General features: G+C 37.9%; 1 protein-coding gene across 1 annotated transcript; it reads left to right on the top strand.

Moving 5' to 3' along the window:
• The first annotated feature begins 56,245 nt into the window (after positions 1 to 56,245).
• On the top strand, positions 56,246 to 66,442 carry BET1 (Bet1 golgi vesicular membrane trafficking protein). Its single transcript, XM_059171146.1, has 4 exons — positions 56,246 to 56,428; positions 60,685 to 60,809; positions 63,672 to 63,728; positions 65,275 to 66,442. The coding sequence occupies exons 1-4, from the start codon at positions 56,410 to 56,412 to the stop codon at positions 65,428 to 65,430; spliced, it is 357 nt and encodes a 118-aa protein (XP_059027129.1). The 5' UTR covers positions 56,246 to 56,409; the 3' UTR covers positions 65,431 to 66,442.
• Positions 66,443 to 72,089: the final 5,647 nt, after the last annotated feature.

Below are 72,089 nucleotides of genomic sequence, written 5' to 3'. Positions count from 1 at the left end.
AAACAACCTCTACTAGACAAAGTTTCCCCAGATTGTTATGCCCGAGTTTTCATGTCCAAGAGACCACCAAGGAGCCCAGCATGGATGCAATCACACGAGGGTTTATTTGACAAGCTTAATCTTGGGCCCAAGTAAACCCAACACAGCGGAGTGGGGAATTTGGACCCTGAACCAGATTACAGTCAGAGTTTTTAAAGGCAGAGTAGGGGTGGACTCCTCGGTGGGTGAGGACAAAAGGGATTATGGATGATGTAAATCTCTAAGGAATTTTGGAAGCAAGGTCTCCAGGACCTTGAAGGACTAGCTATTATTGGGAGAAAGGTTATTTATTACCAGTAGTAAAAATCTTCTCCTGAGACCCTTTAGATGTCTCTATCAGCAGGCCATATGCTTGGGAATGATTCTCGACACTATCTTGGAGGTTTAGAGATAGTTTCTGAAAGGAATTGTTAAAGTAGACTTACAGGGTCCTGGTCGGACCTGTTGGGGTAGGGGGTGGGTCAGGCTAGGATTGTCCTTAGCGAAACCTCCAGGTGAGGGCAGTTAAGTCCCCAGGGGAGAGCCACTCTGTCTGTTTCAAGGGCTTGTCAATAGGTAAGGAATTTTAATGATTTTCTTCTGCCTCTGTTTCCCACATCAGCTAAACTTGAGGTGGGATGGCCTTTAATATTCTCGGCCTCCACACAGATAATGCGGCAGTATTCTGTTTCCCAAGTCTTAGTTTCGCGGAATGGAAAGTGTTATTGTAACGCTGACAAGGAATAGACTTTAAGAGATGGAAGAATATAGTGACATGGCTTTGGGAATTCAGAATTTCCAAGATTCATTTACTTTCCTAATTACCTACTATTCTGAGGTGCCATTAGCCTCTTACCTAGACTGTAAAGGAGATTAATAGCCACATCAAAGTTACCCTGAATTTAGTCTTAGGGAATGACCCACCAGACCTCTGGACCCAAGGTCACTTGCCAGTTTATATCCCTATTGGTTGATCCTGGGATATTAGAAGAAGACTAAAGGAAAAGTCCCTTATTTAATGGAACAAGACAAAAATATAATAAGGAAGAGAGTGAATTATGGTGGAGAGAGTATGCTATTGGAAAGAAGCAGGCTGAGAGAGGCAGGGAGGACAGATCTCTGACTCTTACACTTGAGATCCAAATTGGGTCTGAAAAGGTGGGATTCTTCTTCCTTTAGGAAAACCCAAGAGTAAAACAAATCATTTGTTCTGCTTTAAGCTCCCCCCATTCTTTGCATATTTGAAGTGCTTATTTAGCCTTGCTTCTGAGTTCCACAGGATGTCCACTGAGATGACTTCCTCTTTGGTAGTTACTAAAGCTATCTCCCTAAAAACAAATCAACAGTCTAAAAGCCATAAGCATTGTTAAAAGGAAACGGAACATCAAAATAGACATAACAAAAGACACTGGGACTTGGGGAAATTTAATATCCAGGTCAAAACAAACTCCCCCAACAAAAAGAAACAATAATTTATTTTGTTGTACCCACATATCTCTAAGTAGATTTTGATTATATTAATTACCAAGAGTGAATGGCAAAGAAAAACAGTCCAGAACTTGCAATCCCACGTTCTAGGTTTTTGTTCTGAGGTGGCTACTAACAAGCTTTGTGACCACGGACAAATCATTTAACCTCTCTATGCCTTTTCTCTTCTTTTCTTATTTGTGAAATATGGATAATAATGCTTGTTCGACAGTGATCTGTACCACCAGTTTACAGACCATTCTTATCACTGAATATATAAAGTAATAAAAAATGAGGTGTTCCATAGTAATTCATCCTAATTCAGCTCTCTTCCCTTTTCCTTTATATCCAGGGTGAAATCACCACATTTAGATGACTAACCTGATACTGTGAAAGTCTTTCTGAAAAGCTGTCTCCTTTGGAAAGAAGAGGCCAAAATGTAAAAGACAAAAAAAACTCTTTCTCTCAGGTTCCTTGGCAAGAAAATAAACCCAGGACACTGACTGATTATGGGATTATTCACTGGGGAGAGGAGGAAGGTCACACAGGAAATGAAGAGAATGACTATGATTTTAGCTGTTTGCAGAGTCAGTTCCTCCTCTGGGGTCCATGGTGAGGTAAACAGGGAATAAAATCTGAAATTGGTGCCTGACACCTTGTTACTGGAAAGTGCTGTCTGACTAGTCATCATTCTTTTATATGTTACACATCCACTTTCACTAGAAAAACTGAAAAATAAGTATATCCTCTCTCTTTAGTATGTGTCAGATTTGCCAAAGGAAATGGCTGAATGCTATCAACTTCTAAAAGGTTAAATGAAAGTAAAGACAGAAAGCTTTGGCCAATAAAAGCTTCCAAAAACCCAGGCTTAATGTAGCACTGTTTTCCTTTCTCCGCTGAAAAATACAAACTTGTGTATCTAGATCCCTAGATTCTCCAACTTCTGAACACCCAAACTACATACAGTCTGTTGCTACTTAGCCAAGGAGAGGGATCCTTTGCTAAATTATGGAGTTTATATATGTTTATTTTAGGACTCAGCCAACATGGCCCTTTTAGATTAAGAAAGTTTCATGAAGTTGTCTGCTTTGTACTTAGTAAGGACTGGGCAGGATTCGAATGCAGTTCTGTCAGACTAGCAAAGCCAGTGAGCTTTTCACCTCTCCACCCTGAGGCAAAAGCTATGATTCACATTCCCAGCACTTTATTATAGTCTGAAAGGGTCTGAAGGGATTTAGAAGTGGCAGAAGTGCCTCATTTCTGATCGCATTTGTGAGCTTTCTTCTCACTCACAGATTGTGAAACCCTCACTATTGCCATTACTGACACTCATTTGCAACATACGGGTTCACTGGTTTTCACAGGCCAGAGCTCCATCGGCATTTGTTGAATGGGAAGGAGAAATTCGTCATAGGGACTCTTAGAAAGTGACCGTGAAAAATACCGTGGAAAATAGCAGGAAAGTGCTAACCTCTGAAAAAGCTAAGCAATTTACAGAGTGCAAATGAATGTGCTTTCTTATGAACTTCATCCATGAAGTTTTTAATACCTTAAGGTCATAACGTTTTTAATACTATTACTCAACAAATATGTAGCCCTTACTGTGCCCTGATACTGTTAGTGCTTTACAGTTATTAACCCTTTCAGTTCTTATGACAATTTGTGATAGATGCTATTATTCTGTTTTGCAGATGAGGGAGTCGAATAATATATGTCCAAATTCACCAATCTAATAGCAAATCTGGGATTCAAACCCAGGCATTCCTGCTTCAGAATCCATGCTATGGGGCCTTGTGCTTTGCTGCTTCTGGAGACAGCTGATGTAATGTAAACAAAGATGCTGTAAAGTACCTAAGTATTATGAACCAGAAAGTGTTTCCCCCTTTAATCTTTAGCTTCGTATGAGCTACCATGTAAAAATTTCCTTAAAGCATTAAAGCTAGTGTTTGGCATTTAATATACTGCCATTTAAAAAGAACTGAAACAATTTTCAGTTAGTGAGGATCATCAAGAAGACTCTGACCTCCCTGTGTATTTGTTGAGGTCAACCTTCCTCACTCTGTGCCTTGGGGGCTAGAGAGAGCCTGTGCCTGGAACATGGTGAGCCATGAGGATTGAATGAATAAATGTCACCATTAGGACTGAAGGAATAAATGTCACACCTTATCTTTCTACCCCACAGTAGGGGCTTGGCTCAAGTACTGGGTCATCCTGCCTCCAACGGACCCTAAGATATTGCACTCCAGTCTCCCTGGGAGACTCCATTCTCAGATTCCTGGGGCCTTTCCAGTTTCAACCCTGCTTCATTGTGCCTTTTCCTTCTTGTGGCTTTTACGAGTTTCAGCTTCTGGTTTCACCACACCACACCATGTCCCCTACTTTCTAATTATTTACTTAACAGGTATCTTGCTTGATTTGTATCTTTGGAGCAACTGCTATAAGCAAGCACTCCATTATAAGCACTCCATTATAAGCAAGCACTTCATTTTAACCCTCACAGATTTATGGTAAATGCCCAACTCACTACAATTTATGTCATGTGCCAACAAGTGTGTCAGCCAAATGCTTCATGAACTTTTATAGAAGTCTGCATTGGTTTCCTATGACTGCTGTAATATATTACCACCAACTCAATGGCTCAAAACCATACAAATTCATTCTCATACAATTCTAGAGGCCAGAAGTCTGAAGTCAGTTTCACTAGCTTAAAGTGAGGGTGTAGGCAGGGTAGTTTCCTTCTGGAGGCTCTGAGAGAAAATTTCTTTCCTCCGCTTTCCTATTTTCTAGGGATTACTTACAACCCTTGGCTTGTGGCTTCTTCCTTGCATTGCTCCAACCTCTTGTTCTCATCATCACATCTCCCACATCTAGCCAAGTCCCCCCCTGCCTTCCTCATGTAAGGGCACTTGTGATTATGGTTAAGGCCCATCTGGATAAGCCAGGAGAACTTCTCTATTTCAATATCCCAAATGGTATCTGCAAAGTTCCTTTGGCCATAGAAAATATCATTCAAGGTTTCTAGGATGCAGACATTTTGGGGCCCGTTACTGGCCTACCACAGATGCCTGAATAAACTTATTTATAATTTCTAAGAGTCAGATATTCATTTTCATGTTCAGTAGCCCAACCAAAACCACAACATAGCAAGTAATTTGAGGTCTACACACTCAAAAGATAAGGAGATCAGCTACATGTGTCCTTCTTTTGTAAAACAGGCAATCTGAATGCAGTTAAGCACCATCAGAGTTGAGTTCCGCACGAAGCCATTTTTCTTCTCCAGTACTATTCCCAAGAAAATTTTTAAAATGACGGTGTGACCACAACGTTCCATTTTCAACCAATATTTTGAAATCACCCGAGTCATTATGAAATTTTAAAATTCCCTTCTAGAAAAAAAAAAAAAAAGTTTCTTGACCTTTTGCTTATTTCTTAGAAAGTTTGGAGGTTTTAAACATGTCCATAAACGCTTTCTCCTCCTAGGAAGAGGTAAACATTTTCTTCCTTTCCCTCTCCTTGTATCTGGGTGACTGTTTGTTGACTATGTCAACAAACAAAATATGGCACAGTTCCAAGCCTAGTTATGAGTTCCAAGCTTAGGTTAGAAAAAGCCATGCAGATTCTGCCAGTTTTTCCTAGGACACTCACTTTCAAGCCCCAAGCCTCTATTTTAAGAGTGTAACTAACCTGAAGTTGCCGTGTTTCCATGATCATGTAGAAAGATCATACTGAAGTAGAAAGAGATGCCTGAGGAGCGACAGCATTCCAGGCCAGCTGTCAAGGTGGGGCCGCAGACATTCTGGGCCAGAGTCTGCAAATGAGGACCTGCAGGTCAAATCCAGCCCTCCACCTATTTCTATAAGGAAAGTTTTATTGGAACACCCGCCTTCTTTATTTCACCTGTTACCTATAGCTGTTTTCGCGTTGTAATGACTGAGTTGAATAGTTGTGGCAGTGAACACTGGGCTTGCAAAGCCTAAAATATCTGGTCTTTTGCCCTTTACGGAAAATCTTTGCCAATCCCTATTGTATAGACCAATCCAAATTTCCAACCCACAATTACTTGAGCACAATAAATACTTATTTTACACCAGTAAGTTTTGGAGTGATCTGTGATACAGCATGAGATAACTGGTGCAGATCTAGCGTGATATCACTAAAACATCTCTTAAAGTCCTTTCACTTTTAAATTATACACAAAGCTCATTTCATATTAGATTTTTTTGAAAAGTTCCCTTTAACTCCTACTTCCTTCAGCTATCACCTTGTTTCCTTGTTCCTTGCTCCCTTCACTGCAAACTCCTTTGAAGGGTGCATCTGCCATTCTGCTTAGCTCAATACAACTGGGTTTTCAGTTTTTATCCTCACCACTCTTCCGCACTGGCTATTATCAAGGTTAAAAAAAAAAAAAAAATGAGTTCATTTTGCTCAACCTCTAAGAGCTTTTGCGTTTTTTTAAAATCTTGGTGGACCACTGTTTCCTTTCTTTCCTAAATTTCCAAGATCCCCTCCACACCCACTTAGTGTTTTACCTAACATGACTTGCATGTTTTGCCAATCTCCCTCTGACTTGTCCTCTTCCAGGGTTTGTTCCTGGAGCCTCAGCCCTTTTTCATCTACTTGGATTATCTTGCTCTTTCCTTGAGTAATTTCATCTAGTTCTGTGGCTGCAGACTTGAATTTCCAAGTGTCTATTTTCACTTTCATTTGGGTATCGAATAAGCATAAAACTTAACATGTCCCCAAACATAACTATTGAGTTTTGCTATAAAATCTGCCTCTCTCAAATTCTTCCTCAATATATTAAATAGCATCACTCTCTACCCAATTGCTGTGGTCAAAACTGTAGTGATCCCTGATTTCTCACTTTCTTATATACTTCACATTTGATCCATCAGTAAGTCTCATGGCACTATTTTAAAAATATACCCCTATTCTTACCAGATCATCTTCAAGCCACCATCATTTTCCACCTTCAGCGAATACTGAATTTCTGTTACTCCTTATATATGCATTATTTATCTTCATCACTAGGATATAAGCTCCTTGGGACCTAGAAGAGTGCTTGGAACTTGACACATCCTTAATAAGTATTAATTTAGGACAATGTCCAAAAATAATATTAACTCTGGAAGTAACACATGAGAAGAGTTTGAGGCACTGGCTATGATGTTCCACTTCTTAAATGGTGGTTATGTGTTTATTCAAAATTACTAAACTTACAAATGTATCTGATAACCTTTTGGACATATAACCTCTCATAAAATGATGCATTACAGGAGTAGGCAAACTAAGGCTATGGGTCATATGCAGCTTACAGCCATTCAACTAAGAATAGTTTTTACATTTTTAAAAGATTGTTAAGAAGTGACAGAGACAGTATGTTACTTACAGAGCCTAAAATATTTACTATCTGGTCCTTTGCAGAAAATGATTGCCAACTACATTATGATATAGGAGTAAGATGTGGATGTTTTATTGTTTTAAAAGAGGGGATGTTTTATTGTATTAAAAGCTATTTCAAAAATCCCCATATTTTAAGATGAGGATTTGATGAACAAGGTGATGAATAAGCAAGTGGCCTAAAGCTCTACAGACCTGATAAAGACAATTCATAAAAAATCCATAAATAATACAAGTGCCTCTAATTGACACAACCAGGGTCAATTACATTTAATGCCAAAGGATACTAAGGAGAGACATAATTGTTGAATATTAAAGATGTGAAAGAAGAAACATTTATGATTCACTGTTCATTTAATATGAAATTTATGGCACACATTTTAGAATGAGTCATTTTCCATTTCCTAAGGGGTTTACATATTTTTAACTTTTTCTTTAGCTTGTAGATACAATTTCATATCTTAAGCTTAAATTCCTATTCCATCTTTCCAAATTGAAGACCAATTAAAATATTAAGCATTAAAAATATTAAATTGATTATATGAGAGAGAAACTGTTAGGTAAAATATTAATGGAAAGGAGATTAAAATGTTTGGGGCTGTATTAAATATTTACTAGCTATAGCCTTCAATAAATTAACAGCATTGCCAAAGTTTTTATTGCGGCTGCTATTAGAAGTGAACACCAAAATAGCCATTGCACTGGGTATGAATAAATTAACCTTTCAAATGAACATTATTCCATTTAATGAGTTTTATCTTGCCATCTTGGATATTTACATTAAATATTAACTTTCAGATAATGCAATGTATATAGTATGATGGCTTATGAATTTGGATATGTTGAGGATCAAAGGTATATTTTTAAGATATTTTTAGCTGTTATTCTAAGCCTATGGCATCTCTTCTTTCAGGCTAAATGAAGATGCTATATCAACTAATGTAAACAAATACATTTATAGGGGTTTTTTGTACCAATAAAATACACTTCTTTTTGCATCAATTCCTTTTATGTGTGGTAAAAGCAGGCTATTTGGGGGGGAGGTGTAGTCCCCCTCACCACTAGAAAGTGTGTGCCACAGCATATGTGGGACTGTCAATCAATGTTCCCTGCCCTCCCCTAACTACAGGTGAGTATTTGACCCAAGCTAGACAAGGTAGATGGACCCTTATCTCTCCAGCAGAATGATTCACAGATGGAGAAGCTGTTGGTGCTCAGGAGAAAGTTAGCCTGCTCATCAGGATGTCTGAGCTCTTCTGCTTCATGTTCCCTCCTGGCCTGGTCAACTACCTTCTTTAATTTTGTGAGCTACTCTATAGCCTGCCAACCAATTTCATCTTTGCCCCTCCCAACACACACATCTGGTTTTGTCATAAATTAACTGGCATCATTTTCTTTTGTTGGCTATACCCTATCTGAACAGATTCATTTAGGTTCACATGACCTGGAATTAAAGCCCAAGAAGTACAATGCTATGAAATGCATGTAAAAGATAAAAAAGCTGATAAAAATTGGCACTAATGATTTCACTGTGTGTGTGTGTGTGTGTGTATACAGTATTTTTTTCACTATATGCATATAAATACGCACATATATATGTATTATATTCTGTTCAGGTTTGTCTCATTAAGCTGCAAATACTTTCAGACCATGAATAGCCTATATTGGCAGCAAGAGATATTATCCAAATGTTTTCATGTGTATAAATGTTAACTCAGCATTCCAACATGATCTACTTGGCTGGAGAAAAGTCCTCTCCAGCCCTCTGGTATTTATTTGAACTGTGTGAATTCTCTTAGCTAATGTTGATTCAGGCAAACACCACAGAAAAAAGAGAAAACACTAAGCAAACATAGTTATTCTATCATAACAAGTAAAAACCATGGAGTTTGATAAAAGTACCTTCTCCTAATATCTAGTATATGGAAATAATTTTTTTTCTTTAATTTTCCACAGAGCTGCTTCTTTTTAAGCTATAGAGTGTTGGGGGGGGGTCATAAAATAGTTTGGGAAAAGGACCATCTTTAAGAAATAATAGAATGCTTAGTACTCACACCATCTAAATCAGCCTTCACAATAAGCCAAAGAGAAGGCATTATCTGTTACCTCATAAAAAAAACTGAGGTTCAAAGAGGAAAAATTGACTTGCCTGAGGTCACCCTTACGAAGGGACAGAGCTGAAATTCAAACCGAGGTATATCTGTCAGCAAAGCCCATGCTTTCACCCACTACACTATTTAATTTCTCTAACAGATTTTATACTCTGTTCATCAGTCCATGAAAGAATATCTATAGGGCATAGAAAAAAATTGGATACAATTTTTCACACAAAATAGCTTTTTAAAACCAACTCAGATAAGAGACTTGGGTAGGTTGTATTTGAAAAAAATAAAATGATGGCTTTGTACAAGTTTTATATATATATATATATATATATATATATATATATAGAGAGAGAGAGAGAGAGAGAGAGAGAGAGAGAGAATTTATACCTTACAAATTCCAGTCTCTTTCCTACCCTGTTCAGAACCTAGAACTCTCAAGTTCAATGTATAATACTTATGGCTACTAAAGAACAAGTTCAGAGTTCCTTTTTAACAGTAAAAAAGCATTAAAAAGTGAAAGAAAAGCACCATAATTTTATCTAGTGCTGTCATAAAACCTGAAGTGAATAATAGGCATTAAAAACAGAAAACTCTGGAGACCAACTTGCACAATTATGTGTAGTGGAGAACATGGAGGGGGTAGTGTTATAAAGCAAAAAGTAAATTCATGCTACATAAGAAATACATTTCCTCTAAAAATTAGGTTGAATGAAAACTCAAACCCAGCCTATGTTGCCTTCCATAGGTCTGGTTCTCCAAGTGGAGTCCCAGAAGAAACAAGATCAGCATTACCTAGGAACTTGTTAGAAATAAAATTCTCTGGCAACATTAGGTTTACTAGATTAGAAACTCTGACAGTGAAGCCCAGCAACCTTTGTTTTAACAAGCCCTCCAGCTAATTCTGATGCTTGCTGAAGTTTGAGAACCATTGTGCTAGAGGTACAACTGGGTTCTTCTATACCTGCATTTCAGGCAGGAGCACATAGGTCTCTGGTGTCAGATGAGCCACAATAGAGCTTTTCATGAAGGTAGAAGGAATAAATAGTGCAACTTTTACTATACCTTCAATATCTCCTTCTTTTTTTTTTTAAAGATTTATTTATTTGTTTATTTGACAGAGAAAGAGAGAGAGAGAGGTCACAAGGAGGCAGAGAGGCAGGCAGAGAGAGAGGGGAAAGCAAGCTCTCCACTGAGCAGAAAGCCCGATGTGGGGCTCAATCCCAGGACCCTGAAATCATGACCCGAGCCGAAGGCAGAGGCTTAACCCGCTGAGCCACCCAGGCGCCCCTCAATATCTCCTTCTGATTTCAACAACAGATCTCAACAACTGTCTGAATAAATAGGTCGAAAATACAAATCTTACTCTACAGTTGGGTGCGCAAGTAATATTATATATATTTTGTTCATTCCACAACTTCCCACGCAGGACATATAATCAGAGACCATGTTAGACCATCAGAGACCAACTTCCCCCCAATGTTACAAGAGTGGTTTATTGCATCATGGGTGAGGGTCAAGTCTACAAAGCCTGAAAGTATCAGGGAGTCATTTTAGGTTTTCGATCCATACAGGTTAGCACTGAGAAATCCACTGTATGTCTAAGTCAGAAGACCCATTTAGGTCTGTCCATTCTTCTATTTTATGGCAGACGTGGGGCCTGGCACCACTGCAGAGACAGGAAACCTTTGTTCTAGAGCCTCGGCCCCATAATACCGCCACACAGGCATGCCTTTTGTGGTTCTGTCAACACCCTTGGATTTCAGGAGGCTGAGAACAAGCTCCCACAACTTTTAGGGCCACAGCTTCCATTGCCTTCCCATTCTGAAGGAACTTCTTTATGTAGGTGCTCTCAAAAAGACTCCCTACCAAGACACCTAGCAGTACTGTATCAGTGACCCCGCTCTTCTTTCTCATTTCCAAAAGCCTCCGCATTTACTGGTTCAGTGAAAGAAAATAAGAAATGATTATGGCCTTCCAAATTAGTTATTTTTGTATGCTACTCAGTCATACTCTAGCCTAACTAGAATTCATAACTTTGTAATCTCTGTCTATACTGGCCCCCCATTCATAAGATTGGCCACTTATCCTAACCAGAGTGTCTAAAACATTATTGGTAGGTAGTGCTAATAATAAAAACAATCTTGATACTCCAGTTTTATTTACTGAGTACCTGTTATGTGACAGAAAGCATGCTAGGAGCTCTCTACAACTTCACCTATTTATTTTCTCAAAATAGCCCTATGAGGTAAGTACTTGTTATAGCTTCTAAGTTAAGTACTTGATATAGCTTGCCCAAGATCACACAATTCTTAGGTGGAGGGAAAAAGCTCAGGATCCAGTTCTAGGTCTCTCTCTTCTCCCCAGTATCTGACAGAAATTTGGCTTCTTCCTTATACCACACTGCCTCCTGCCCTACCCTTCTGCAGGCAACCAACCACTGGAACTCACATTTGGATCAATTATCCAAGATGCATCAATCCAGCCAAAGCACCTACTATGTGGTTCCTTGGAAATAATCAAAATGATTGATTAGTAATATATTGGAAAAAACCTCTCCTTGATAGTATGTGCTTTCTGGCCCTGCCCAGGATAATTCTTCAGAATTGCATACTGAGGAAATAAAGAGTGTATCTCCTGGAACCAACGTTAGAAACCCAATGGATTCCCCTTTTGAAGTGTGAAGAGGGAGCGCTATGTATACATTCAAACAATACATCCTCATTAACTTGTTGGCCCAAGAGTCCAGACCAAAGAGGCTATGAATTTTGAAATTACTATTGCAGAAGGCTTAAAAAGAAAAAAAAAAGTGAATATAATGAATTCATATTAATAGTCATCTCTATTTAGAGATTTATAAGTTTCAGACTCTATGCTAAGCATTCAAAATTTACCAGTTAATGCTCTCCAAAACTCTATGAAGTTGTTTTCTATGCCCCTGTTAAGAGTTCTAGCTTACAGTTCTCTGTAAGATAAGGGTCATATCATCATCTCCTTTTACAGTGTTATTGTGAGGACTCCATGAGTTAGGACATGTCAAATGCTCAGGATTAGACATACAAAACAGTACATAACATGCAATGAATGTTATTATTTCCTTCCTTATACAAATGAGAAAACTATGGCTTGGCTACACTGAAAAGTTGCCTGAATTGGCATAGTAAGAGTGATAGCTGGATTGGAGCCTCTCTGATTCTGGGCGCCATGTTTCAAGCCCTAGTACACTCTAGTTTTCACTTTACTTTCTTTCCCAAAACCCAGGGAACAAGGCTTCTGGATGCCCCTTTCCACTCTCCAAAAAGTGCACTTGGTCCTCTTAGACTTGATTACCTTTGCCTACTTAAAAATTTAGAAAGACCATTTATCAGAGAAAGTGTGAAGTTTATTATCAAGAGTGTTAACAGGAATCAAGATAAACTTTTCTGTGAAAGCTGCTGACACTTTCATTAAGCACTGACCTGCCCACTGAAAAGTTCTTTGATGGATGTCTCCAGTGTGGCTCCTACAGAAGCCACCCAACTGCCTGCTACAGTAATGTAATCAGGTAACCTTTGTCTGTGAAAAGCCCCAGGCTGGTGAATGTTAAAACACAAACAAAAGGAAATGACTTTTTGATTGACATGGCTGTTTTGTGGATTGGCCCCACTGATAAAATCAGTCAAAACAAATCAGTTTATGCACCAACACATACTTAGAAAGATTGTATTTGGAAATTTCATGGCAGATGTGATCTCTTCTGCTTTTCCTTTTAAAGTCCTTGGTGTCATCTATCTTATGATAAGGGAGAATGTTAAGAAAGAGTTGACTATATAGTTCTCAATTTTTAATTACAGAAGATCACACTGGGAGTCTGCTAAAAAAGCAGTTTCTTGGGCCTCAGGAACAGAAGTTCTGATTCAAAAGATTTAGAACCAAGTCAAAGGTTATATATATATACAAACAATTTTAAAATATTTTTTATTTTTTAAAAACAGTGCCAGAGGTATCCCTGAGCCTTTGAGAAACCAGGAGATTGGAAAAAACAAAAACAAAAACAAAAACATGGTAGACATAATGTTTTTACATCGATAAAAATGAATACTTAGAATATGCATGTCACGAAGACTTTTTTGAAGGAAATGACTATGATATACAGTCTTAAGTACAATATATATCGTGGGGAGCAAGCACTAGGCTTTTCATTTTCTATCCCCAATGCCTAGTACATGGTAGGTGCCAAGTATTGCTAAATGAAGTAATCTTAAGAGTCCAGCCTCATTTTCGTGTCCTCGGTATGCTTTGCCTTCAGTAAATAATCGTTAATAGAGAGTCCATATTTGTACACACAGTATAAATGGAGGGATCACAGAATTTACTATAAACAGTCCCCACATTACAACTCTCAGCTTGCAAACACCCTTATATGGACCGTCCAGTTGGAAGACAGCTGATCACCACTGCTTAGAGATGGCTTCTCTGTCACTGGTATTTAGTTCCATCTCACTCCCACATTGGGGCTACCTTCAGATGCCAGAGAGCCTTAGAACAGCAACTAATCCTCTGACCCCAAATTCTCCTCCTACATTTCCAGAGATTCTCCTGCAGTCCTCCTACTCGTCCTCCAACCTTCTTTCCTGTATTCCGCCAAAACCCCTGGGAGTCTCTGGCTGGCTTCCTCATGCATCCTCTTGTCCTACCCTCCTGGAGTAGGATCGAGTTCCAATTTAACAATTTTACTCAGCTTCACCTTCCTGAAAAAACAGAAGCAACTGAAGACTTCTTCCAGGCCTGATTCCCTAACAGGAGCCATATATGGAACAAACTGTGTGTTCTCAGCCTTTATGACAGTATCATGACAAAAGAAGCAGGGAAGGAACGGACTCTTGAAATGCAAACTTGAATGCAAGTCTGTGATAAAATACGGTGATCTCCTATTTTTCCCCCTTTTTAACTTATACCTAAATGATTCACATAGTTTTAGGGGTCAGGAGTAGAGAGGAGAAGATATCATCTAGCTAACTATGTACAAGTTTCTTACTCCCCCTTTGTAATTTGTGGCAATACTTGAGGTAAGTATTAATGTCTTAAAATTAAATATGAGCATAATTAATAAAAATTCATGTCTTAAATTAAATAGGAGAAAACTAAATCTCAGAGCATTTAGACAACATCTCCAAAATGACACTTCAGTGAGAGGCTAAGGTAAATTTGAATTCCAGCCTAACAGGACAGCATGTACTCTCCATTCTCAAACATCGCCTTCCTAGCGGCAGTGAAGAATAAATACAGGTACCTGTGGGATGCAAACAATGTGCACCAAAGAGGCTCCTTTTCTTAAGGCTTGTGTTTTAAATCTGTGTATATTTTGCATTTTTACAGTATGTCTCTATGAGATTGAAGTGTAAAAGAAATAATTATTTCCTCGTAATTTTAACTAAGGTGACACTCCGGGAAGATGAACCTTCCTTACTCCTTGGTTTTAATGCCTCTAGCAGATTGGGGGCGGGGGGGGGGGGTATCATTCAAGGATGAACTCTGCCTCTAGGACTGCTGATGTAGCCTTGCTACCCTAAATTATTCCATCTCAGTAACTCAACTTACAATCCTCACTTTGGTAGACGCGCTCAGCATCCGATTGGACAGGCCAATGCATCTAGTTATCTTGGGATGTGTTTTGTCTACTCTCACACTCAGATGTTGTCTATTAAGTTACTCCTTGAATCAAAGTTCAACAGAAAAAATTCTTCTTAGAGACTGAAATCAAGAAAATAGTTGGACCTTAGTAGATAATGAGAGGTATATACCAAAACGCTTCCACCTACCCATTAGCTCTAGACTTCCTGAAATCAAAGATGGAAAGTGAAGTGGAAAAGATTTCGTTTACGAAAAGCTTGGTAAGGTATTATACCACAACAGGGAAAGCAAATGTTTCTTTTTGCTTGTGAGTTGTCAAGTCTCAGTTTCTAAGTAGAACATTATTTTTAAATGAAGGGTACTGTATTTTTGTATTTGTTTTTCCTGCAATGAACATGAGGATGCAGATTTTGAGAGTTTTCATTCCCTTCAGAAAAATATCCAGAAGTGGACTTGCTGGATCATTTTATAGTTCTATTTTTGATTTTCTGAGCAACATCCACACTGTTTTCCCCAGGGGCTACAATAATTTACATTCCCTTGTGCTAGGGTTCCCTTTTCTCCACATCTTTGCCAACACTACTTCCTACCTTTTTTATAATAGCCATTCTAACAGGTACGAGGGAATATTTCACTATGGTTTTGATTTACATTTCCTTGATGATTAATTATGCTAAAGATATTTTCATGTCCTTGTTGGCCATCTGTAGGTCTTCTTTGAAAAAATATTCACTGAATTCTACCCTAGAAATCAATACTGTAGAGTATGTTAAAACTAACTAAAACTTAAAAAAGAAAAATTTTGAAAAATTTTAAAAATGAAAAAATATTCAGATCCTCCATTTAAAAATCATAAATATGTATGTATATCTAATACTGAGCTGTAGAAGTTGAAGGACATATTTTTATAAAATATGTTTAAAAAGTGCTTGTTCAATAAATTTAATTAATTAATTAAAAAGTGCTTGGTCTTTTATATAACACTCATTGCTTAGGCTCCATCTCCTGGCATTTGTGTATCCCCCACTCCCAACCCCTAACTTAAGCATCATGGCTCAAATTTGGCTCTAGTCCTATTACTGCGATCAGCTTACTTTAGAAGTTTTCTCCAGGCTTTATAGCTATTTAAAGTGGGAGGAGAAGTCCAATACCAGCTTCTCATCATGGCTGAAACCATAAATTTATTTATAAGATCTTGGGCCAACACAAGTAAAAACCCGAGTTATTTTTAAATTACCATTTATGGCTAGACTTTTTACAGAGAAAAACCTCGGATAACTTTACAAGCATTTCATAAATTTTTCTAAGGTCTTATCAATTTAACTAAGATCTTATTAGAGAATAATCAAATGACTTCAATCATTGTAGTGAATGATTATATAAAATAAAAACTATACCTTAGAACAAAATAAACCTAAGTGATAATTATTCCTAAAGTCTTCCATGTAATTGCATTTTTAAAAATTCAGACTCCATCGTCCTATATAAACAATGTTAACCTTGGCAAGTTTATTTTACCAAAAGTTAACTTAGATTTAACAGATCATTTTTAGGATATATTATAATAATTTCTTTGAGACACTAATGTCCAATGTCCCAACTGGAAGTTAAAAACTTCCACAAAACGTTTCTAATCATTATTCTCCAACTAAATTCAATTTGTGGGAGAGAATCCTAACATTGCCTAATTCAGATACCTTCCTAATCACCCAATAACAGAGGAATTATCCCCTTCACACTGGCAACTAATAGAGAAATCCTCCCTTCTATATCTTGCTTACTTCCTAAAACAATCTTAGGCAACTTAAAGTAAAGGACAAATATAAGATGATTCATTTAGATATGATGATAAATCACTTAGATTACTTAATGATAAATCATTTAGGTATGAATCAAAGATAACTACTTTTAAGAAACATCACCAGTAGAATATATTTGTAAAGAAATGCAAACATCCTTTTAGCAAATGACACTGGCTTGTACTGTTGAAACATTTAGATGAGGAAATTGCTCAGAAATATGGTAACAGGTAGCACTTTCATTAAACTGATATTGACTTGGACTTAGACTTTTCAAGAGGCACAAGCTTCAGCTCCTATATATTCCTTAATTTTAAATCTCCCACAATTATGTGTGTGCTTGTGATCTGGAAGAATCTATTACTTTCCTGTCTCATTCAAGAAGTTTCTGGTGTGTGTCTATACCAATGTAAATATCATATCTGCATGAGTAGATAGAAAATCATATGGAGTACGGCAAAAGATCATAGCTATTACAATATATTTCCCCTGTGGTGCGCCAGCCTCAGAGTAGCTAAACGGGATGGAAATATTAGGTGGTCACATGTTATCTTAGCACGTCTAGTGCATAACCAATACCTATCATCAGAATTCTATGATCTCTTTGATAACAAAGACAGAAATCCAATTTTCTGTTTAAACCTGAATCCCAAATTGTCATTTTGAATGTCACGTTAAAATAGCTTTTAGGCTATATACAAGATATATTCAAAACAATAGTCTTGTATCGTGCTTTTACAGTATTTTTTTTTGGCATTTCCCTGAAAGCATATACCTATCTAAGAGGCAGCCCCAGCTAGGACCCTATAAGTAGAGTGAATGTTGAGTTGTTAGAAGAGGGGAAATCTCTGAGACATTCCTCAATCATGGAATTGAGTTCTCTTTCTGTGTTGGCCAGCAAGAGCTTTGGTTCTCAATGTTTGCTATAGGGAGAACAATCATAATAGGACACTGGGGTTGAATCCTTAGGACAGTAAACACTAATCAAGTATGTGAACCACTAATCAGTGTGTGGCCCTGGTTCACTCACTCAAAGATAAAGGCTTGGTTTTCTTCACGCTCAAATGAGGTCCTTGAGGTCCCTTCCAGCTGTAACTTTTCACACTCAAAACTTGAATGTGTATGTCCAATATACAGATTCTGAGGTGAATTCATTTTTTTAGATATTGTGTGAAGGACTAAGAATAATGCCTTTTTTTTAGCATAAATATCTAAAATTATTTCATTTCATACTTGGCTAAATCAGTCCCATCTCCCACACAATGCACATGTGTGCATGCATGTACACACACTCACACAAATATGCATATGTCCACAATAAAATATAACATCTGTATAAGTAATAACGGTGCCCAGAATATAACATACTAATATTATGGGATCCCAATGTATAATCAACTTAATTAAAATCTAAGAAGAAAATCAATATATAATAGCACAATTAGCATTCTTCAAATTAGGTTCCTTTTCTTTTAATGGAAATTTAAAATTATTGGGGTATATTGAAGATTCCAAAGAAATAACCAATTAAAAATAAAAGCTGGATGTAGGTATGTTTATTTTATTAAAATTTGATAAAATATATACTTAGGATTTATGTACTTCCCTATTTATCCGTTTAAATATAATGTTTACATTTTTTTTTTTTTTTTTTTTAAGATTTTATTTATTTACTTGTCAGAGATAGAGGGAGAGAGAGCGATGAGCACAGGCAGACAGAGAGGCAGGCAGAGGCAGAGGGAGAAGCAGGCTCCCTGCTGAGCAAGGAGCCCGATGTGGGACTCAATCCCAGGGTGCTGGGATCATGACCTGAGCCGAAGGCAGCTGCCCAACCAACTGAGCCACCCAGGCGTCCCTAATGTTTACATTTTTTAAATGCTGGAACTCAGGCTACATCTCAATAATACAAATCAATAAGATTTCTGTTCATAGGTCATCAAAATATCAACTGCACCACAAAATCATATTATATAAAGAATATGTGACACTTATATTTGGATAGATATGAGAAGATTCTAGCTAATGCAACAGAGCAACAAAATCATTCATTTGCTACTGGTAATTATATTCTATATGCAAAATGATGCTGAGAAGCTTGGGTTATCTCTTTGGAAACACGAACATTAAAAAATTGCAAAACGTTCCACAAAAAAATCCTCATCATATACCCCACTGCAGTCACTGCCATACTTTAGCTTAACTAAAATGATTTCATTTTGGTGTTAACTCAAACAAGAAAAAATTTAAAGTTTAACAAACTTTGGGCTGGGCCCTTGGCAAATTAAAGAGCATCCTTGTTCAGAGTTTCTCTCTTTTTTTTAAAAGAGGCTTGGAGTGGGGTAAAGACCCATAAGTAATGTTTTAAGCATTGCTTAATGACTCTAGAGGGCATCCCATCCGAAGTAAAAAAACTCCTATTGGAGTGGATGGACAGTGGAAAAACTATGCCCACATAATTTTGAGCCAAGTGGGGGTAGGGGGAGATTCTATAAATTGGAAATTACTTTAAGAATACACTACTCAAAACTGCAGATGAACTGTAGGATGAATTCAATGTGGGTCCAACATACCCATTTCTCAGGTTCCTTTGGCCAGTGAGGTCCAGACCAGTTTGGGGACTTGAGGTCATCTCTGCAGCCATCACCAGAGGCACTACTGCCCCAGCCATGAAGGAAATCTTCCTCTTCATCCTCTCTGTGTCTAAGTGTAGAGAAGCAGCTGCTTTGGATAGTCCTGTGAATGGCAAGAGACTGCCTGAGGTTAATTAGTCAATAAAACATGACTGAGCAGGCAGCAGTAATTAATCACATCGCAAACTTGTGCTTGGAAATAAGAGGTGAGACCAATGGGCTTGAAGTCCTCAAAATGAGTTAATATCACCCAGACTTGAGGTCTAAAGTGTCTCCTCATGGCTAGTGAAAGATCCAGAGAGATGCCCTTTCGTGGCCCATTCCTTTTTCTGTATGTGTATGCAGGAAGTATAACATGTCTGCTAGAGCTTCTTGTAAGCAGAAGGAGTTTGCAGATGATGTCACAATGTAACAACTTTTTATTATGCTTTCTCTGAACAGTGAAGGGCAGGTGGCCCGTTATAATGCATAACATTAAGATAAGAAAACTGAGGGTAAGTGAAATTAAGTGACTCAACCAAGTATCACGAGCCACAAAAAAAAAGAGAAAGAAATTAATTGAATAGATGATGAATTTGCATGGAGTAGAGGCTCACGTAGGTAGCAAGATGGTCTTTCAAGTTAGAGATTAGAGGACTATCAATGCAGAGCCAAAGAACTGAAAGTTTATTTTGAAAGTAATGGGAATTTCTGAATGCAACTTGATAAGACAAGTGACATGGCCACATTTAATGAGGATTCGTCTAATAGCAAAGAACCAAGATTTGCAGAGAGAAACTACTAGCTATATAATAAACAACAAAAACAAACTAGCAGGTAAGAGTGTCTGAGCAGTTACTATGTTTCAAAACCTTTACTATGGACCTTACTATGGACCTCCACATAAGCTAAAAGGGAAGTAAATATTATTAGCTCCATCATATGAATAAAAATATCATTGGCATAGAAAGGCTTTGCAAGATCACCTGTAACTAAGAAACAAAGCCTGGATTCAAAGCCACATCTACAGTTTTCTATTGGTCATGTTTTAATCTCCATGGTGTATTCCTGGGAGAGAAAGTGAAGCTGGCATTTAATAGAAACTACTTTAAGTCAAGGTACCATCATTATCATCTGCCTTGACCACTATAAGAACTTCCTGCTACTCCTTCTGTGTTTACCTGCTATATTAGCTATGTATGACTGCATAGCAAATCATCCCACATTTTGGCTCCTTAAAATGATAAATACATCTCAATTTCTGAGAGTCAAAATCTGGGAGCCATTAAACTGGCTTATTCTGGCTTTATCAGGATGTTAGGGAGCCATAATCATCTGAAGGGTTGAGTAGGGCTAGAGGATGTGCTCCCAATTTGGCCCCCTGACACCACGCTTGACAGGAGGACCCAGTTTCTTGTCAGGTCTTAGTTCCTCACAACATGGCATCTGGCTTTCTCCAGAGCAAATGATTAAAGAGGGGTTGATGGGTGTCACACTGTCTTTTTTGACCTTGACTTAGAGATTTTATACCATCGCGTCTATCATGTGCTATTTAAAAGGAGTGAGTCACTAAGCCCTTCCCACACTCAATGGAAATTAAACTCCATTTCCTGAAGCAAGGAATATCAAAGAATTTATAGACATACCTTAAAATCTTCCCATCTTTGATGAAATTTATCTTGTAGTCACAATCTTTTATAAGCAAATCTGTGTACATCTCTATTCTTACTAACCCTTCAATGGTATCTTATTGAAGATAAAACCCAATGTCTTTGGTTTTACTTAATATGGTCCTACTTGACTGTGGGGTTACCAACCCCGAGTGTCATCTTTCATTTTTCCCTGGTTTTCTCGTCTCTGGCCACTCTCTCTTGCTTTCAGTTTTTTCCAATATGCCAAATTCTTTTTGGTTCAGGATCTTTGCTTATGCTGTTCCTATAGCCCAGAATGATCTTCCCTTGCTTTCATTTATTCATTATTCAGCTCTGTGTTCAACGTATACTTCCTTAGAAAAGCTTCTCTGATGCATTACCCTTCATCAACTCCCCAGCTACAAATTCTTGGTATAGCCAGAACTTTTCATCTGTGCAGCTGATCACAGTTTACAATCTCTTATTCATCTAATTATTTAGTTATAGCGATAAAAGTCTGTGCCTGGTTTACCATTGAATCCTAGCACATGATAAAGGGTTTGGCTGGTGTTAGTGCATGGTAAACACACCTCTACTAAGTAGGTTACTAGGAAAGTAAGATGAATTCACAAAACAGATAGAGCTGACCCTTTAACAACATGGGTTCTAACTGCACTGGTCCACCTACCTGCAGATTTCTTTCAATAAACACTGTATGGTGCTGTAAATTTCTTTTCTCTTCTTATGATTTTCTTAGTAACATTTCTTTTCTCTAGCTTACTTTAAGAATACAGTATATAATACATATAATTTACAAAATATGTGTTAATTAGCTATTATCAGTAAGGCTTCCAGCTGAACAATAGGCTATGAGTAGTTAAGTTATACACAAATTTTCTATTGTGCTGGGGGCAGTGCCCCTAACCTCTGCATTGTTCAAGGATCAACTGTATTTCTTCTGCTTTGAGACTCAAGTTAAAAGAGGTAAGCAAATATATCTTTATCTCTAACATTAAAAAAAAAGATAGAAAAATACACCATAAATGTGCATAAAATGGAATATACCAATGATTAGGACACCAGGAGGGAAGCACAATTAGAGAAAGACAAGGATACATGTAATCAGAATTCCTGCTGAGTCTTAGATCTGGCTAAAATATTAAAGAGATAAAGTCCTAATCTTAATTGCACTAAACTGGAATAGGCTTGGTTCTGAAATTTTAGAATATATCCGCTCATCAAGGTACCTTTGAGCTCTAAGAACTTTTATTCTGATGTTTTGCCCCATCACCTGCTTGCAACTCCATCAGCTACAAACTAATCTTAAAAGATGCACATATGGCAGTCTCTGAGCTGTAACTCATGGGCAAGAGCACCATCTAATAAGTATCACTTTCACAGTCTCATTTTCTTTGTTAACATAGGTGTGGGGCTGTCTTCTGCAATAGGAAGAGGTAGCCATGTCAAGCGCTTTGCACTCACTGAGACTAAGAAGTCTGCATTTCAAAGAGTCCTTCACAGAGCACCGCTAGTGAAAAACAAAAATAGTTTGTTGGAAAAGTTCAGTCCCAGCAACACAGCTCTGAGCCTAGAGAGGACAAACAAAGCTGCTGCTAAGAATAAAGGCAAGTTCAGTGTTTCTCTCATTATGGTTTCTCTTGTTTGAACTCCTTAAAACCTCCTCTGTGGTGTCCAGGCCTGAAAGCTTCTAGTGATCTGACTGAGCCTCTCTAATTGGGTGCTTGCAGTTCATCTTACTTCTTATTAAAAAAAAGTAAGCTCATCAGCACTATAGCCTCAGGGGTCCACAAGGAACATGTTTACAGAAAAGAAGTTTTCGTGTTTATTAGCATTACACACAGGCCAATATACAAGCCCCCAGAAATTTACACTGACCTCAGCAAGCTGTGGTTCTAAATGTAAACAGTTGTCAACGCGTAAATTATTGCCAGTGAGGCGCCCACGGGGCCACCAAAATATTGCCCTTTCACTCAGCCCAGGTTATTTGAATCAGGGTGGAGAGAGAGAGAGAGAGAGAGAGAAAGAAAGAGAGAGAGAGAGAGAGAGAGAAGAGAGAGAAGAGAGAGAAGAGAGAGAAGAGAGAGAGAGAGAGAGAGAGAGAAGAGAGAGAGAGAGAGAGAGAGAGAACCTACCGTGGGGGATGGAAGACCTCAGTACGCCGGCGCTTGCGTGGGTATGCCAGTGCGCATGCGTGGGTGCATGTGGGGCTTTTCTCCTAATAGCCACAATCGTTGTGAGGTCAGTTTCTTGCCATAGGTTAATCTGTGTACCTGAATGACTTCATGACTTGGCCCAAGTGATACAAGTTGGGGTGGGGGTGGAGTCAAAAAAAAATTTTTTTTTTAAATTTTTATTTATTTACCCGACAGACAGAGATCACAAGTAGGCAGAGAGGGAGTCAGAGAGAGGAGGAAGCAGGCTCCCTGCCGAGCAGAGAGCCCGATGCGGGGCTCAATACGGGGCTCGAACCCAGAACCCTGGGATCATGACCTGAGCCGAAGGCAGAGGCTTTAACCCACTGAGCCACCCAGGCGCCCCCCAAAATTTTTTTAATGCAACACCAAGTCTTTCTAATCTCAGAGCCTCCCTTTCTTCTACCAAAATGTATATATATAGTCTGTTAACATAGATTACAGTTTTAACAACACCCCGTTGAGCGTCTCATACCAAACCAGGCAGGTAGAGTATAGCAAAGGGGGCTGAGGACCCGCAGATCTGGGTTAGGGTTCAGTGTCCGCTGCTGTGTCATGCTGGGTTACCAGTCTCTTCATTGGGGATTAGGTTGGCTGCCCTGCTGGAGGACAACTTTGAACACAAGTTATGCATCAAGCAACCAATATGTCAAGAACTAAGAAGAAATAATGTTCCACAAGGGTAAGCACAGCAGGAAGAAAACCAAATTAATTTCAATTGCTGCTGGGGGGGTTGGGGGGACATTTCAGCAGTTGATACCAAACGCTGGCTGTTATGAGACTGAACCACAAAAGCAAGTGACTTCAAGTTAAACCTGACCAGGTTGATTAAGAGAAACCACCAAGTAATTGCCTGCTAATAACGACTGCCTGAAAAGCACTGAAATGTTTGTAAGGAACTCTCAATTCCACCCAGCCCAAGCATTTCACAGTACCTGAAAAGAACAGAATTTTTTGTGACTATATTACATATATAATTGCCATTTTTAATTACTTGGCTTAAAGGTGGTTAATTTACATATGCTTCTTAGTCTTTCCTTCCTCCTCCTCACACAATAGGCACACAACTATTGAAGCAAGGGAAGAATGAAATGCAAGTAAGCAAAGACAGTGCAACAGGTTCACTCTATTCTGTTTCCTAAGGCAAACTAAAGCACGTTTCACTAAGACAGGAGAGAAATATTTTTACCAGTCAAGTGTAAAATGAGACCTAATCGGTGTCTGATTAACCTAACATTCACCAAAAATTTGGTAAAGTAGAAACCCATTCTGCAAATATTTCTCACTAAGTGGAGTTTGAATGTGTCCATGTGAATAAAATAAAATAATTTTTGAGTTAGTCATTACTGTAAATCACCTCCCTATAATTAAAATGATTGGTACGGAATTACTTATGTCATAAGTCAAAATCATCTCTTCCTTCATATTGAATATGCTGGTTGTATGTTAGGAGATCGCCTACAAATATCTCACCTGACTCTCATTCCGAGGTAATAAGATCAGGGAGACAGTGCAGAACAAAGTGGAAAGTTCTAATTAGCACAGGTGTTATTTTAAAGAGTCTAAATCCATTTAAGTCTGTTCCAAATGCAGATTTGCCTTAGAAAAGACTCAGAACACTCTGTGATTTTAAAACCAGTTGACGAACTATGACTTAAGGGCCAGATACAGCCCCCTTCACCTGTGCTTATAAAGTTTTATTGGAACCCAATAACAACCATTTGTTTGTAAAGTATTTATGTCTGGGGCGCCTGGGTGGCTCAGTGGGTTAAAGCCTTTACCTTCAGCTCAGATCATGGTCCCAGGGTCTTGGGATCGAGCCCCACATCTGGCTCTCTGCTCAGCCCCGGGAGCCTGCTTCCCTTCTTCTCTCTGCCTGCCTCTCTGCCTACTTGTGATCTCTGTCAAATAAATAAATAAAATATTTTAAAAAATAATAAAGTATGTATGTCTGCTTTTAAGCTACAAGAACAGAGTTGTTTGAGAGACTTGCAATGGTGAACATGTTTACTGTCCATTGCTTTACCAAGAAAAAAAAAGTCCACTGCTGCTCAAAACTATGACCAATTCTTCATATGCTATCACCTAAACCCAGTCAAATCAACAATATTTATTAAGATCCTATTAAGTGTATACTGGCATACTCACCTCTTACTGAGTAGTTCAAGTCAAAATCTTTCCCAGAAGCATCGATTAACAGGGTAGAAATAATGTGGCTGGCTACTCACGTAGTACAGATTTCCAGGGTCATGGCCAATGCCACGGTCTTTTTTAAGCAGCACTATAGACTCAGGACCCCTCTCCCAAAGCTCTCTTCTTAGTGTTTTTGGGTGATACAGGACATATGAGGCCCACATCACGCTGTGACACAGCTGACGTTCTGCCTGGATAAAATATAGACCAGACTTATAAGACACTAACACCCACGAGATTTAAATTCTGTGATTAGACTTGACAACATATTCAGATTTTCAAGTCCCTTAGGCTTAAAAAAAAAGAAAGAAAGAAAGAAAGAAAAAGTTATTACTTTTTCTGGCTTTGGCATGGATTCTTTGTTTATAGTTATATGAAGGCATTCCTACTTAAAGTCTTTTAATACTCTAAATTATTAACAAAAATATTTTAAAAAATATATAAACAACTAAATATATGTACCATTAAAAGACATTTGCAATAATCTATCAATAAAAGTTCCAGAACTGAGAGAGGAAGATGACAGAAAACCCAGACACATTGAGATCAATAGAGTGATCATTGGACACATTTCTGTCCTAGTGTCCTGCACTAGGACATCAGTGTAGAAAATATAGAAAGTATAGAAAGCCCTAGAATGATTGCTTGTTGAGTGATACCTTTACTACTAGAAAATTGCTTACACCTAAGCAGGATATGACCAGTACTTCATTTGATGTTTGTCATTGTCCTATAACCACATTTCTCGATAATATTTTGATTGCACATTTATGAGAAGGTAAGTCCTCTTGTTAGTTCTCTCAGAAAAAAGAAACAGACGTTTAAAACTTGGCAAGTTTTCTGGCAGTAGGTATTCTACAAGGGTTCATGACATTTCCATGAAGCTGTCTATAACACATCACCTATCAACCTCTTTGACACTATCTACACCAAAACATCCCAAAGGCAGTCAGAGGTGAAGGCTCTGGAATCTAATTAACCTGAAAGTGTCAAGTTTTCATATTCACTCCAGTCTGAAGATTCTAGAAAATTTCATATGTTCATTAATTCAACAAATATTTATCAAGTTTAAGGCAATGTTAAAGATACAAAAACGAGCAAGAACAGGTTCTTGCCTCCAAGCGCCTCAAAATATATCTGTGTTATAAGAGAGTGCTAGTTTAAGCCATAAGTGGCCTGGGAAATCCCTAGCAAAAATTATTCAGAGCTTTTCTGTAGTAAATCAAATCTAGCCTATCAGAAAATTGTTTCCTAGGTAAAAAGGATTTTGCTAGAAGGAAAGAGATTATATGTTGTCTTGAAATGGTTGTAGTTCTTTTTTTTTTAACCTATCTTCCGGTTATACTCAAGTTTTAAAATTCCACACAATAAATTTCTTACTGATTTAAAGCAGTTCAGCCTATATAATGTAAGAATTTAATACTATTTTTTTTTAGAAAATTTTTTTTAAATTTTTTATTTTTTACAAACATATATTTTTATCCCCAGGGGTACAGGTCTGTGAATCACCAGGTTTACACACTTCACAGCACTCACCAAAGCACATACCCTCCCCAATGTCCATAATCCCACCCCCTTCTCCAAAACCCCCTCCCCCCAGCAACCCTCAGTTTGTTTTGTGAGATTAAGAGTCACTTATGGTTTGTCTCCCTCCCAATCCCATCTTGTTTCATTGATTCTTCTCCTACCCACTTAAGCCCCCATGTTGCATCACCACTTCCTCATATCAGGGAGATCATATGATAGTTGTCTTTCTCTGCTTGACTTATTTCACTAAGCATGATACGCTCTAGTTCCATCCATGCTGTCGCAAATGGCAAGATTTCATTTCTTTTGATGGCTGCATAGTATTCCATTGTGTATATATACCACATCTTCTTGATCCATTCATCTGTTGATGGACATCTAGGTTCTTTCCATAGCTTGGCTATTGTGGACGTTGCTGCTATAAACATTCGGGTGCATGTGCCCCTTTGGATCACTACGTTTGTATCTTTAGGGTAAATACCCAATAGTGCAATTGCTGGGTCATAGGGCAGTTCTATTTTCAACATTTTGAGGAACCTCCATGCTGTTTTCCAGAGTGGCTGCACCAGCTTGCATTCCCACCAACAGTGTAGGAGGGTTCCCCTTTCTCCGAATCCTCGCCAGCATCTGTCATTTCCTGACTTGTTGATTTTAGCCATTCTCATCCGGGGCGAAGAATGAGAATTTAATACTATTTTAAAAAATAATATGGGACTATTAGTAGCTTTTGATCATTGTGAAATATCAAAGCTTTTAAAAATAGTAACATTGTGTCTAGTGTGTTATTTAAAAGTAGAAAGGGAAAAGCAAAAAACAGTGCAATCGGATACTGGAACATTAAAATTTTACTAATGGAATAACTAGGAAAATCTGAATAAAGTCTATAGTTCAATTAATTGTATTGTGTCAATGTTAATTGTTTAGTTTTGATAAATGTACCAAGATTAAATAAAATGTTAACATTAGGGGAAACTGGATGATAGAGTATATGAAACTCTCTATTTATGTATCTCCTCTGTAAATCTAAAATTATTTTAAAACAAAACTACTAAAGTATAATGCATACCCCAAGGTCTTGTTCAAAGCTACTTAACTTTTCTCATATCTTATTATAAATGTGAGAGAAATCAGACTGGAGAATTTGAAATTGGGCCTATAGGAAAAAGTAAGTCCTCATAATGCCTTCTCTAAATAAAAGCATGGAAGTACAGGCTTCCAGTGGCTCTTTCAAATGTGAAATGTACCACTTTGCTATGAGATTTAGAGGCAAAAGAGTGTAACTCTCCACAAAAATAGAGCCAGATGGATGCTTAGGTTTATTCCAGTTCTTCTCAGTGCATCTCTTATAGACAGAGAGTTAAGGTGAACTCCAGAGCAGATGGAGGTCTGCCATTTGGCACAATAGAAACTATCTTCCCAGTCTCAGGTTTAACTTCAAAACTTCACACAGTTGTTTTCTTATGTAACTGTTTTTCCAAAGTTCTTATAAAAGTGATGCTCAAAACAAAAACACAAACGTATGCTCTTTTTACTTAAAAAGTATTAGCTGATGGGGTGCCTGGGTGGCCCTGTCGGTTAAGCACTGACTCTTTATTTCCGCTCTGATCACGATCTCAGGGTCAGGAGTTTGAGCCCCATGTGAGGTTCTGTGCTCAGCAGGGAATCGCTTGAGATTCTCTCTCTCCCTCTTCCTCTGCCCATCCCCCTACTCTCTCTCTCTCTCTTTTTCTCCTCTCTAAAATAAATAAATCTTTTTTTTCTAAAGTATTACCTGATTATGCCATGTTGATCCAAGGGTTTGATTTAATATTTGACACAACACTTTGAAATTTGGTGAGGGGTGGAACAGGGGAGCAGGGGTAGACTGTCATTTGAGAATGATAAGAGTTCTTGACCTAATAGACATCTTGAGGAAATTGCATCAACTCTGTCAACAGGATGAAGACCAACCACTAGGGCTGGAAGGGAGTGTCAGGCAGGAAGTGGTCTTGAGCATGTGGAATGCTACTCTCACTTTCCAGTCTCAGTCAGGAAAGCTTTCAGCCCAGAAAGTTCCTGAGGAACATTTTATGTTCCCTGCCTTTGTTTTGTCATTCCCTATCTTTTCCCCATATGGAGATAGGAAGAACCTTTTCCAATATATCAAATTCAATCAATTTAGCAATCCAGGAGGCTGGCATACATTTCAACGTGCCTTTTCTTTCAGCTTGTTACCTGAGACAACTGTTGTAATGGAGTCTGAAACACTACATGAGAATACGTGCCCTCCAGAGGCCCACTTCTGTCAGTTCTACAAAGCACAAAGGAAAGTGACTCAGCCCACTTTAGGCAGTGAAGATCAGAGTGCAGCTCTGATTTGGGAAGTTCCACCCCAAATTTTATTTATATAATTTATTTATATAATATAGCCAGTTGAAGTATGTAGATAATCCCACAATTTATGGGTTGGGTTGGCTTAATGGTTTGACCTGACAACTGTGACTCAGATGCCATTTCTGTAATCATTTCAAGATTTGCCTGTTTGTTTTTCTCTTTAATTCCAATTGATGACTAAGATTAGTGTGGTAAAAACTGTTCTACCTGGTATTCTATCCATTAATTAAAGCTGCAATACAGTGTACACTGATGTAAATTGTAAATACTCGGATGAACTAAAAATTTTAAGTATTAAATTGCGTATTTGTTCTAAAAATTGGAACAGGAAATTTAACACCCTGTGTTTCTGGTATGGTTAATTTTGTGACCACAGACAGCTCCAAAAAGGATTCTTCTTCTCTTTTCTTATTAGGAAAGCAAAAAATGCTTTCCCCCCACCCCCCAACAAATTTAGCCTGTCTGGGGGAAAAATCCTAAGAACTTTAACCAACTCTACTCGTTTCTAGATAATTCTAGGAATGATATCAAATCTGATCCTCAGATCTCGAGCTTCTAAGAAACTATATAGGTACATTCAGTAGGAGCATGTTAATAAAAGTCACGAAAGAGGTGTTGGTTGTGTGGCACAATGACATTTAAAAGTTGTCATTTATCTCCTATTTTGTCACAAGGTAAGCCTTTCCTCATTTTTCCACTGATGCTCTTTTGAATTTATTTCTAAACATCTTTTAGAAATTGGAAAATGTATTTGCCAGGTTTATAATTTACTCATTTTCATGGGTTATAAGTTTAAGCCAGAATTATCTTTTCTACATGATAATATTCTAATCCCAGCACATAGTTGAAAGGAAATTGCTAGATTTACCCATCTCCAGTATTCATGGAATTTTAATGCATTGGATTTTCTCCTCTGTGTTTCTCTTGAGTTCTTAGAAAAAGCAATGTGAATTTTAATCAGAACACATCATACAGGAGGTATACAAAATTTTCAACATTTTATGCTATTTGGTAGAGTTCATTCTCTTGTATAGTATAATAAGTAAAATTATACATTTAGAAAGCATAAATTCAAAACAAAAATCTCTTACTTTGATTTCTGATAATCACTCCATAAAAAGCAATCTGGAATCAGGTGAGGAAAAAAATATCCCAGTGACAGAAAACTGAAGCTAAGCCATTAGACAGCAACCAGATATTATAGTCTAGATATCCCTCCCCCTGTCTGCCACCCAAATATCCCAAATTGTATTAGTCAGGATTCTCTGGAAAATGCAGAATGTTATACATATGTATGGACAGAGAAATAAAGAGGTTGGTTGATAACAAGGAAATGACTCATGTGACTGTGGTGTCTGAGAAGTCCTAAGATCTGTAGTTGGCCAGCTGGAGACCCAGGAAATCCAACAAACCAAGGCTGAAGGCAGGAGAAGTGGATGTCCTGGGCCAAGGAGTCAGTCAGAAGCATGAATTCTCCTTTACTTTTTGTTCTAGGGCCTTCAACAGGTTGGATGGGGCCCTCTCATATTGGAGAGGGCAATCTTCTTCACTCAGTCAATGTTAATCTCATCCAGAAATCACCCTCTGGGTCACAGTAAGACCCAGAATAACTTTGAAACAAATATTTAAGTATCCCATGGACCAGTAAAGTTGACATATACAATTAGTCACTGCATCAACCAAATCATGGTTGTATGTTGGTCATCAGGTACCTTATGTTGGTCGTCAGGTACCTTATAAATTATCCTGGTATTCAGTTCAGAAGAGTTCTAAGAGAAGATAACTTATGTGTCAAACTGTAGTAACCTGTAAGTTATATTGTGTGGCATATTTCTTGCCTCCCATCCTCTGATTCCTTGGGAAATCACTTCCTTCATTCTATGTTTCTGATGGAATATTAGTTACACTTTGGTAACAGTCAATCCCAGTATCACCATCCCCAGTGGGAGATGCCTAGGATTGATAAGCAGCTGTAGAGAAGAGCAGGGCTTTCTTTCTACTGATTGTCAAACTAGGATGGTGTGAAGTTGTGATTGAAGTGGTCCTCTCCCCTGGCCACATGAAGGAGGCAGTCTATAACAAAAAGTAAAGAGATCATCACGTACAGAGAAGAAGAGACAAACGGAAATATGAACGGAGGGTAAGAAGACTATGAAGGAGAAGATTTGAACCTCTAGATGCAGTTGTGCCTGAAGACATCATTTCTAGACTTTCTGGTTAAGTGAGCTGATAGTTTTTTTTGTTATTAAGTTCATTTGGTTATATCCAAGAGAACTCTGACTAATGCCAACTATGCACTTAGGTTAAGTATACATTCTTTTTGTTGATGGTGCATACTGAAGAGCATCTGTTATATGGATAGATTGCCCTTGTTGATCAAGTCTATAGCATTGATGAGGGGTTACGGAGAGCCCTGGGCAGAATTAGGATTCTTGACCTTCCAGCTGAACCAGTCCTGGAGAACAGCAATGTTACAGCCAGATGACTCTCCTGTGAGTAAGTCAGTGAGATCATAGAAAGATAAAGCCTGTAACTAACACTGTCTGAATTACAGACATTAAAAAGCCATAAATCATTTTTAAAAAGCCATAAATCAACAAGTACTACATTCAAACTATGAGAGGAATAACCCAGGATCGTTCTATACCAAGTAGCAGATCTAGGACACAAAATACTAACTAGATCTCCAGGAAAGCCCATCCTTTCACAGGTAAAAGAACAGCGCAGATCCCCTAAGAAGTGTGATGAAAGCTAAAATGCAAAACACCATCAGGAGCAAACAAACCCAAGGGCTTAATACCACCTATGAACTTATCCCTCTGCTAACTTCCTAGAAATCAGCCAACCTCTGATTTCACAGATACATACTACATGAAGGCTGAGGCTGCATGTTTAGTAAGGAGAACTTTATGATAGGGATGAATTTTCTGTTTTTTGTTTTTGATTTTGTGGGGTGTTTTTTTGTTTGTTTGTTTGTTTTGTTTTATTTTTTGCGAATGGAAAGAAAATAGAGGTTCCAAAAGGCAATGAATGGCACCTGGTGCCGAAGGAGAGGTCATTGCCTCCTTCCCCTACACCATAAACCCCTGCTTCAGAGCACATGACTTTCCATTATCACACACCTTTCTCAAGGTCTGAATATCACATTGCACAATACAGTGTCCTGCAGAAGAGGGATGGGTTGGTCACTACTCGTCAGAAATTTATTAGAACAATAAACCTGAAAAGATTCAGAAATATCCAAATAGGACATGGCAAAGGGGAGGATCATATTCTATTCTGTCATAGATTAAAAACTTAAAAATCAAGATTGAAATTTAAGATAAAGAAAAATGAGGACCTTCAACTCATGGAGTCACCACCCCCTTATTAGACACTGTGCTCTCTCTCAGCCCTTTTCAAGGTATTCCATGTCTCTGTCCAAAGGGCCCCTATGTAACCAAATTAAGGAAATCAAAGCTTTTCTGTCCTTTAGCCAATCCTAGTCAGGACAATATACTGACATAAAAAAGAGATATCAAAAGTCAGATCATGGCCCCCAATTTTTTTTTCTGTGACCCATATTTTCTTAGATCCCCTGGATCCACAGAATAACTAACCAAAACATTAAGTTTCTCAGCCGTATCTTTAAACTAAATCTTTTAAACTAAATCTAAACATACCTTGTAAACTAAATCTTTTAAATACTAGCAAAATGAACCATAACAATCCTACCCTCTATACCTTCATTACAGTCCAGCCCCCTTTGTAGAAATAGATGCTACGTTGAGCTGCCTCATCTCTGCCAGTCTTCATACACAGTGCAGAGCTATGGTGTTCCTTCATCCAGTGAGGTCCCCCACCAAAACTACAGGACCCCCACCAACACGCATAATCTGCCAGACTAGGACTTCAAAGAAATGTATCTTTAGAGATTCACTACAAGTGATTTTAGGAGAGATTTCTTCTGAAAACAGGAAGGTTTCGCTCCAAAAGACTTTGTCTTCCTTTTTGTAAACCTTCTCAGGATTCTCATGTGGAAATAATCCATACAGATTTAATGCTCTCAGCATTTACTCATGCTTGTGGATTTCCTGCCAACTCCCACACACATCTCCCACATCCTGGTTCTCTTGAAAAGTGGAATATTCTAGGTCTGCTTAGCATGGAGCATAATGGAATAATCGTTTCACAGTGGCCACAAACTCTGCTTTCAAGTCGGTCCTCCAGACTTTACCTCAGAGCCATGTAGTTGCTTTGTGGTCTCCTGTGGTCCAGTCAGCTCTGAGAGTCTTCTTGCCCTTCTCTCACATGATCTGGGAGCTGGCCCCTGAACCCCACCATGTATGGCTCCTCTTTCTTTTCTTTTTTCTTTGTTTCTTTTCTTTTCTTTCTTGCTTTCTTTCTTTCTTTCTTTTTTTTTTTTTTTGTACATTCCAATTGTTCCTTATGCTGTATGTTCTGATCATTTGCCAGATCATCATGCCCAGTTGAATTCTAATTCTCTCAGGAGTGAAAATAATGAACATGGTCTCCCTTTTATCACAGAAGATAAATTATTTTTGCCTTTACATCAAAAGTCTTAAATCAATAGCTACTTCAGAAACCCAACAGGATAGTGGTAAAAAGCACTGCAAATGCAAAGCAAAACAAAACAAAAAGAAACACTATTACAAATAGAAATGCAAGGGTGAAAGAATTGACCCTCTCCTATTGTAGCAGCTCATCTTTCTCCTTATTTTCCCATATATTTGAATCTAATTTGTTTACCCTCAAAAGGTGGTAGAACTTTTCGCACTCAGTGGGATTTACTTCTAAGGTATTCAAGTCAATATTAGCAACATTGTAAATCCATTTGATGGTTTATATGCATTATTTAATGTGATATTCACTACTACTTAAGTAGACCCCAGAGAAATATTCATTTATTCAACAAAATAGGCATTGAAAATTCCCAACAGACCAGAGGAAAGACAGCAATAGGCAACAATTTGGGATATCCCCTGCAAAGTGGATTACAGGGTGCAAGCTGGAACAGTGTGGGTGTGAAGTGACTGTGGCGTGGACTAGAGTGGTATTGGTAATGGTGGTACAAGAAGAAAGGAGAGGCGCCTGGGTGGCTCAGTCAAAAAAGCGTCTGCTTTTGGTGTAGGTCATGATCCCAACACTCTGGGCTGGAATCCACAAGAAGCCTGCTTCTCCCTCTGACTGACACTTGGGCTCTCTCTTCCTGCTTGTGCTCTCTCTCTCTCACAAATAAAGGAGTAAAAAGTCTTTAAAAAGAGAGACAGAAGAGAGGCATCTTTTTAAAAGATATTTATGATATAAAATCTTTAATATGTTGGTGGACCTGAATGGGGGTCTGGGCAGGATATAATTTCCAAAGCACAAGGTGCCGAGGAACTCCTGAAGCTTCTGGATGTAGTAAATGGATGCGTGAAATTGCTGTTCCAGGAGATTGGGAAACAGTGCAGGAGCACTTTTAGGGGAAGTAGATCATCAGTTTGGTTTCAGACAGGTTGAGTTTGTGGTATACCTGAAGTATTCCAAAGGAGATACTGGACAGTCAGTGCGATCAGTGCTGGAAATGCAAACATGGCAGTTGTCAAAGAATGGTTGTGAACAGAACGAAGATAACTATGGTCATCTGGCATGAAGCTGGAGAATGAAGAGTCCCTCAGAAAGTGCTTCCAGAGGAGGGACGATCAAAGGGGGAGATGCGGCCGTAGAGCTAGAAGCATCCAGAGTGATCGCACTAAAACAGATAATAAAACAGATGCTATAAATATCAAAGAGAGAATGAAAATGTGGCAGACGATACTGAGAAGTCACATAGGCTTCCTACATTTATGGACATGGACTTAAAAGCTTTTTATTTTGTTTTGTTTTGTATTGTTTTGTTTTATTTTGTTTGTGTGTGTGACATGAGTTTCAGAAAAGTAGGAAGGACAGATGGAGAGTGGAATGACTGAGTAACAATGTGCCGGGCAGCTTCCAAGTGCTTTCCAGGCACAGCTTTATCTAATCCTCTGTTACAGGAACTCGTACCCAGGATGAAGCTCAAAGTCGGAGAAGACAACAGGACCTGCCCAAGCTTCTGCGGTTCTGGGAGGCAAAAGAGCAAGAGCTCCACACCCAAAAGCAAGGGTATCAGATTGAATTTTGTTGTTGGGGGTTTTTGTAAATTAAAGATGAAATGCTTCTTTTATTTTATTATTATTATTATTTCTTTTCAGCATAACAGTATTCATTGTTTTTGTACCACACCCAGTGTGCTCCATGCAATACATGCTCTCCTTAATACCCACCAACTGGAATTGCTTCTTTTAAGAAGTGAGAGTGGAATAAATTGGCAAGTCACTTTTGAAATATTCAAAACAGAAAATAAAGCATCACAGTCTTTATTTTAAGGTGTTCTGTTTCATTTTATCAATAGGCGAACATATTTTTTTTTATATGAACATATTGTGAAAAGGTTATTGCCTGTGTATTCTGTTCTGTCCTCACCTTATGTCTACTCTGCAGAGCGATCGATCACTTTGAACACTTTCAGCTGGGCAGTTGCTCTTGGTTATGTTGTTGTGCTTATTTTTCTACTTGTAAATAATATGCTTATGCTACAGTTTCTGAGTTAATAATTTTTTTAAAGATTTTATTATTTATTTGACAGACAGAGATCACAAGTAGGCGGAAAGGCAGGCAGAGAGGAGGAAGCAGGCTCCCCACTGAGCAGAGAGCCCCACTGGGGCTCAATCCCAGGACGTTGGGATCATGATCTGAGCCAAGGCACAGGCCTTAAGCCACTGAGCCACCCAGGGGCCCCTCTGAGTTAATAGTTTTTTTACACCAACTGCGAATTTTCTGTTAGGGTAGAAATAGCCCAATTACACATGCCCACTCCTCTTTCTCTTCCCAGCCAATATCATGATTATATCATGATTTTAGTTACAGAAAATTATATTATACATGAAAGTAACTTTGTAAATACTGTTCAATAGAAGCAGATGTTGTATCATGTTTAGATTTTCTCTTGAGTTAATAATTGCCTCATTTTAACTTGTATGCTTTTTTTAAACCTTTTTTTTTTTAATTTCTATAAGCCACATCAATTGAGTTAATTATGTCATAATTACACCTCATACCTAGGATATACAGTACACTAATCAGTAGTGATTCTGGTTTCAGTTATTCCATAGCCGTTAAAAAATATTTTATAACTTTTATATTGTCCTAGCAATTAAAAGGCAAGCTCTTTGGGTGCATGGATGGCTCCATTGGTTAAGTGTCTGACTCTTGATTTCAGCTCAGGTAATGATCTCAGGGTCCTGGGATTGAGCCCTGCTTCTGGCTCTGTGCTCAATGGGTGTCAGCTCCCCCCTCCCCAACCCCTGCCCCAGGCTCTTTCATTCTCTCTAAAATAAATAAAGACATCTTTAAAAATTAAAATGAAATAATAAATAAAAGGCAAACTCCTTGAGGGTGGGAATGCCACTGACCTTATCTGTTCTTCCTTAATTTTAATTTTTTTTTTATTTTTTAGATTTTATTTATTCATTCCTTTGACAGAGAGAGACAGAGCAAGAGAGAGAACACAAGCAGGGGGAATGGGAGAAGGAGAAGCAGGCTGCCCGCTGAGCAGGGAGCCCCATGTAGGGCTCAATCCCAGGACCCCGGGATCATAACCTAAGACAAAGGCAGATGCTTAACAACTGAGCCACCCAGGCGCCCCTGTTCTTCCATTATAATTTGCATCATAGGTAACAGCAGGATCTCAAAATCTCAGGCACAAAAACCCTGTAAATCTATTCTTAATTTTCTACCCTAATTACCTCCCTAAAGTCACTATAAGCCAATCACTAGCTATTTCAAAATGCTCACATTTGTTTCCCAGCATTTTCATGCCGAGTTATGTTTTTATTCTCCCTCTATCTACTTCCTTCTTCTGGTTCCCTGAAGTTGTATTTTTTCTCTTAGACTCTCACCCCACCTTACTTCTAGCAGAATCTATTGGAGGATGGAAAGTAACCTGCTACCTATCACCGGATACCTTCAGTGCTATATCCCCTCAGCTGTGAAATGGAAGGGCTGGTTCCCTGGAGAAGGCAGGTGAATAGAGGACAGGGGGATCCTATCTGGCCCCTGTAATCAGCTTATTGGGCCACCATGTGTCACTGTAGGTGTCGGAGTGTTGCAGCCTCAGTCTCACAAGCACCGTTGATTTAAGACAGTAGCTTAACTGTCTGTGAGGACCCTCCCTCCATAAGACTGGTGCCATGATGCTTCTTAGTTACAGAAACATCTAAGTGAAGGTTGACTTCAGAACAATCTATAAACTATACATTATTAATTTTGCATTAAAGCAAATCATTCCTTAAAATGTAATTTGTGTTCAGTAAGTTGTTTTTCCTAGTTGTTAAAGCACATTTCTAAATATTTCATAAGCAATTGGTGTCACTATGTCAGAAATATAATAACATCAGGGAATTTTACATTTATTCCTAGGAAAGTAATTATGTGGTAGGTTGTAGAACAAAACAAACTGGTTTGCAGTCACTAGGCATTTATTTTTGCAAGGACTCTGCTGTTTTAGAAAATATCAAGCAATACTAAATATGTACAGTTGTGAACTACATACTCTTAAAGATATTAATTGGGTTGTTCAATTTAATTGCCACTTGCTGTAATATAGTTCTAAGCTGGATTTTATGTTATCTTGCTCTAAAGACAAGGACAGCCTTTGCTCAAGGATGGCACATGGACCACAAAACATCCAGTGATAAAGGCCTTTGAAGTTTTGAGACCTCTGCTGTCAAATTCCACTGACAGAAATTGCCCAGCCTACCTGCTGGCTAGGTCGGTGATATCCAAAGTGTGGTTTCAGCACCAGCAGCATTAGAATAACTTAAGAGTATGTCGGAAGTGCAGATTTTTGGGCTATACGCCAGATCTACTAAGTCAGAAATTCACTAAAACAATCTGGCCGACAGCAGGCAGTCTGCCTCAGAACCACCTGGACACCCATTGCTGGGATCAACTATCATCCAGCAGTTTCCAAGTGATGCTGATGCTGCTAGTCAGGGATTACATCTGGATAACTAATTACCTAGGAAAATAAAATAGCATGTCCATTAAAGGGATTACTAGATGGAAGGTGACTATCTCTGTCCTGTGATTTTGGGGGCACGGGGAGTCTATCGGATCTCCTTTGGTAGACATACATATATGCAAGGAAGAGAAGGGGAGAGTCAATCCCTGAACACACAGGCATTAACACTTGCGTGGTAGGCATAAGAAAGACAAGGACCATAACCCTGGAGTTTACAGACCAGCGAGGTTAGGGGGACAACAATAAACAATAAGCCCAATTATAATTGTGGTTGTTTTACACGCTTTAAAATGCTAAAAGAAACAAGTGCTATGCTAATAAAGTGTCTGAGAGGGGAAATCCGACTATCAGGGGAAATCAAGAAGTGATGTTCTCTTGCAGTCTGAAGGAAGATGTATTAGTTTTCTATTGCCGCTGTAACAAATTATGCAAACGTCATGGCTTAAATAATGCAAATGTTTTATCTTACCATTTCGTCGTCGTCGTCGTCCGTGGTGTAGAATTCTAGCATGGATCTCACTGGAGAAAGGCAACGCCTCAGCAGGGCTCTGTTTTCCTGGAGGCTCTACAGGAGAATCTGTTACCTTGCCCTTTCCAGCTTCTAGAGGCTGCTCTCATTGTTGCCTCATGGTCCCCTTTTTCTTGTCAACACCAGCAACACTTTATCTCTCTGTGCCTCCAAAGTCTCACTGTTTTCTAACCAAATTTCCTCCTCCTCCTCCCTCTTCCACTCCATTTTTAAGGGCTCTTCTGATTACACAGAACCCCCCTGAATAATCCAGGCTAATTAAGGTCAGCTGATTAGCAACTGTGATTCTATCTGAAACTTAATTTCCCTGTAGCATATGCACAGATGCTGTGAAAGGTTCTGGAGATGAGGACACTGATGTTTTTGATGATAGCATTCTGCTTACTATAGACGATATGAATTTATCAGAGTTAAAAGAAGGGAAAGAACATTCTAAACACGTGTTGTTCCATCAACAACACCTGTAGAGACCCAGGGAGTGACAGGAGCAAGATATTTATAAAGGTGAACAAACTCCAGTGTATCCTGAGTAAGAAAGTGAAGGGGAATGTGGTGAAAAAAGGAAGATAGTGATTAGGAGGTAGGATCTTCAGAGAAATAAATTTGCAAACAAATCAATTAAGGTTATAATTTTGGCAAAGGACATGAACAAAATTAAAAAGAAGTCACCAGAAATATGCAGGACTCATATCAAAGCAAATATATCCCAAAACTGTTATCCAAGTAATGTGCAACCTTCAGTTTTAAAGTGCATGTTTTGCTTTGCAATAATGATTCATGTATTTCTGGGAATGCTTAATGTTATGCTCAAGTTTCCTAACTTTTTGCCAGACTCATCAATAAAAGAAAGGTCCCTCTTCCTGAAAGCTACATAAAGATGGAGAGCTTCTAGTAGGAGAAGGAAAGTTTTCCATGTTATCTTTTACCCAGGCAAACCAGTTTTTATCTATTTGATATGATAATTCATAAAGGGTAAGTTATCATTACCAGCCAACGTTACTGGCAATGCAGAACTTGCAATGTAAAAATATTATTTTCTTTCTCATATCAAAATATCCTCAGAGACACTCAGGAAGATCATTGGTATATAAGATAATTAGTCTATTTTGCCCATGGGAAGAACCTCAAAGGGACTAACTGTTCTGAGTCTAAATAGAATTCTCTGTGCCAAAGTAGGGGCTCTGAGGCAGAGCCTGAAACTCCTGCAAGTTTATCTATGTAGGTCCATATTCCATGTTCATTTTTGAAGGGAAAAGGAGACTGTGGCTTTAGCCAAAGAGGTATCTGACTTCAGGGCGCCTGGGTGGCCTAGATGGTTAAGTGTCTGCCCCTCAGGTCATGATCTCAAGATTCTGGGATGGAGTCTTGCCTTGGGAAATCTCTGCTCAGCAGGGAGTCTGCTTCTCCCTTCGAGCTCTCTCTTTCTCTCCACCCCTCCCCCTACACACGTGCATACCCTCTCTCAAATAAATAAATAAAAATCTTTAAAAGAAAAATTATGTGACTTCAAAGAGCATAAAATTTTTAGGGCCATAAAAATGTTCTATGTGATACTGTATGAATGGATACACATAGTCACACATTTGTCCAACCCATAGAATGTACGCCACCAACAGTGAACTTCATTGCAAAGGACAGACTCTGGGTGATAATGATGTGTCAGTGTAGGTTCAAAAGGACATAAATATGAAAGCAGGAATACTATTATAACTGATAATCACTGTTCACATTTTGGCAAATATCTTTCCAGATTCTTTTCTGTCTTTCACTAAACCACCTGTACATGTGCACATGCACACACAATATAAGTACATAGAAGTGAAATGTGTACATTTAACATTTGAATAAATAATTTTCATAAAGAGAATAATATTCAAAATATGTCATATAATTTTATGATACTAGCACAATATATATAATGGTTATCTCACTGAAGTTCTTTTTCTTTTCTTTTTAACTTTATTTTTTTAACTTTTTAAAAATATTTTAATTGTTTATTTGACAGAGAGATCACAAGCAGGCAGAGAGGCTGGCAGAGAGAGGAGAAAGCAGGCTCCCCACTGAGCAGAGAGCCCAATTCAGAGCTCAGTCCCAGGACCCTGAGATCTTGACCTGAGCTGAAGGCAGAGGCTTAACCCAGGTGCCCCTGAAGTTCTTTTTCTTTAGGTAGTTTTTAATAATGATGAACATTATGGTGCTTACATGCTTTCATGCTCATTTTTGTCTTAGGGAAAGTGTTGTTGTTATTCCTGCCTTGAAATATACAATCATCTAAAATTTTGCTACATATTGACAAACTGTTATACAGGTTTTATTGATTTACATCTTCATTGACTTTACATTTCTCTCATCAGTCAGCACTGGACACTGATTCAAAATTTTTTTGCTAAGCTCATAGGCCGTATGCCCTATCCTGCTGTTAATACATAATATTAACATCAGTAGTCACTTTGAACACCAGTAATTGATTTGAACATTATTGTAAACTTAATAATACCTTCTTTAGAGAATTGCTTTTACCCCAGTATTTACTGAAATACTTCTCTCTTATATATTGAATTTTAAAACTTATGCCAGATTATAATAATGTGTTTATATATTTGTCAATACATATTTTCAGTTTATAATTTTTTAACCCAGAAGTTAGCATACTTGACTTCCCTCAAATTTCAGTGCCTACACCTAGTGGCATGTGGGATGGGGACATTTCGTTGGCTGGGGTGTTACTTCCCATCTACAAGTGCATAATATAGAAAGGATGAACGAGATCTAGGAGAAAGGTACAATCTATGATATAACTTCATTGAGATGTTTTGGCAAGCCGGGGGTGATTTTCTTTAATTTTATAAAGGGTAAATGAATCATTGTTTCTTCTTCCAAATTATTTTCCCATTCACTGCTGGGGTGTGGAGTCCGAGCAGAAACTGACAGCCTAGAACTTCCAATAGTCTTCTCACTGGAGACAGAAATTGGAGTTCAGAGCTTCCAAAACAACCAGAACGCGAAGGACCAAGATCCTGGATAAAAGGGACCTGCAGAGTCCAAACCTCTCTATATAATCTGCCCTCAATGCATTTGCTGGCCCTAACCAGTGCAAGCGTGATGATAGGCTCTGAGAAACCACGCAGAAAGCAGCTTCTGAAGGGATGAACTTTAAGCAGAGAACGCAGTGAACAGGTGGTGTCAGGAAGACAGAATTTTGAATTCACCAAAGAGGAATGGCTGAGGCCCAGGAGGAACCAGAGCTTGAGGGGCTCTGCTGTAGGATGAAGGGCAGATGAAATATAACAGTTCAGGGGTGCCTGGGTGGCTCAGTGGGTTACGCCTCTGCCTACAGCTTGGGTCATGATCTCAGGGTCCTGGGATCGAGCCCCACATCGGGCTTTCTGCTCCGCAGGGAGCCTGCTTCCTCCTCTCTCTTTGCCTGCCTCTCTGTTTACTTGTGATCTCTCTCTCTCTCTGTCAAATAAACAAGTAAAATCTTAAAAAAAAAAAAAGAAAAGAAAAATAAAAATAGAACAGTTCAACTGGATATAACCACCTGCCAGAATAGAACTGAATCTCTTGAAAAAAAAAAATCATATCTGGCAATTCCATTTAAAAGCTCTCTGTATCTGTTATGACTAGAGTGATAAACTTGTTACAGGAAACCCAGAATGATTCAATATTTTCCTCTCTTTTCCCCTCAACTTTGGGTTTTACTTAGAACATTGAAAGAATGCTGGCTAACTGCCTGAGGGTCCTGAGGTTGTTTCTAATTAATTCATTAATCATTTTCCACCAGAGAGTATGATTTTCTTGTACTAATGGCCTAAGCAGTGTCTGCTTAATGTTAAAACAAATTTTTTTCTTTCTTTTTATCTTTTGTGGGCCATGGAAATCTGATAATTCTGGAATAGGAGGTTCATGTTTGACCTGGCTTTGGTTATGAATTGGACTTTTTACAATGGAAGAATTTAGAATTGCCACTTAAATATAAATTGTAGAACAAGCAATTGGTTTATGTGTTTAATATGAAAATATAGTTCCATTCCTTTATTTTAATGTGACTGTATAACTGGGGGCAAAAATTCATTCTATTGCCAACGACATACGCTCCCTGCTTGCTCTCTTCATTAACACTGAATGCGCTTGTTTCCTTGTTTTTAAATCACATTTTTAATTAAAAAAAAAAACAACACACCTTATTTTTGTTACTTTGTGCAAATACCTTCCCTTTCTTCTTTTTTAAATGAAGATTTTATTTATTTATTTGATAGAGAGAGACATAGCGAGACAGGGAACACAAGCTGGGGGAGTGAGCCGAAGGCAGATGCTTAAGACTGAGCCACCTGGTGCTCCCCCCTTTTATTTTATTTTTTTAAGATTTTATTTATTTATTTGAGAGAGAGAGAATGACAGAGAGAGCGCACGAGAAGGGGGAGGGTCAGAGGGAGAAGGAGACTCCCCCCCTGAGCAAGGAGCCTGATGCAGGACTGGATCTCAGGACTCCAGGATCATGACCCAAGCCAAAGGCAGTTGCCTGACCAAATGAGCCACCCAGGCAACCCCCCCACTTTCATTTTTTTTAAAGGAAAAACCTAAAGGAGGAAAAAGCAATAGAAATTAAATGTTTAATGATTCTAGCAAATAAGAAGGGAATCAGCCTGTGTGTTGAAGATGTTTTGGGCGGGGGGAGAAATACTTTCTAGTTATACTTTAGTAAACACTATTTCTCACGCAAAATGTGTTTTTAAGGAATATAATGTGAGATTCTAGAAATGGAGGGTAAGGCAAAAAAAATCAGAAACCTCTTCTACCATTATATTGCCGTCCTATTACATCTCAGCTTGTGTACAGAATATTAGGACTGCCCATGTGTGCATGCAGAAAGTAAGGGTCAGAGTTAAAATTTAGGTTTATCACTGCCATCAAAACAAGTACTTGGGTCTGAAATAGAATCCCACCTCCCCTAACACACACACACACACACACACACACACACACACACAGCTTAAAACAGAAACATGAAAAATGTGTTTTTTAAAAGTGGACTAAATCCTATGGGGCATGTGGGGAGAAAATATCTACTTTTTTTCTATACTTCGGCTGTAAGGATATTGAAGAGAAGGGAAAATTCTTTCCTACCCTTCAAGATCTTCTAGCTAAACTAAAAAATCAAATTTACGTGAGACAGATTAACAGGAGAAAAAAAGATCAAAGTTTTATTCCATGTGCACAGAGACCCAATTAGAAAATTGGGACCTAAAGAAGTTACCAAGGCAGTTTCATACTTTGAAGGTATGGAGACAATCTTTGAGGAATTGACAGGACAAGGAAAACTCAACTTTGGGAGTTTCAATTAGTAAGGAATATTAAAAAGAATTTGGACAGGGGTAGTAAATTACTAAGAAGGAACCAGTGTTGTTTATACAGCCTTCTCATCCATCTCTGGTGACAAGGGTGTCTCTTTACCTCCTGGTACAGGGGGCATACCTTTCACAGGAGAGATCTATTTTCTGCTTTCAGGCTGACAGAGGAAGGTCTGAGTGCCCTTCTTGCACAGACAGTCTCTTATATAACCTTTTTTTTTTTTTTTTTTTTTTAAGATTTATTTATTAGGATGTGGTAGCTCAGTTGGTTAAGCGCCTGTTTTCAGCTTGGGTCATGATCTCAGGATCCTGAGATGGAGCCCTGTGACCAGCTTTCTGCTGAGCAGAAAGGACCCAGGACCCTGAGATCATGACCTCAGCGGAAATCAAGAGTCTGCTGCTCAAGCCGCTGAGTCACCCGGGTGCCCCTGTAATTTTTATTTAAAATAATCAATATGCTAAAGTGGCCCATTTTGGGACTGCCTGCCCTTGGCCCTTCCAGTATTCATCAAAGAGGTTTTTATTTTGTAGCTATTTGAAACATTTCACCATTAGTTCCTAAAAGTTATATTAGATTCACCATAAAGTAGAGAAAATAAATAAATTTGTAGCCTCTGGCTTTCTGTTGTATTTAAATTTTTAGAAGTTTAGGTGTAGTTAGCTAGTTCCCCTCCATTTTCTTTCTTTCTTTTTTCTTTTCTTTTTTCAAAAGATTTTATTTATTTATTTGACAGAGAGAGATGACAAGCAGGCAGAGAGGCAGGCACAGAGAGAGGAGGAAGCAGGCTCCCTGCTGAGCAGAGAGCCCGATGCGGGGCTCGATCCCAGGACTCTGAGATCATGACTCTGAGATCATGACCTGAGCCGAAGGCAGTGGCTTAACCCACTGAGCCACCCAGGCGCCCCCCCCCCCCACTTTCTTTATAAAGACCAGTTTAAAAAAAGAAAGAAAGAAAGAAAGAAAGAAAGAAAGAAAGAAGTTCAGAGTCTTGTGGTGAATCAGTTCCAGAATAGTTTCATTTTACCTGTAGAAATTTCAATTTTATGGGTATTGTACTTCTCAGATGTAGAATAGATATGCTCTCCCTTTATACTAACTTGCTCTATTTTCATTTTTACTTACTCTCATTTGTTTGCTTAAATCTTTATGCTCAGGCCCATGTATAGTTCATGTATATTTTAAAACAGGCTCATTCTGTGTTTTAAAAGCATTGAACAAAACAAGGAATGCAACATACTATATATGAGATAACAAATGCTGAATTTGTTTTTTTTAAGAAAAACATTTCAAATTTTATGAAGTAGCATTACATATACTCTACTATTCAATTAAGAGTTAATAGAGATGCTAAGAAACAAGACCAATAACTTAAAGAGGTAAAAGACACTATAAACCAACCCACAGGTGAATCAGATGTTAAATCCATACTTAAGAACATATAATGCATATTTTCAAGAAAATAGGTGAAAAATCATCAGAACCTGAAGGCTTTACCAATTAATTCTTCCAAATATGTAAGGAATAAGGCTGGCATAACCTTGATTCTAAAATCTGAGAAGTCATTATAAGAAAGGAAAATTACAGGTAAATTTCTCCTACAAATAAAGATACATAAATCTTTAACAGATATTATCAAATCAAGGTAAATAATATGCAAGAAAAGGATACGATATCATGGCCAAATTGAGTTGATTCTGAGAACGTATAATTGGTTTAACTTTTGGAAGTGAATTTCATTCACCACATTTAAAATAGATTTTAAAAGCTGATCACCTCAGTAGGTTCAGAAAAAGATAACATTCTATAACTATTAATGATTTTTTTAAAAACCCTCTTGGCAAACTGGGAATATAAATTTCTTTAATCTGGCAAACTAGTTATGAGAAGTATCTATTAATGTTATAAGGGCTGAAAGTTTTCACCTTGAATTTGGAAGTAAGTTCACCACTGTTCACCACTGTATTAGAAGTCCTGGTCAGTATAATAAAGAAAAACATAGAAAAGATAATAGGACCAGGGATTATAATGAAGAAATAAAATAGTCTACTTTTTAGAAAAAATTGGCTTAAATCTATAAGAAGTCAGTTTTATTTCACTTTTATATACCAGTAACAGAAATAAAATTCTTAAGAAAGGTACTATTTTTACAGTAACATAAAAAATATCAATACATAGGGAAACAGCAAAAACTATGCAAGATTTCTACACAGATTATAGAGCATTACTGTGAGGAAACCAACGTAAACGAAGATATCATTCTCTCCTAATGCAATACAATCCCAGTCAAAATACCAAGAGGATTTTCTAAAGGAAAACCTAGTAAGTATTTTTTCTAAAAATTCAGTCAGTTGAACTTCTGCCTTCAGCTCAGGCCATGACCCTGGCATCCCAGGATCAAGCCCGGCTGAGAATCTGTTTCTCCCCTTCCCACTGCCCCTCATCCAAACTCATGCTCTATCTCTCTAAAATAAATAAATAAAGTCTCAAAAAAAAAAAAAACTGGAAAGAGAGCAGAGTTAAGACATTCTTCAAGAAGAAGAACAGAGTAGGAAGACTTGTACTACTGAATATTTACTCTTGTAAAGCTATATAAGATAGTAAGTTGCTGATGAAAGGATACAGAATAAAAACTATGAAAAAAAATTTTAAGGCTATAAGATAGGGGCACCTGGGTGGCTCAGTGGGTTAAGCCTCTGCCTTCTGCTCAGGTCATGGTCTCAGGGTCCTGGGATGGAGCCCAGTGATGGAGTCTCTTCTCAGCAGGGAACCTGCTTCCCCCTATTTCTTGTTCTGCCTCTCTGCTGACTTGTGATCTCTCTCTCTGTCAAATAAATAAATAAATAAAATCTTTAAAAAAATAAATAAAGGATATAAGAATAGACCAGTGGAATAAGATAGCTTATAAAAAGGCCATAGATATAGAGGTATTTAGTTTATGAGGATGGATCAGGGGACAGAAAGAAAAAAAATAATATTTTCAACAATAATGAAAATGAGAAAATTGGGCATTTATACAGAAAAAAATGCAACTTAATTCCTATCTCATAACATACACAGAGTCAATTATAGGTTAAGTATAGATATAAATGTGAATAACAAAATATTAATAATTTAGAGTGCTGGAGAGATTCAGATATCTACTGCATTATTCCTCAGAAGTGTTAATAGCAAATATCACACACAGCCCCCAGCTTTGTGGTATCTACAGATGACTTCCGGGAAACTAAAACATAACTATTCATCCATTTCCCCAATAAATCACGGAGAATTCATTAAATGCCATTAAATAGTGATGAGACAAGGTTAGAGTTCTGGTGTGTGTGAGAGGAGTGGACCTAAAAGCAGGGAATTTAAGATGCAAGATTTAAGGTTTTTGAACTTATAATAATATTGTTATTTTGGGAATGGAATAAAAGGGGTAAATGGAAAGGAAGGGGCAAATCAAAAAGACATTTCAGTAGGACTTAGCGGCTGGATTGATACTAGGGGGAAAGTGGGAAAGAGTCTAAATGACCCAGAGGTTTTGAGACTTAACTTTTAATTAAGGATAGAAAATCAGGGAGGCAAGCTGGTTTGGGAGAGAAGATTATTGAGTTTGAAATGACATAGACATATGCAAATGGAAATGCCCAAAGAAATAAGTTATTGGCAGTAAAGAAAGGGGCAAGTCCTACAGTGATAGGATATTCAGTAGTGTCTGCAGACAAATGACACATGGCTAGTCACTGTCTGTCTCAATTCTCTCACATCTGTTCCTTGCGTTACAATTACACCATCATCTGCATACACAGAACCACTAGCCTGGTTTTGGAATGGAGGGGAGAGGACAAGTGCTGATATTAACAGAGACTGACAACTTCTGCTGAGAGTGGCCTTTGAGTAACTCTTAAGTCACACAAAACATTGATTGAAATGTTAAACTGGCCTTGTCTTAACCCCTTCTGGATAAAGAGATGTTCAATAGACTCTGGCAAGCCACTCCATTATTACCCTAGCATTAGAATCTGTCAGGCACCTTCTTTCATCGATTGAACCTCACCCAGTAGAATATGATTAGGGGATGATGCTACATCTGAGGACCAATCCACTTAATTTCTTCAGGTGGGCTAAGGGAGGACACCAGTCATCTGATAGGGAAGAAAACCTCTTCATGACTCCTCTTTTCCTATTCTTTCTAGTATAGGGATAAGGCAATATATAAATATTCATGGCCATGCATGATGGATGTCATTGGCCACCATTCCTCTAATGGATGGCACCTGGATTAAAAAAAAAAAAAAAAAGTTATTCTTTATTGGAATAAAGTTCTAAATGATCCAAATTTCAGAGGAGTGCATAAGCATGAATATTTATGTAACACATTACCATTTAAAAACAGTTTTTTCTCCTTTCAAAGCTTCCTAATTGAGCTATAAAAATTCATGCTAGCCTAGAATTAGGCATCCATGTTAAGTGCCCAGAAGTGCCATATTAACACTTTAATCAAGTTTGGGAGCTGGGACTGAGGTGGCAAATTTTCTCTCCCCTACTCCTAAGAAATCAATTTTCTAATTCTTTTTGTAAGTATTCTTATTTCCACATAATTCCTTGCTAATAGTCACAAACTACCTTTTAACTTTGGGGCCATATTTGAAAGGATTTGGAGGGGGGAAGTATTTAGGAGTTGAAGAAATCAAATTCATAATGTCTCCCATCTAGCCATAAGCAACTTTTATGGGCAGGTAAACAATGAAGCAAACATTTACTTTATTATAGCAACAACTATTGTAGGGGACAAGGGCAGACCATCATTCATTAATTCTAAATTACATTAGCAAAATTATTTTGAGTTATAGCCATCAGAACCTAGCAGATTTAGGAAAAACTCTTTACCTCCCTATCCCCACTTCCTAAATTTACGTTGGGAAGGAGAGCCTATACCACAAAGAGAGTTATTAACAGAGTTGCCTTTTTACCTGATAAACTTATCTCCATAATAGGGTAACCTTTGTTTTCCAAACATTTTCTCTCACCTTCCTGCTACTGCTTTTCTCCTATTTGTATCCCTAGATCCCTAACCCTCTCCTTGCTCAGAATATCATATAAACCTCTTATTGCCTGTCTTTGGAATTTCACATCTGTGAGGATTCCCCCATGTACAATATTCAATTTTATTTTCTCCTCAATCTCTCTCATGTAAATGTAATTCTTAGTTGAGCTAGAAGAACCTTGGACAGAAGAAACTTTCCTCCTCCCCAACAGTATAAATTTTGACTCCATTTTAATGCCAGAAATGATCTTCTTATGGAAAAGAAAAACAAAACTTACTACAGAAGAATTTAAAATTAATGCACTCCCCTATTTCACTAAAGTGTAGGGATTGGATTGGATTTTCAGAATCCCTGTCAATAATGAATCGGTTCTAAACAGATATGAGGGAATTCAGAACTGTCTTTCTGTAGACAGTCTGTGTGGAAACCACAGCTCAAGATTTCACCTCCACCACAGGGAGTGGCAGAGAACTCAGTGTGTTTCAAATAAAGTTAGGCCTTTACCTTGCCTCTGCAGAGAAGATCATCTTCTGACCCCAATAAAGAACATTCAATAAAATAAACAGCAGTGAATGTAGATGGCAAAACTCACCTGGTGTAGGAATACAGATCATTGCTTTTACCAACAAACCATAACTTTTATGGCCAGTTTATGACAGTGATAAAGGCCCCAGTGATGTGAGTGAGCACATAGCCTTTACTTTTCTAAGCTCTTCCATGAAATCTACTTATTGTTCAGAACAGAGATTGAGAAATTTTATACCAATGATCAGCTGCATATATGCTTTAATGTACTAATAAATAATATTTATTCCTACCCTTGCAACCAGTTCTTAAAGCATCTTCTCTGCCCAAACTTCTGGAAACACTCATCATCAGCTGATCGAACTAACCAGGAATGGGCACCTTACTCACTTTTGACCAATCTTTGACCAAGATTTTCTCTTCCAGGGAACTAGGATTAGGAAACTGCCCGAGACACATTATTATAGGGCTCAAGCCAAGCGGTCAGAGAGACCTAGGGCTAAAACTTTCATGGGACAGTTGTATATGTGCGTATGTTCACCTGTTGTTAGTATATGCCTAGGAACAGAAGCATATGTGTACATTTCAGCTTTAGTAGATATTGTAAAATCATTATCCAAGGTAGCTATACTAATTTACACATCCATCAGTAGCATTTCAGAGTTCTCACTGCTTCACACCCAATTCTCTATCAGCACTTGGCATTGTATGTGTATGTACATAGCCATTTTGAAGAAGGCATAGTAGTATCTCACTATGGTATTTATTTGCATAATTCTGATATCAAATGATGTTGAGCAACATTTCAAATAGGTATTAGGCATTTGGATATCCTCTTTCGTAAAGAGCTTTTCAAGTTTTTGCCCATTTTTAAATTGAGTTGACTATCTTTTCCTTTTTAATTTGTAGGAATTCTTTATGTATTCCCCATATTAGTCCTTTGTCAGATACATGTTTTGCAATTATCATATTCCGATAGTGACTTGTCTTTACGCCTTACTAATGATGTTGCTTAATGAACAGGAGTCTTTCAGTTTTAATGTAGTATAATTATCAAATTTTCCTTTTTTGGCTGATGCTTTTTTATGTCCTATTTGGGAAATCCTTTCTAACCCAAAGATGCATATATTTGTCTTAGGGTTTTATTTCACCTTTCATTTTAGGCCTCAAACTGATTTGGGGTAAGAAGGAGGTAGGGGTAGTTGTTTTTAATCATATGAATATAAATTGAAAGAGTGTCATTTATTGAAAAAATAATTGAAATATTGAAAAATTCCTCCATTGTGCTATAGGGTCACCTTTGCATAAGTGAAGTGACAACATATAATGTACGAAGTTGGGGTCTGTTGATATAGAATTACCACAAAGCAAATTAAGAAGTCTCAAATCAGTTGCAGGAAAAAAAATTACTGAAAGCACAAATGAATTTTAAGGGAACCACCAGACTGATCATCCTGAAATTTGGGTCTTAAACAATGTGATTCTTGGTTCATGATTTAAATCACTTTAATGTTATGTAGGGCTCTGAAACCATTACATTAAGTCTGTAAGAATAAAAGGAACCAAATATTGAAGATATAAACATTTGACAATCTCAGCTGACCATGGGATTATGGTTAATAATAGACAAGGTGATAAACTTGTTTTTTTAGACTCTGGCTACAAAGTCTTCCTGAGTCAATAAACTAAGGCAAACTGAAATAAGACAACTTGGGTACATCTGTGACACAGTCTTGGCCCAATATTAGAAATCAAGAGTAGTGAGCCCATTGTGTGCATTTGTGTGCAATAAAACAAAAATATTAGGTGATTGCCTCCTACATAACAACTGATAACATTTTCTACCACTGAACAATTTATTGAAAATGTTTTCTCTCACAGATATATATAACTAATCTGCACTATGGGGAAAAAACAAATCAGCAAGCAAAGTAATTAAATATTATGTCTGTCAAAGTGTCTAACAGTGCTGCACAAATAAAACTACATTGTGTACTTCATTTTGCCTTTTGTACTTTGAATGTATCGGTATGATAATTCAATACAGTTCTTGAGGAAAAATGCTATTAAAATAAAATGACTATCAACTTGACTAAATTCGCCTTGAATATAGGCAGCACAGAGCCTTTTAAAATGTACAACACCAATATTTTCTAGGCAATGAAAATTAAACCTATCGTCTTTAATCTAAAATGATGTTTTAGAAATGTCAAAGATATCTTGAAAATTGGAATATTAAAAGTGCCCATTTGGAAACTTAGCTCTACTGTAGGTTCAGATATTCAAAGAAAACAACAACAACAACGCAAAGTTGCTGATTAGCTGACATTCAGGAAGGAATTATTTAACAGAATGAGGTCTTAATAACACAACAGAGTTGCTGGAAGAGTGAAAATCTTGGAGTGAAATGCTAGAGAGAGCCTCATCTCTGGGATCACACCTCATCACTCAGGTTGTTGGGATTGTGCCTACCTTGAGGAATTTTTTCTACTGCCTCTACACCCCGAGTCACAAGAATTTCACTCATCTATGGCTCATAAACCACTTCCTGCAGAAAGAAACCAAGTTGGTGGGTGGTTGGGGAGAACTATGCAACTTACAACCTCTTCCCCTCCTTCTTCTTTCCTTATGCTGCCCCCCTTTTGCTTGGGGCATTACATAAATCCTCCCATTTCTTTCTTCTCAGTGAATTCTACTGCATAGTTATTTCACCTTGATCATTCTCTCTCTGTGAATATATATTCTATATTTGCTCACTCTCTTTCTTTGTAATCGAAGTCTAACGGAACAATGGAGCATGCGTATGAGCAAAAGAGATATGTGAAAGATACATATTTATTGTTTCCTACCACCCCATTCATGTGTAACATTTGTCATACCCCAGGAACACAGAATTCCAGCGGACCCATAATGCATGGGAGTTCAGAAAATGCCAAGTGAATATAAGATAAGTGTGTCAAGTCTGTGACTGAGTAAGTGTGGGTACTGACAGCCCAAAAGGGCCACATGTTCTTGAACCAGCACTTCTTCTGCAGAAAGAAAAAATATCCAAGGAGCTCTATCATATTCTTACTTATTCATCTGACTCCCTTGTATTAGCCAGTTACATTGAAAATCATAACATGAAAGGAAAGGAAAAGGTGGAGCAACCCATTCACTCCTTTTCTTTTCAGTCCCTCCTAACTCATCAGTAAGCTGAAGGTAATGTGTTGGTAGAGTATAAAGACACAGTGCATATCAAGACATAGAATAAAAACAGTTGAGTTTGGGCACCTGGATGGCTCAGAGGGTTAAGCCTCTGCCTTTGGCTCAGGTCATGATCTCAGGGTCCTGGGATCAAGCCCCCCCCCACCTCCCACCCGAAGCCCCACATCAGGCTCTCTGCTCAGCAGGGAGCCTGCTTCCCCCTATCTCTCTGCCTGCCTCTCTGCCTACCTGTGATCTCTCTCTCTCTCTCTCTCTCTCTGTCAAATAAGTAGATAAAAAAATCTTTAAAAAAAAATCAGTTGAGTTAGTTTTGTGCAGTACTTCTACAAAATAAATATTTGTATTTCAGCTATGAAATCCAAATTGTGTGATTTTCGTGATTTCACACGAGCTAAAGGTTTGAATTTAAAATTTATATGTTTGAGTTTAAAACTCTGTCATTGCACAATGTAAAGATGAAGGATGAATTATTTTAAATTTTCATTTTATTTTTTTAAATAGAAGGGCATTAAATAACAAAGAAAACATGATGATAAGTTGGTTAGTGGTAGACACTGGGACAAAAGAGAAAAGCTTTATTTTTTAGTACCTTTATCTGCACATTTTTCCCGCTCATTGAATAAAGGGTACAGCACTTTTGTTCGGCACTGGGCCCCCAAATCATGCAGCTGGCTCTGCTGAAGACTTTTCAGTTGCAATTGTGTGCCTTATTTTTACTAATTTTGGCTGAGAGGATTATATCAGTACTAGCACCATATTCCTGAGTTATGGAAAGGGAAGATCAAGTTTGTGGCTCTTTGAAAATTCCTTAAAAATTTTCTTGGCTCTTCCAAGAAGTTTTGAGTAAAACTAACACCTTCTCAAACACAATAACCAAAATAGTTTTTTAAAAATTCTATTTCTTCTTTAATGATATTGCTTTATCTTATCATGAGGATTACAATTTTTTTTCCTACTCATTTTCATGGAAAAGATCTAGTATTTCAGCTGTACTATGGGCTACATAGACTTTGGCCAACATAGGAGCCACAATAACCACATGTTTTCTAGGGCTGGGTTGTATACCTTACCATCATCTCTCTCTATAAGAAATGTGTTTTAATTGCCAAATAATTAACTTACAAACTTTTCCCCCATAGCCTGTTTGCAAATCAAGAGCTATCTCGTTTTGGTTTACATTTTCCTATGGTTCAAAGATGATGATAGATAGATATACTAAATTTGCTTAAAGATGGGAAAATTTGTTAATGTTTATTTTAGAGCTTGGAGAGTTATTGTCCTTTGGATTAGCCAATCAGGAAGAGGCAGGACCTATGAACAGGAAGCAGAATAGAGGGGGGAAAGGTTTCAAATTTCGTACCAAGATTCAAACATTTCCTATTCATTTTCTTACTTCTGTAATGACTACTAGGCATATGTATTTTAAGTCATTTTTAATCACTCCTTTCTTTAGTCATTCAGTCATTCAAACCCTTGGAGATTAGGCATTCTCTACGAAATTCTCCTATGAGAACAGAGAAAAATTTCAAAGTCCTATTTATCTCCAAGAATTTTATTCATCTTCATTCAATATGAAGAGTCAGGCATTTTAACTTGAAAAGAAAAAGAAAATAATAAAAATAAATGATAAATGATAAAATAGAAAAAATTCCCTGTAGTCTTTATGTCAGTTGTGGTCACGTTTAATAGTTATTCTTGTGTGTATTAAAATCCAACTTTTCCAATTCATCTTTTGAATGCCTAATCTTCTCAATTGCTACCATCCTAATTTGAAACTGGCAACAGTAGCCATAAACAATTGCGTGTATTTGGACTTTTAGGTCATAAGCTCAATATAAACCAATTTTTCCTGTCTTGAGTTCTACTCTTGCTATATTTTATTACCCTTCCCCCCCTTGGCTATATTCTAAGATTTCCCTATCATGTAAGGGAAGTAGTTTATAAGAGGACAAGTACACATGTAATTTAATTGGTCTGTTTAGGTAAACTTAACATTATGTTTTTTAAAATTACACTTATATGAGAAAGCCTTCTTTCAGTAAGATGATTTTTCTGACATTTTTGTTTATAGAACATGTGGACTTTTTACAAAAGAAGGGACCGTCACAGATTGAAAATTTAAAAGGGAAGTGTTGCCATCATTTCTCTTATTGAACCTCTAGTGTTTGTTTGCAAAATATGTCCCTGATGCAATCTTCATTTAATTCCATAGCTTTTAAAGAATGGTGGTTTATTTTATTTTTATGAAGACTGTTGTTCTTCTCTCAAGACGTTCTTGGGTTAAGTTTATTTCCCAGGTTAATTAGTTTTATTAAAAATTGTTTTTGTGGGGCACCTGGGTGGCTCAGTGGTTAAGCCTCCTCCTTCAGCTCAGGTCATGATCTCAGAGTCTTGGGATCAAGTCCCACATCAGGCTCTCTGCTCAGCGGGGAGCTTGCTTCCCCCCACCTCTCTGCCTACGTGTGATCTCTCTCTCTGTAAATAAATAAATAAATCTTTAAAATAAATTGTTTTTGTGTGCAACCTTAGACTTAAGTGTCACTGTGTCACTACTACAGTCAATGTTCATACTGGGAAACTATGAGGGAACCACTGAAATTATCAGAGATTGCATTCTCAGAAATCTCCAGTTTGGAGATTATTCCACTGTCATACAGCAGCAACAACAACCGCAAACACCCAGTGGTTTTAAAACGTTTACTGCGTATCAGATTAAAAATAACAATTGTTATTTCCTTTACACTTCAGGATAATCCTGTGAGATACAATTCTAGGGCTAACTGGTAATTCCAGTACCACCCCACCCTTGCCAAAGGGCTTTTAAACGCTTACGTTGGCACATTAACATGTGTAAATATTATTTCCATATTCTTTTTGTACATTAAAAAGTCTAAGTGGGAGAGAGTTTAGGGTTCCTTGGGTCCTCAACAGCTAAGAGCCCTGCCTGGTTATTTCCAGAAACGCAGCCAACCCACTAACAGGTAACTAATTCTTTTAGTGCCTCTGGAAACCTATTCATTTATTGACCGCCGCATTCCCCGCAGCAGTCTTAAGGCACGGGACCTGGTTTCCTCTACTGCACCCAACACAAATTTGTTACCCCCTTCCTTCCTTTCTGTGGGTCTCAGATTACCTATGAGTGAGATCAGAAACTTGGAAGAAGTTTTCCTGGACTTTCCCTGAACTGACTCTAGAGGTCAGAGGAAGTAAGAGGAGGAATCAGGAAAAATGAGTCAACTATCCTCCCAAGGTCTAAGAAGGCAGACCTACGGCGTTAAATTCGGGGTGGGGGTGTGGGAGGTGCACAGGGTGGGGTGGGGGGTTTGGGGAGGGGGTGTAGAGGCGACAAGGTGAGAGTAAGCTACACGGAGACTTCAGGCCACGCAGCGGCATCTCCTCTGACTTCCAGACCCTGTGTCGGAGACCGCACAACGCCCGGCCCTCTCCGGAAGCCCCGCCCGCTCCGGGAGCCTAGTTCACGCCGCGCTCCTGCCTCACTAACTGCGTCGACGGTGAACTACATTTCCCAGAATGACATTCAGGCCGCCTCGCAAGGCGTCTGGTGTCTGGGTGACGCCATCAGCCGGCGCGATGTTTAGACTCCAGTGATGTCGTGGCGCTTTGGGGAAAGAGCTTGGTGTTTCTCTGGGCCCTGGTACTGAAGACGCCGTCCGGGGGACCCCTGGCCCTTTCCTATCATCCCTCCATCAGCTTTTTTCTTCCCTACTCTGGCAGGATGAGGCGTGCAGGCCTGGGTAAGAGGAGGGCTGAGGTTCGAATTTCGGGGGCCCCAGAACCGGCCGTGCTGGGCGCGGGGACGCGGAAAGAAATCAGAGCAGTTCTTATGTCGCTGGAACCTGGGCTAGAAAGCAGGATGTATGGAGGGGTCTTTGGAGGCGGAGCCAAGTAGATACACACCATTTGTATCAGATCCTAGGGGTTTCCTTGAGTTTGGTTCAGCCCGAAGTTTGAATGGCACACTTCTAGAAGGAGAGTAGTGGAGGACTGGGGGTGGGGTATGTACAGTGCCAGCTGAACTACCGAGTTTTCTTGTATTATCGACTGTCAGAGAGTGATTACGAAACCTGCTGAGTTCCCCAAGTCTGGCTTTGGTTTCTTGTACTCCACTCGTCCTGGGATGTTAGTTTTTTCAGAAGCGAAATTTGAAGAATGAATGTTGCATGCGAAGCACGCTAATAACAATCATATTAATCTGGTAACAGTGAGTTACAAAGGTAAATGTACCTGTCGTTATTGTTAAAGGCCGTAGTATGTAACATCAGGGTCAAAGTCCATTAAAACCCAGAACATTTTTTTTTTTTTTTAATCTGAGTCTTTTTCCAGTGTGAAAACTTAAGAAACAGTTTCACCAAGCACAAGGACTTTTAAGGGGCCATTATAACGGACAGCTAATGAAACAGCATATTCTGGGTTTTGAAGCTCTCTATTAAGAGAGTATTTAAAAAAAAAAAACAAAACACCGTTAAATCAGCGTGCAGCATACCTGAAAATATGTAGAATATTTGAAAAAAATGTAATGTTACCTTTTTCAGTGGTTACAATAAAATGGAAAAAGGAATAAAAAATATTTTCAAAAATGTCAGGTATTTAAAGTTGCCAGTAACTTTATACTTGTTAATTGATTAAAAAATTGTAGTGTGAGAATGAGCTTTTTTTTTTTCAAAGATTTTATTTATTTATCTGACAGAGATCACAAGTAGGCAGAGAGGCAGGCAGAGAGAGAGGAAGGGCAACAGGCTCCCCGCTGAGCAGAGAGCCCAATGTGGGGCTCGATCCCAGGACCCTGAGATCATGACCTGAGCTGAAGGCAGAGGCTTCAACCCACTGAGCCACCCAGGCGCCCCTGTGAGAAAGAGCTTTTGAAAAATACAGCTTTTTATGAATATGTGGATGCTAGAAAGTTGGCCAGGTAAATTGTAGAGAAAGAAAATAGCTAATATTGAGCAGTTTAATTTTATATGCCTAAATGTTATTTCTTTTTATCATTATTAATGATAACAGACATTTATTGTGTATTTGAGTAAGTTCTAGGTATACAGTTGATTGTGGCCCTGTTTGTGCTCCCACAGCTTGCAGTCTGGTTGGTGAGTAGGAACATGTACGAAGATAAATTATAGTACAAGGTGACAGCTGTACATCCAACGAGGAGATAATTTATAGAGCTAGTGTCTCAGGGATTCCAGAGATAGAGCACTGCTTACTTTGTAGAAACATAAGAACTTGAACTAGAGCTTGATCATTGGAGGGTGAGAGAGGCACGTTCCAGCTGGAAGCAAGACTCTCCTACCCCTCCTCGTATCCCCGAAAAGTTGTAGGATAGGATTAAGCATGGTGTGTATATGGGATTATTATTAAGCCACTGTGATTGAGATAGGAAACATGGAACCAGAACCTCACTGAGGAGATAACTTTGAGTGCCAGGCCATGTAGTTTCGATCTCATCAATAGGTCCTTTGGCTCCCTTGAATGTTTTTGTACAGCAGTGTGCCATGATCAATTGCAGAAAAGGGACTTGAGAAGTTGTGGTTCTCAGCCTTGACTGTATAGTAGAATCGCCTGGAGAGCTTTTAAGGCACTGATACCTGGACTGCAGCCCAGACTAATTATATTAGAATCTCTAGGATAGAATGTTTTCCCATCCCCCAACTTCCTGAAGCTTCCTTGTAGTTGAGTGGAAGGATGCTTACTTAAGTGTCTATTATCATTTACATTGGTATGATGTGATTCTTTTTATTCTGGATTTTTTTTTTTTTTTAAAGTATCAGATTGAATTGACCTGGAATTTTAAACTTGGGATAAATATTGAAGCTGATAGGTATTCATGTGGCACACTTCCCATGAATCTCTAAATGATTTGGCTCAGTTAGGGTAGAAACTACCCTAAAGAAGTAGCATTTGTCTAAATAGACACGGGCTGAGGGTGATTTTTGGCATTCACTAGCTTTCCTACAACTTCTCATGCTATATTTAGAGTTTTATGAATAGTGTATCAGCAATGGAGGGAGAATTTGAGGACTGTACCTCTTTCTCCCAGAACATACTTGTTTAACATTTTGTTGTGGTTTTTGTAGTGGTGGGAATTGTGTAAGTGTCTGCTGCATTTAGTCATTAGGTACAGGGAATATAGAAGAAGTCCGAGAACATTGTCTCTGCCTTCAAAGAAGTTTATGATTTCCTTCTTGGCAAAGGCAGGCGCATTCAAAGTTGACTAAAAGTGAAGTCAGATTGTGGGCGCCTGGGTGGCTCAGTGGATTAAGCTGCTACCTTCAGCCCAGGTCATGATCTCAGGGTCCTGGGATCGAGTCCCACATTGGGCTCTCTGCTCGGCGGGGAGCCTGCTTCCTCCTCTCTCTCTCTGCCTGCCTCTCTGCCTACTTGTGATCTCTCTCTGTCAAATAAATAAATAAAAATATTTTAAAAAATTTAAAAAAAAAGTGAAGTCAGATTGTATTAATTAATTTATGAGTGTTTATGAGTGCCTTACTGTGCATTGTGTGTGTGTGTGTGAGAGTACACTTTGTGGGGGATATACAGCCATGAGTGAAACAGATTTAGTTTCTACCCGTATAGTATTCTCTAGAGTATAATACTAGTGTTGGTGTAGTAAGAATTGTAAGAATTCAGAGGGAGTTTTGCCTTTGAAAGAAAGTGAGGTTTGTGCCATATCTTGAAAGAGCTTCCTATTTACACCCCAACCATCCTTCAGCTACCAGCACTGTTACTTCCTGTCCTTCCATCTTTCACTGTGTCTCTGGCTTCATCTCCTCTGAGTTTACAGAGACCTAGTCTCTCTATCACCCCTTTCCTTCATTTCTCCACTGAAACTGCTTCTGTCCCTGTCCAGTGTAGTCCCCACATTCCATATATTCAGCTTCTCTTTTGGCAAGCAAGCTCAGCCTCTTGGGGCTCTTTTCTTCAGCCCTGATGCTGTAAACCTCTCGACCAAACTCTTGATCAATCCAACCATCCAGATTCTCCCAGGCTAACTCTGGTTGATGAGCTCTTCTTCAGAAAAATCACACATCCGGGAGGATTGACACCACCACAGTATGTTGCCTCAGCCAGGATCATTTTATCCCCCTAGGACTTGTGTAGTCCTAGTCATTTTCCCCCATTATTCTCTTTACTGATTTTTCCAAATGATACCCTTCCTTAAAGACAGTCTTATTTCTTCCTTTACTGAGAAAATTGATGGTATCAATTGTTTAAAAAAAAAAACAAACTGGTGAAGCAACACCCTGCTTTCCTGTCGCAGTGCTCTAGCTCATTTGCATACAGATTCACTCTCCAAGGCTCATGCCACCTGTTTGATTGCCTGATGAATACCAAGTACTTTATTGGGCAGTCGCTGGGACTGGGTAGTCTCAGTGCAGTTGCCTAGAAGATAGGCTCCCAACAGTAGTACCCAGAAAGAAAAATGGATGATGCATAGGAGTTTTGGAAATATTTGTGGAATGTGTGTCCCTCTTAACTCTCAGCTAGTGCTCTCCATAAGTAATTCCAGCTCTCTTCTATTTAAAAGGAAGAGATGCCAGTAAAGGATTCCCCCCGCCACCCCTGCCCCGCCCTGCCATGGGCTCCCTCCTGCTATGTTTATCCTCTTTCTCCCTTTTCCTTCATCGCCAGGCTTTTTCAGTGGACAGTTGATGCTACTACTTTTAGATCCTTTTTAAAATTTGTAGTTCTGTGGAGCAGGGAATGTCTCCCGAATATCCTTGTATATCAGTGCCCATTAACGTCTTGTGGACAATCAATAAACAATCAGTAAATAAGTATAAGAATGAATTGAAAATTCTTTGCTTAAAAGAGGGCATTAGAATTGTTCTGATCTCTGTTTGGTTATTAATCTTTAAAATTTCTTTGAAGTGTGAATATTATAGACATACGTGGTCTGCAACGCCCTCCAGGGGTCTTTTTTGGTTCTTTCCCATCAAGGTTTCAAAAGTGGCTTGTTTTTGCTACAACTCTACTGTGATTCTGATCCTTGCAGGAGAAGGAGTACCTCCTGGCAACTATGGGAACTATGGCTATGCTAACAGTGGCTACAGTGCCTGTGAAGAGGAAAACGAGAGACTCACTGAAAGTCTGAGAAGCAAAGTAACTGCTATAAAATCTGTAAGTATTTAACAGATGTTAAATACTTTCAAATTTATGTATTTATGTACGTACATATTATAAACTATTATTATTGGCATCATAGTAAGGAATTCAGTGACCCAAGTTGTATATTATGCAGAAAGGTCAAAATGCAGTCAAAATATAAACATGATTTAAATAGAAAATTAGAAAATGTGGCCAATCAAAACATATGGTACATTTGTTTATTTTTTTTTAAACTTCCACTTTTTTGGTGTGTGGGTGCATTTACAGTACTGTATGTTGTCTGTAGTAATGTCTCAGAGCAGTCCATCTTCCGGCCCCACGCAGTTCTTTTCCTGACTTTTCTTCTTCTTGTATTCTAAGCTACACATCTCAGTGTTTCATGTTTCTACCTTTGTACCCCAGGTCAGTCAACTGAGTTTAGTACTTCTTTCTTTCTGTCTCTTCTTTTTTATTTCTGATACTATCCCTTGGTTTTCTTGGCTGAACTACTGAGAGAGCCTCTTACCCTGTTTGTTTCTCATTTATTGCACTGTCTGTTCTGAGCTATGTACTGTCGCCACAGTCACCTTATCTTTTTGGGCTGTTTTTTAAATTGTATGAATACATTATATGTTAATTTAAAAAAAAAATGCATCATATGCTCCCGGAAGTCTCCAGTGTCTCCATATGTAAGAATGGAATTCACGCTCTGGAGCTTGATCAAATAGGTCCTTCAGGGATTGTTCACAACTTTTCAGACCTTATGCCCCACACTCTCTTGTCTTCTGCAAGAGAGCTATAGTACTCTGTGTGTGTGTGTGCTGGCTGTCACTTGCACTCCATACCTTTGATCCTGCTATTCCTTTGCCTTAGCGCTGTCCCATCCCTCCTTATCTGCACTAAATTTGCCCATAGTAAAGGCTACTCTTCACTGCACTCCTTCCTTCTTATAAGCTTTACCTGATTACCACAGCAAAAGTCACTTTTTCCCCATGTGATCATAAGACCATTTATACCATTTCTCTAACATAGGGATCTGCATTGGAATTATTGGTACATAAAAGAAATTTACCAGAATGTAGGGTTTTTCTATTGTCTTTACTTTTGTCTTTTATATACACCTAGGCATAATTTCTTATTAGTGGTACTGAGCTTAATATGTATTAAATAAAGGAATTAACAAAAAGGTGATCTTAACAGCGTATGTGATTGATTCTGTATTACATTAAACATACTCTACACTAATAGAACATTCAGTAGAAGCTAATGTTGCCAAAACTTAGTCTTTGGAAGACAGAATTGTATTGAGCCTGAAGACTATTATCTGAAACAAGTATTGTTTTCAAAGTCATATTAAATCAAAAGGAGTTGATCAATGAACTAAGTAATATTGTGTAATGTTACAATTTAGAAAATCAATACTTAGAGAGAATTAAGAATTAAATGTTTTTTGGGGTTTTTGTTTTGTTTCTTAAACTCCAGTTGATAATTTAGGCTCCTTGTTAGAAAAAGCTTTTTCCCTCCTGGAAATATCTTTCTTTGGCATGAATGACAGTTGTAGAAAGTTGTTAGGTGATTTGGGATATTTAGTTTTATAGTTGTTTTTTTTACCTCCGAATTGCTAAATTTGGGAAAAAGTTCATGTTCTGATCTATAGAATTCTAGTATGGTTTTGTATCAGAATCACCCCATATGCTTTCCATACAAGATAAGTTGAAAATAATATTTGCAGCAGTTTGCCAAGATTTTCATTTGTTGCTTGTACTTTATCCAAATATCTTGGAAGTGAAGCCTTTGATGAATTTTCATATAAAGTATTAAATACGTTTTGGCCTGAATAGCAGCCATAACCACATAAATAGTATTTCTTTTAGGTTCAGCCTCTTTCTGCATAGCTCAGAATGGAGGTAACAAAACTTGTCTTTTTTTTTTTTCCAATTTTTACCATATTTTATTTTTAAGGTTTTTTGAAGATTTTTATTTATTTATTTGCAAAGAGAGAGAGCACGAGTGCATGCACGCACAAGCAGGGGGAGCGGCTTGCAGAAGGAGAGGGAGAAGCAGGCTCCTCTCGGAGCAGAGAGCCTGACATGGGGCTCAATTATAGGACCCTCAGATCATGACTTGAGCTTAACCAACTGAGCCACCCAGGCGCCCTTATTATCATATTTTAAAGAAAAATAACCTTTAGAATATAAATAAATAGCCAGTTTAGGTATATATTGAAAGTAATGTCCCATTTCATTAAAAAAATATTAAATACTTAATGTAGATTTGAATTGGTAATATGGGTACTTGTATATATCTTTTAAAATGTAAAGAAGAGGGACGCCTGGGTGGCTCAGTTGGTTGGACGACTGCCTTCGGCTCAGGTCATGATCCCGGAGTCCTGGGATCGAGTCCCGCATCAGGCTCCCAGCTCCATGGGAAGTCTGCTTCGCTCTCTGACCTTCTCCTAGCTCATGCTCTCTCTCACTGTTTCTCTCTCAAATAAATAAATAAAATCTTTAAAAAAAAAAAAAAAATAAAATAAAATGTAAAGAAGAAAATACACAGATAAATGCTGTTGTTTAAATACAAAGAAAGGAAGAAAAAAGCATGCAAGGCCAAGAGAATCAGAGAGAAGTATGTACCAAAATTAAAAGATGGAATTAAGTATTAAGATGAAATCAAAATGAAGAACAGGGAGACAATAGCCATAGTTGAGAAGGAGTAGAAATTCTAAATTTCCTTTTCATGTCAGTGGAAAAAAATATCAGAAGAAAGTTTATGTATTTTATATTTTCAGAAGACAGTTTTATTTGAGAAAAAGTATGTTTAGAGTGGTATTATTTTTACTTTATAACACTTAAATACCTTTATATGAGTAATAACATATGTGCTTTTTTTAAATAGCTCTCCATTGAAATAGGCCATGAGGTTAAACATCAAAATAAATTATTAGCTGAAATGGTGAGTAGTTCTGACTTTAAATTGAAATTTGATCTAATATTCTCAATTTTAGTCTCTTAATCAGTAATAATACCATTTTAACTTTTATCCATTTTGAAATTAGAGATCATAAGTCCTGGATTTCTGCCCTTTTGTATCTCATTGCTTTGAAATAACTAATAAGTTTATTTATTTTCCCATTTTTCATCTTGCCTAACACAAATGGGAGGAGGAGGTAGAAGCCATTGTAACTTTCATCTTATATTTAGAAACACTGTTGAAGACTTAGGACAAATGACTATTTTGAGTGTTCTTAGAAATCCTAATGAATACAGACTACCAAGTAATCAAAAAGCTCCTCATATTCAATCATCTGAATGTCTTTGACTTAATGTGAGCCTATTTCTTTTGCTTAATCTCCTCAGGATCACTCCTGAACAAATAAGATTTGAACATAGTAACATCCCAGGGCCTTTCATCTCAAGTCTCAGTGAGCTCAGCAACATACACCTTTTCTTGTAGCATCTCTTTCCATTCTTGAATGCTTATTTTGGATGTTACTTCTCTGGACCTTCCCTAGTCTAGTCTCTCCACTTGCTTTTAAAATTGTATTATTAAAAAATGAGGATGGCATTAAAAAATAAATATGGCATTGAGAGCAATGTTTGTATGGAGGTTGTACATTAGAATTACTGGGGGACCTTTCTGGAAATTTTTATGCCTGGTTCCCAATTTAAATATACTGATAAGAGAATTTCAGGGGCGAGGGATTTACACAAACTTATTATGAAAAAAGGGAGTGTCCCAGGTCATTGTGATACATAACCCTGGTGAAGAACTATAGATCTAAAGTGCTTGAACTCCATAAAACTTGAGCAGTGCAAAGGCTAACTATCATATAGCTTAACATCTTAGGATATTGAGATTTCTATGAAAGTGGAGTATTTCTAATCCACACCTAGACCTCTCATCTTTAGTACTTAATATGTTAGTTTTCCCCATCCATATTTGTACTCTTAACCACATTTTACCACTTCTACATGATTTCTCTTAACTTTAAATAGACTCTACTGTACTTCAAGGTCAGCTATCTAAATAAAAAGATCTTAAAAATAAAGTACATTTAACTGCTAACCATATTAAATTTTGGATGAATTATTGTACTGACTTACTGAAAGCAGCTAACCATTTGACCTTGGAGAGCAGTGCCCCATCAAAAACAGAAAACACCTGTGTGATAATAGACAAACTACATACCTTTATTGTTAATGTTTTTTTAATTCACATGATTGGGAAAAGACCTAAATAGTTTGGGATTTTGAATTACTCTGGTCCTGAAAGAAATGTTTATTGGGTAATGAAAGAGCTTTTTATTCATTGAGAGAATTACTTTGTTTTGCACAGAGTAATCAGACTTGATTACCCAAGTTACAAACAGGTTCCTGAATTGATTAAACACTAAAAGTATCATTAAAAATGTATTCTAATAACAGTATATTCAATTATTTAAATGTGCATATGTAGAATATTAGAATCGAGCTATTATGTTTTCCTTTTCTCCTCACAGGATTCACAATTTGATTCTACAACTGGATTTCTAGGTAAAACTATGGGAAAACTGAAGATTTTATCTAGAGGGAGCCAAACAAAGCTGCTGTGCTATATGATGCTATTTTCATTGTTTGTCTTTTTTGTCATTTATTGGATTATTAAACTGAGGTGATGCAAGTAAGTGTGAGTTTGGAATTTGTTCCAACTTAACACTTCGGAGTGCCACTTTGGTAAAAAAATCAGCATCAGAACATTTCTAATTTTCAAATATTACGACTTTTTCCATGGAGGATTACTGAATTTTATTTGTTTATAAATCACATTACATAAACAGTGCTCTTTGGATACTGTTGCTTAATAATTCATTTTTTGCCCCTATTTTCAGGGGTATTGAGATGGCCCGAAGTCACTTTAGCCCTAACAATTTTTTTCCTGTTGTTCGTTGTCAGATTAAATAGCCATACAATACTGTGCTGTTAGCATAAATGTAGGTTTATGTTCCATGTGAATAAACTTAGTGGGAGAATAACAGAATTCCTGGAGAGCCTGTTGCTGAACTCTTGAGGTAGTGAACTAGTTTGTGAGGGAATGGTGTATGTGTTTTCCCGAATTACCATCAATCCTGATAATGTACTGCCCTTTCTTCCTCTATTTGGTTAAAATTGTAGGCTGATTTCCTTTTATCTACAGGTTTCCTCAAAAATTTTGATGACATGACTCCTCTTTCCCCTCTGCCCAATGACCTCATCTTTTACCAAAGCTTGTTATTTTGGCACATTTCTTCTAGGGCTCAAAACAAATGTATACCAGTCTAGTTGTTGTTTTATATTAACTTTATACATACTGTTGACTTGGCTTATAATAGTTTAATGATTTTAGCTACTTAGATAGGCCCTTTGGTTTTCATTTGTGACACAATAATGTGAAGCTAAAGTAATTGCTAAGCTCTGAATGGAAATAAAATTAACTGCCTCTGCTTTATTATGTGTTCAAAATAGATATTGAAAGTACTCAGGCATTGAACTTGGGGTTAAGTGTTGTTGCTTTAATCCAGTATATTTGTTTATGGAAAGAAAAACAAAGATGAATAAAAAAGAAATATTAAGATGTTCTTAAATACTCTGTATTGCTACTATTTGGAATTTGCCTATTTATGGGCTCAAAAAATAAAATTTTTAATGAAATGTATTGTCTTTGTTGCCTCTTTGTTCAAGTCTCTCTTTTTTTCAAACGTAGACTCTAAGAAATGGTCCTGAAAACAGGTCCCCAAAAAAATCTGGCAAAGATAATATATTTGTATTATTTCAGAACTTGTTTCAAACAAATGAGATAAATAATGACCACAGTTTCAAAAAAATCTCTTTAATTCCCTGTACTTTTAGTTGTAGTCTCTTATTTTTGATTTTGCAGAGAGTGAATGAATGCTCTTTTGCTCATCCCTAATTACTTATCAGTTCAGGTCTTGTCTTTGGCTGTGTTTGACAGAAACTCCAGAAGGAAGAAGGGTTAAGTGACTTCACATATAAGAAACAGCCCCTCCCCCCGAAAAAACCAAAGAAATAGGCCAAAGGTCCTGTGATACGATGTGAGAGACACTGATTTGAGTTAGATGACCTGAGTTCAAGTCTCCATTCCTTCCCTTGCTCAATGTTTTTGGACCTGTTTCTCCATTAAATCACCTATTTTATAGGATTGTTGTCAGAGGTAGGTAATTTATTGAAAATACATGACACGTAATCACTTAATAAATACTAGTTCTCCCTATCATTAGCATACACATCAGAAAAGGGGCTTATTTTAAGAGCAAGACATAAGGTGTTTTCAGGCTTTGGGGTGATGCTGTGACTTCCAGAAATGCCTCTGCATTAGAGATTGGTTCCGTTTTCAAGAATTATTTAACTGTGTATGCTGGGCCAATTATGTGACATCAGAGCTTGGGAAGACTCATTGTCAATAATAAAAATTGCAAAAGTTAAGAGCAGAAAGCCAAAGAAAAAATGACTAGAAGATGGAAACACAAGAGAATCAACTATGGTTAATGAGATCAAAGCCTTGGGAAAACCAGCCATGGCAAGTGAAGGATAGATCTCAAGGTCAAGTTTGGCTGTTAGATGACAATTTGTGTAAAGTATTAAAACACTGTTTCCGTGTTGGATATTATTGAGGTGAGACTTTCAGGGAAAGGGGTTTGAGGTGCTACGAGAGTGATTCTATCACTGCACTGTCCAGCATTTCTTCTATTATGATTCTTTTTTTAGAACTGCCTAAGATCGCTAACCAGCATTTCCTATTACTCCCTCATCACTGCCTTGGCTGAGATTCCTGGCAGGCAGACTGCTCCTCTGGAAGGGCCTGTCCCTGCCCCATCAGAGAGTCTTCTGGCAGCATCTTTCCTTCTCTCGCTTGGGGAACCCCTGGTAAAAAGTGCTCCCAGAAACAAAATTTGGGGGAAACATTAAATATGGAAAAGCTCTAACCCTTTATAATCCTGTTTTAATCCTTTATGCCTGTTGAACAGGCAGCATACCCACATTATAGTTTTTATTCAAACAACAAAAGACTGGCATATATTTGGGTGATGGGTGATACACTGGTGAAGAAAATTCAGGAAACAGTTTATGAAACTCCCAAATGTCCAGATTTTTCTGCAAAGTACTCCATTTCACCATGAGTTAGTCCTTAGAAGTGCTGACACACTTGCAAATGATAGGAAGTGTAACTTTACCTGCATCACCCCCTCTGGACACAAGGTGTAGGTCTCTACAATGAGCAAAAGGAGAATTATACACATTACTGTAGAATTTAAATTAGCATGGAAATTAATTCATGGATACTCCCTGATTAGAGAATAGCTATTAAACCTAAAACAAATATGCATCATCTTAAACATCAGAATTCTGGAAGAGAAAACCCCAGCACCTGCACCCATAGAGAGCTGCTGGTTCTAAAAAATAAACTATTGTCCTAATTTTTCAATGCTTTCAAATTTCAAATTATATGTATTGAATTTGCTTCCTTGTAGAGAGTGTGAGAAAAGTGCTTGATAATTTGGGTACATTCAGTCAGAAAATAACTTCATCAGGCTATAGTGATGAATAACCTTTGACTAAATATTTACTGGGAAGCAGAATAGCATCTTAGCTAAGACTGAAACCTAGGCAGTCACCCTGCCTAAGCATAAATCCTGGTTCCCACTCACGCTGTGAGCCTGGGCTAATGGCCTCTTCACCTCAGTTACTGTATTTGTAAAACAGCAGTAACAGTTGTGGGTAGGCAGTGGTAACACAGCGTTACTGTGCTACTGAAGTGCCATTCCTTGTAAAGAAGTTAGAGTGGGTTCCTGGGACTCAGTGGTAGTTCTGGGGTCAGGCGGGACACTTAGGAACCTAATCGGTGTCCCTCCCCCACATGTTGCTGAAACTGTTTTGGGCACTTTCTCCCTGCAGCCTACCCCCTCCCCCAACACCACCATCCTGGTAGGGCTGAGGGCAGCTCTTTGTCTTCCCTCTGCTAGCCAGAGGTTCCCAATTTCTGGAATTTAGTTCATTAAGTTTCTTTGCAGCCTCAGCCATTTGATGGCATTAAAAAACAAACAAACAAACAAACAAAAACCCTGTGATTTTTTCCAGTGTATCTAGCTTATTTGAGTTCTTAGAATGAAAGCAACAGACATCAACTTGGAAAGCAGAAATCTGAAGAGAGAAACTTAGAAAGTTTTCTACCTGTAGAGGTTTGAGAAACAGTTGGTAAACATTCTGTTTCCTTTTACTTTTTCTACAGTTAATATTTTTAAATTCTAGTTTGAAAGTTACTGAATTACTGGATGAGGCATGGGGCACAAATAATTTTCCTTTTAACTTACAAAGTACCATCCAGTCGTTCTCAAGGTAAATATTGTTATAGTATATGATAGGGTCTTTTTCTGGAGTATGTATTTTATTCTATCCAATTTTTTGTCCTTGCACTGGTACCATGCTTTTTAATTCTTGGACTTTTGTAGTGTTTTAATAGCTAATAGATACCTATTCACTCTTTCTGATGAACTTCATTATACAATAATATGTTAATAAAGCATAGTTGATTTTGATAATTAATTAATTAATCTTTTATAATATCCTCTGAAAAAATCTCTAAAATGTTTCCCTAATTGGAAGGTTGGGTTTTGACCCCAAGCAAATTTCTCTTTTCTTTTCGTTATACGTTAATGTTTAATAGTATAGTGGCAAACCAGCTTTCTGGGGCTAGGAGTACGAATTATAGTAATATCTTTCTCTTTGATGTAAATATTCCCACCACACTTGATTTCAAGCTACCTTTGGGACATCAGTGGACACAGAGTTGTGAAAATATACATACAGTTGACTCTCATGAGCTGCTACAAGCTAGCACTAGTGTACCAGCTATATTGATGATAAATATTCTTTTAAAAGAAGTAGTAGGGGGTGCCTGAGTGGTTCAGCCAGTTAAGCCTCTGCCTTTGGCACAGGTCATGATCTCAGAGTCCTGGGATTGAGCCCCGCATCGGGCTCTCTTCTCAGGGGGGAGCCTGCTTCAGCATCTCTCTCTGCCTGCTGCTCTGCCTACTTGTGATCTCTCTCTCTCTCTCTCTCTCTCTCTCTCTGTGTGTGTGTCAAATAAATAAATAAATCTTTAAAAAAAATAAAAGAAGTGGTAGTTTGGGGCACTTGGGTATCTCAATCAGCTAAGCATCCAATTCTAAATTTCAGCTCAGATCATGAACTCAGGGTTGTGAGATTGAGCCCCAAATGGGCTCCACACTGGAGGTGGAGCCTGCTTAAGATTCTCTGTCTCCTACTCCTTCTCCCTCCCTCTCTCTCTCTAAAAAAAAGGAGGGGTGCGTGGAGAAGGTATTTGTTTTTTAAATGAGAATCTCTCACTTAAATTTTAATGGAGAAAAATTAGGCAATATGGAGTAAAATTGGTAAATTAACTTGAGAATAGTATTTTTCAATGAGAATGATCTTAGAAGATCATTTGTGCCTTTTGCATATGTCAACCTATTTTCCGATCTGTATGAGTAAATTCATGTGACATTTATTGACCTTCCATCTTCTGATAGTTAAATACTCCATATCAATCATATACAAAGAGGGTAGGTGATGATGGTTATTCTCCATGCTTTTCCCTGCAGTTAGATGTTCAGTGTGTGAGGATTGTTCTGTATATTTTATAAAGATTTTCTCTTTAGAATTGTATTGGCTTCTAGGGGACCCCTGAGTGGTGCAGGCAATCACATGCCTGACTCCTGGTTTCAACTCAAGTCATGATCTTGGGGGCTTGAGATCGAGTCCTTGCTCAGTATGGAGTCTGCTTTAGATTTTCTTTTCCCCCCTCTCTCTTAAATAAACAAATCTTAAAAAAAAAAAGTATATTGGCTTCTAAAGTTTATCTTGGCTAAGGACTTTGACTGGGTCTCACCTCTATGTACTTTTTAGAACAATTTTTTTACAAGCCTTTGAAGGACTACATATAAACTGAAGAGATTTGCAAAGTGTCAAGACCAGGTCTTAGAATAATCTTTCCTTACTTTTCAAAATGAACAGAAAGATAGAAATAAACAATATGTGTTTTTCACAAAAATATTATCCACATACTACAGGTAAGATTCTAAAATTCACAAATATAACCACATTATCCATTATAAATATAAGTATTCTACAAAGCTGCTATGAAGTTTATAAAGAAAAAAATGAATGTTTAATGTTTTCTTTTTAAAGTTAAGTCAACTTCACTAACTCCAACAAGGGTCTAATAGTAATACAATTATATAAAAAATTGTTCCTACTATGCTTTTTCAAAAATCCACAATCATGGTGTGATTTGCATGAAAGCAGGCAGCTGAACTGGACTTTCCCAGTACATATAGCTGCTCTCATGACTACAGTGAATTTGGAAGTAAGCAAAAAACCTCAGCATAACTGGGAAAAAAAGAAGTCTGATAAAACAGATTTTAATAAAGAGCAAAAAACTTTGTTAGATCATCAATTTATATTTAAAAATATTTATAATTATTCCTATTTCAACTTTATCTTATCTTATTAGTGGATAGTCCAAGAAAATGATAATTAAGCTTTCTGCATTATTTACTAATCCATTGGCTTTTAACATATATTCTTTACTTTCAAGGAAACTGGAGCATAAGTGTTATATGAGATAACCTGCATGCAGAAAAATTATTGGAATGAAATGCTTTAGTCTGCTTATAGACAGATTTAATGCTCAACGTTTTTAAAGTCTCCTTTTGAAAAGAAAGTATTTTAATTTCTAAAGCACCTGGGTGGCTCAGTCAGTTAAGCATCCAACTCTGATCTCAGCTCAGGTCTTAATCTTAGGATCATGAGTTCAAGCCCTACATCGGTGCCTGGGTGGCTCAGTTGGTTAAGCCTCTGCCTTCGGCTCAGGTCATGATCCCAGGGTCCTGGGATTGAGCCCTGCATCAGGCTCCCTGCTCAGTAGGAAATCTGCTTCTCCCTCTCCCTCTGCCTCTCCTCCCAGCTTGTGCTTTCACTCTGCTCTCTCTCTCTCAAATTAAATTAAATTAAAATTTTTAAAAAAGTTAAATTAAAATTTTTTTGAACTGAATTTTTAAAAAATTAAAAATATTTTAATTTCACATTATGTATATTTATATTTACATTATTTAAACATTTTTAAATATTTCAAGGTAAGTGAATTTTGTTATGTTTTTGCATGCATACATACACACACCAATTTTCCTTGGAGACCAAATATGGTGATATTTTTCTTTTAAGATTTTATTTATTTATTTGAGAGAGAGACAGAGACAGCAAGAGAGCACAAACAGGGAGG

The sequence above is a fragment of the Mustela lutreola genome, chromosome 4 (assembly GCF_030435805.1).
Source record: "Mustela lutreola isolate mMusLut2 chromosome 4, mMusLut2.pri, whole genome shotgun sequence".
In the NCBI taxonomy this organism is placed as follows: domain Eukaryota; kingdom Metazoa; phylum Chordata; class Mammalia; order Carnivora; family Mustelidae; genus Mustela; species Mustela lutreola.
Note: the sequence above shows the minus strand (reverse complement) of the source record. Positions and strands in the feature narration are given on the sequence as shown.

Coding starts and splice junctions, on each gene's coding strand:
- BET1 (XM_059171146.1), top strand. Junction 60,810..63,671: donor AAGTAACTGCTATAAAATCT/GTAAGTATTTAA, acceptor TTTTTTAAATAG/CTCTCCATTGAAATAGGCCA. Junction 63,729..65,274: donor ATAAATTATTAGCTGAAATG/GTGAGTAGTTCT, acceptor TTCTCCTCACAG/GATTCACAATTTGATTCTAC.